Source organism: Mercurialis annua, linkage group LG6 (genome assembly GCF_937616625.2).
Source record: "Mercurialis annua linkage group LG6, ddMerAnnu1.2, whole genome shotgun sequence".
Classification (NCBI taxonomy): domain Eukaryota; kingdom Viridiplantae; phylum Streptophyta; class Magnoliopsida; order Malpighiales; family Euphorbiaceae; genus Mercurialis; species Mercurialis annua.
Genome location: NC_065575.1, coordinates 10,719,491 through 10,780,438, shown reverse-complemented (window position 1 = coordinate 10,780,438; position 60,948 = coordinate 10,719,491). Strand labels below are relative to the sequence as shown.

Genomic DNA, 60,948 nt, shown 5'->3' with positions numbered 1-60,948 from the left:
GTAATTTAACCAATTACGTCTCAAGAATGGAAATTTTAGTTTTGACGGGAAAATATAAATTCTCGAGTCGTATTATTTATTGAACATAAATAATACGTATATGTTAGGATTGAATGATTAATTGATTTAGTTATGGACTAAATTGAATAAAAGAAAAGTTTAAAGAATAATGTAATACCCCGTGTTTTCAAACTTGATTTGTCAGTTTGGTTATCTGTTACAAATTTGTTGTTTTCTTGCATTCGTTGTTATTTTGCATTTCAACATTTTTCTTGTTATGTTTTGAACTTGATTTTAAATGGTTATATGTTAGAAGTAACACTTGTGATACCTTTGTTGTGTCTTTTTGAGTGTCTTATATGTATCCCATGATCTCGTATGTGTTTGATGTTGATTCGATTTATTTTCGGGTATATATCAAAACAGCATTCACATGTTTTCTAAAACTGCCATGTATTAGTAAAACGTTGATATCTCCCAATTGAAATGTCGGATCAGGCCCAATTTTAGATATGTTGTTCATAAGAGTATTTTCTAGCATGAGTAAAATTTTCACGTTGTTTGGATGCTTCTAACTCTCAAAATGTTAATTAAACCGTGGCTGTTATCAAAGCCCATGTAAAGCCCGCATAAGTCTATAAATAGACTATTATTTTCATGTGAGCAGCCCACTTTTCTTTTCCACAAACCCTAAAACGAATATCTTCATAGAAAATACACATTTCCTTTATTCTAACAAGTCCGAATGCGATTCATTACGCTAAGAACTTGATTTTTCATCATACTCGCAAGATCTATGCGATTTCTACGTTGTGTTCTTCATTGGTGGCTTGTAAATCCAATTGATTTCGGTCCAGCCCTTTGAACCTTGGGTTAATACATCAATTATAATCTTATTCATCATTCTTAGGTAATGTAATTACTCCTAATTGATTTATGGATTCGTTGTTATGTGATTTTGCCTATAAATGCATAATATAGAATTTTGTTGGATTGAAGTGTTGTTATTGATATGCTATGTTTAAGCTATTGACCTTATATGAATAAACGATGGGTTTTACATATATGATCTGATGTTATAAGTTTTGGAAAGAGTTTGGCATGATTCAATAACGAATTGGTGTAATTAAACAATGATTAGGCAATTTCTAGACTTGTGCGAATTGGATTCGTTTAATGAATTATTTAAATGGTTGAATCCAAATTTATTGATTATTAAGTGTTCTTATATCAATAGCTACTGATATAAAAAGTTTTTATTTGTAAATGAGAATCGAAATTGGTTTGGTTTGTAAAAATTCTACTATTTGCGAAAATGGTGATTTTAAGGAAATTGAACGTCACGAATACAATATGGTTTTCAAATTCTATACCTACTGATATAATATATTCTAAGTGATGTTTTAAAGGTTTTAAATCAGTAGTAACATATTTTGTTTCATCGATTGTTGGTTTTGAATCGTTTGGCTAGTTTAGGCAATTTTCGACAAAATTGCCATACTTGATTATTTGAGTGCTTTGACTTAATTTTGATTAAAACCAAGTTATTAAAGGCTGAAAAATATGTTTTGAAAATGATTTGAACTTATAAAAGATGTTAGTTTACCTTGAATTGTCTTGATAATCGATGGTTGTCTTGGCATTTGAGTTGTGGATATTCTTACAGGATTTTAAGTCTATTTTAAGTATATACTTCAAATCTGAGTTTAGTTAATTTAAAATGATTGAAATCATGTTTAGTTACACTTAAGGTGTTTTATTTGAGATGTATGAACTCCGAGTGAAAGTGACCAAGTGTTGGCAATATCTATGTTACCCGGACACGGGTATGGGTGTCCGAATCGGACACATATCCGAGAGTCCGACTCGGTAATCTCCTAATTTGAAGATACGAGAGTATGGATCCGAAATTAAACACGGGTGCGGGGATCCGTTTGGTTAAAGAAAATTATAAAAATTATAAAAATTGTAACTTCAAGTCTTCAACTAAAAATAAAAATATCAAAGTCCAAATTTATTCCTGTACTGATAAAGTAAAAGTACTTTTAAATTAAAAAATTTCGAAATTTCCTTTATTTTAGTAACGTGCAGCCGACCCTAATTTCAGTATATTAAAAGACTAAAAGTCAAAAGTTGCCTTCCAAAAAGTGAACTGTCAGCCTATCATATACCTTTTCAGTATTAATTACTATTTTAAAAAGAAAATAAAAATTGCTACACGCATCTCCATCTATTCATCTTCACCACTTCTTCTTCTTCCCAAACCTGTAAAAACCTTCATTTTAAAAAAACAACTGAACTTTTTTTTTCACGAGTCCGCCTGCTTCATCACGGATCGGACACATATCCCGCGTTGTGTCCCGTGTCGTGTCGAGTCGACACGGGTACGGCGACCCAAAACGGAGGGTCCGGGTAACAGAGGACAATATTGTTGTATTTTGTTGTTATGGTTTTAACTTGTGTTGGGTTAAACTTAAAGTGAGTTATTTGTTTTCAAATACATTGGTTTGGTTTTAAAGGATTTAACTTTGAATTTTACTCTGACTGGGTCGGGTTAAATTTCTGTCTCCCGACATGTTGTGTTAAACATATAGTTGATATATGGCTAACACGTTACTCTGGGATTTCTTGGATATCGAAAGGTGTTGTTTGAATTATATTACTCTGCATTGTTTTTAAAACGAGAACTCACCTAAACTTAACTAGTTATTGTATTGGTCGGATATGTAATGTACTTTGACTTTAGGCTTACTCTATTTTGAGTGTTGTTCTTTGGTTGTGTTAAGATACTAGTCCTATGCAGTGTCTAGTGATCTTAGAGTTATGGGTTATTGCAGTATTTTAGATATGGAGTTAAAGATCACGAGCCAACGATTTTTTTTTAAATAGAGTCGAAATAGAATTAGAGTTTTTATAATTAAACCATAAGTTAGACGATATTATATTCTGTTAATGACATTATATATTTTATCAAGGGAGAAAATAAAATAAAAGAAATAGTGTATAAAATTAGAAAATTAATCTTTTACAAGTAGAATAAAAACTTTTTTTTTTTAAATAATGTGAGTAAAAACAAAAAATGACTTTTTATGTTATTTTTAAGGTAGATATATGAATAAAGGATTAGTTTACCCCTTCAACTTGTCACAATCAAAAAAAATCCAAAGTAAAAAACTCGTATCATTTATAAAAATTCTTTCCCATTCTCACCCAAGAGAGTGAGACACACTTCGGTTGTATAGTGGTTTTTAAATGTAAAAAATTTGAAATGATCCTAATTTTTTTTAACATTTTATATTAATACATAATAATTAAAAAAAAACAAATTAATCCTTTTAATTCAAAACTTTGCATCTCAAATTAACTCCCATAATCTAAGAAATAATAATAAATTTTTTTATTTAATTTTTATTAATCAATAATTTTTTAAAATCAAAAGCCGTAAAATAATACCCTTTACACGAAACAAAAACGATTTACGGAGAAAACTTAATAACCTTTCGCTAGAAAAAATTAAAAAAAAATCGACAAAACCGGAGAATTGACACCCTCAAAATAGACCCAGTGGATATATTCATCAGGTTCTTGATGAACAGACCCAATCCTCTCTGATGAACAGACCCATCTATTCATTTTTGGCGAGGAGCAAATTTGTTCCTTGTTTTGGTGAGGAGCTATTGCTCCTTCTCTGAAAAGAGGAACAGCCGGCAAGAAAACTTCTCTTTCTCGCTGGAAATAAAAAAAAAGTATTTTTTAAAAAAAAGATTCAAAAAATGTCTAAATTAATTAGAGTTTTATTATAATTAGTTAGTATATAATTATGATTAACTAGAGTAAATTATAATTGATTAAAAATCCACTTTTCAATTAAGATGCAATGTCAGTAAAGGCGTGTTCAGAGATTTGGATTTCTAGTTTTAGACTTTTTAGAAACTTTGTGCCAAGTTGAGGGGGTAACCCGATCTTTTGTCCGTATTGTAAAGATTTCATAAACGAGTGAGGTGTAATGGGGCCAATTGAATAGGCAAAATTTACAAAGTGTTTGCTAAAATCAACAGATGTATATGGAGAAAGTCTGGTGCATAATTGGCAAATACAACAAAACCTTTACTGCATAAACAAAATCAGTCTCTATAATATTTAAAATCTGCTTATCCGTTTACTCTTCTCAGTTCCCTGAAGAAAAAGCAGGTGATGAGAATGGCAGGAGCCAATGGGAGTATTATCGATTGGGAGTCAGAGTCATACCCAGTGGCCATTGACTTCATTATCATTCCCTTCTTTGCTCTATTCTTCCCATTTCTTAGGCTTTTGCTTGACACTTACGTTTTTCAGGTAATCTTTTTTACTGCATCTAGGGTTTATACTGTTACTAGATTTTCTCATTTGGTTGTGATTACAAATTAGTATGCAAGATTTGTTTCTTTATCTCTTTTAGGTATGCTATTTATTAGACTTTATTGAGTAGAATATAGTATTGTGTTTATTTTGCCTGCTGCTTTTATACGGTTGTTATATTAATGAATTCATCTAATTTTAGTTAATTAATTTAGATTTAAGATGTGGAAATCAGAGGTTTATCAGTTTCCCTCGAAAATATCAGATACAAGCTGTGAACTTGAAGTGCTAGACATTGGATCGCAATGTACTATGAGTTGAGCCTTTCAGGATTTTCTTTACCACTTTTTGTTCCTTTTCTTGGTACTCCCTCGAGCCGATGCTCAGGATCACTGTCAAAGCCTGGGATGTGGACCGCCCGCTACCCCACATGCCTGACAAATCCTGGATTTATGGCCAACAACTCAGTCTCAGCCACTCTATATTTATTGGAAATGACGTGGCCGGGATTTGAACCCGCAGCCATGGCGCTCAGATGGCTGAGACTTAAACCACTAGATCAAATCCGTGCGGGCTTCTTTAGCACTTTGAATTCGCATATTTTGTGTGTAAACTTTGATTTGGTTCTTAATTGCTTTCTTTGTACTTGTACGTACTGGGCCACATGCTAAAAGCCTATAGTACATTATTCTTCAGGAGTCATTTTGATTACTTGCTTAATATGCCATAACTTTCTCATTTTTTTCACAGAAATTAGCCAAAAGAATGATGTTTGGGAAGGATGCATCATTAGATATTGGGACGCATGCGAATAGAAAGAAAGTCAATAAATTTAAGGAGTCAGCTTGGAAGTTTGTTTACTTCTCGTCTGCTGAGATTTTGGCTCTCGCTGTATCGTACAATGAGCCCTGGTTCACTAACACCAAGTATTTCTGGGTGGGACCTGGAGATCAAGTTTGGCCTGATCAGAAACTTAAGTGAGATTTTTAACTAATCCAACTACAATTTCTTACTATAGTTGAGGCTTAGTGTTTTATTTTCATTTGTCCTTGTTGTAATGTTGTATGGTTATGCAAATGTATATGCTCAGGATTAGCTGACTGTGTAATTTGTTTGTGCTCAGGTTGAAACTGAAGGGCCATTACATGTACTCTGCTGGATTCTACCTATACTCGATATTTGCTTTGCTTTTCTGGGAGACGAGGCGCTCTGATTTTGGAGTTTCCATGGCTCATCATGTGGCAACTGTCATCCTCCTTGTCATGTCTTATCTATTTAGGTATATTTGAAAGGGCTGCAGCTTGAAGTTTGGTTGTACTTTGTTAAACTGCTTACAATGATTTAAGACGTTTGGTTATTGTATTAACAGTGTGCTGCCTATGATAGATTTGCTCGTGTTGGATCAATTATTTTAGCCCTGCATGATGCATGTGATGGATTCCTAGAAATTGCAAAGATATCAAGATATAGTGGCTGCGAATGGATGTCTAGTATTTTTTTTCTTCTGTTTGTTATCTCTTGGACAATACTACGAATTATTTACTATCCGTTCTGGATACTTTGGAGCACAAGGTTAGTTAGCATACAGCACCTACCCCTTTTGCCTTCTTCCCGTATTCAATCTACTTCCTATCTTCATGATATATTGAGTTGTTTCCTTTGCCAACAGCTATGAAGTTCTTTTGACCTTGAACATGGAGAAGCACAAGGTGGTTGGACCTCTGTATTATTATCTATTTAACACTCTTCTGTTCTGCATAGCTGTTTTTAACGTGTATTGGTGGAGTTTGATGGTGGGCATGGTTGTGGACCAAATCAAGGCCAGGGGCAAAGTCAGTGATGATGTTCGATCAGGTAAGTAGCTGGATGTCCAAACAAAAGCAAGTTTAACAGATTAAGACGAACCTGTATCAAATGTCTGATCCCGTACTGTGTCAATACTTTCTGATTCTAACCTTAGGAATGCGCCAATGAACAGAATAATCTGATTTCTAATTCTTCTGATGATTGACTCAACCGCTGATAAAAAAAGATATACCTTGGTTATATTTCATATCTTCAACAAGTTTAATAATGAGTATAATGTCCCTATTGTTTTGATGGCGAGAAGAACTTATTACTGGCTTTTGAATAAACTGAGCTCTCCAAGGGCACAGAGTTGCAACTTTTAGTTAGGCACCATTTATCTGTAGCTTCTCGCGCCATGCCAAGTCACATAAACTTGTCCTTTCATCAGTGATGCTAACTGAACACCGTAGTATATGATATTATGTTATTTAACATTGCCATTCTTTAAATATTAGAACATATTTCCAAATTCAGAGAATGGAAATTCTCTAATCTAACTTGAATGCAACTCATTATAAGGATAACTAGGCATGTTATTGATGAGAAAGTTAGCTTGGAGGCATCTATAGTTTACTATTATTGAATCCTGAATGAATTTGTTTATGCAGATTCTGAAGGCGAAGATGGGCATGATGATTGAGAATCAGATGGAGAACAGTTTCGTTTCTTTGGTACAAGTACGTGGAAGAACCTTTATATTTATATATGGCCATCGTCTACATTTTATCATATTCATGTATTAGTAAGTCCAAGTTGCATATATATATTGCTTACAAATTGAATTGATTAAAGGGTTGGTACGATATAGTGGGATAGAGTAGGAGAATTAGTTGAAATATGGTAGCAACTTATATGATTTAAGTTTGGGTAATGTACATATTGTCTTAAGGTCATAACAATTTGTCATAGAAAAACTTGTACCCCATGTATTTTTATATCTATAGGTTCAAAAATTGGTATTCTTTATGCTTTTTATCCACACTATGAAAAATGAAAGAATCATATACTATAGGATTTTGGAGGTTTCTAATCTAAACTTGTTGTAAGAAAAGTAGGAATTTAAGGTTTCATTTTCTGTCGTGGAATCATTTGTAACATATAGTTCATACATTTCAGTTTAGAAAATGAACACTTCTAACTTCAATTACTGCAGTTTAAGCTGCATTTCACTTCATAAGTGAAACCTTAAATGATAAGCCTTTGATTACTTTTTCAATTAGAGAATAGAGACATATTTTTCAAGTAAGGGAAGTGTTATTTGGAAGTTCTACTTATCTTCAAGACTTCAACCACTGTGACTTCTGTTTAATTAAAAGCGCATTCCATACTACAGCACGTTTAAAGCTTCTCAACCAAAAGAGAAAGATGAGAGGTTAACGTTTCTTAAGGGAGAAAACTATCTTGGAAGTGTTGATAAGTAGGGGGTATAAAAATCAAACCAAACCAAATAACTAAACTTAACCGAAAAATTCAGTTCATTATAATTTCTTTTTTTAAAATTGATTTTCGGTTCAGTTTTAGAAGTGAAAACTTTTAGTTGACTTTTGCTATAAACGTTTTTCTTTGAGAGGACTTTTGGTATAAACTGAAAAGACTAAATCAAACCAAAAAAGTTAATCATACTGATTTCACTTTGGAAAATTAAAATTCTTAGCAAATCGGCTCAGTTTAATTTTGAAAATAAGTTATTCATGTAAGATTTGAACCAAATGTGCAACCCTAATGATAAAGGTAATATTGATGGTAGGGTGAGCAAATAGTTGGTCCGGTGAATAACCGACCTATTTAACCAAAAACTAAACTAACCAAATTACTCTATCTTTTGAACTGAGCCGTCCGAATTATCAATTTTAAGTGAAACTAATTTAACTGAATTAGTTAAAAGCTTAAAAATAATCAAACCAACCGAATTAATCGGTTAGTTTAGTTCATTCGGTTACACCGAGTAAAATATAAAGAACCATAATTTAAAATAAATTTAAAGTGTTTGGTTAATTCGGTTAATTCAATTTTAAAGCTTTTAACTTTAGGCGAACCAAAAAAAATTATTGAATGAACCGAAATAACCGAGCTAACCGATGTAGCCAAAACTCTTAACCAAATTTAATCAAAATAAATCAGTTAAACTGAATAATTTCGTCTAACCGTCCATGTACTCTCCCCTAGCTTCAGTAGGGGGTCAAAATGGATCATGATACACGAACATGCACGATTCGCTTAACACGAAAAAATAATGGTTTAGGGTCGAGTTTACACGTGTTCATGTCACAAGTGCATTAATCCGTTTATAACTCGGGTTAAAATGTATCATGTAGGGTTCACATGCGAACTCATTTCACTGTTTATGACACGTTTCAAATACATTAGCTATAAATATGCTGAATATCTTCTTGTGTTGGTCTTACCCATATTTGACCCATATAAATACGTTAATTCGATCTTTTTAAATACGTTAAATATGTCGTATTGGTATGGCCTATATTTGACTCATTTAAATAAATGGATTAAATGTGTCGTGTTGATATCACTCATATTCAACTCATTTATAATAAATGAGTTAAATGAGTCATATTCATGTTACATCAGTGCGGACTAGACATATAATTTTAGCGGAAAATTTGTGACTAAATTATTATATATAATTTTTAATATGTTCAATAACAATTAAATCTTAAATATTTTCAAAGCAAACCAATAATATTGATTTATATTTTTCTAATATAGTTTTAATTTTTGTGCTTCTAATTTTGTATATATAATATTAACAAGATAAATATATATATATAAATAAATAAATAAATAAGACCCCAAATTTAATTACCTGGAATGAATGAAGATGAGTGCTTTTAAATTTTGTATTTGATGAAAATAAATTAATTGAACAGTTATGGAGAAATAATTTTATTTTTCTATAAGTTGAAAATAAATTAATTGAACAGTTATGGACAGAAATAACAAGATAAGTGCTCATGTAGTTTTTCTAAGAGATAATTTTATTTTTCTTGGTGATATAGGTTTTATATTGAACAGTTATGGTGAGAAATTCAACTTCATATTAAATTAGGAGAGTTTAGATAGTATCTACATAGAAAACTAATACTCATGTTATCATTTGGTTCGGGTATAAATTTGGATTTGGTTGGTTCATTTTTTTATTAAAATACTTGTCCGTTTTTTGCTGCCGGTTTGGTTTGAACTTTAAATTATTCAAATTAACCAAACCAATTGAATTAACCAAAAATTTGATTTTTTTTCCTTGTATTTAGCTCGGTTTTAACCGAACCGACCGGATTACCTACCTTTTCGTTCGGTTCGGTTTCAGTTAGGGTTTCTTATTCGGTGAGTTCGGTTTTGAGCACTCGGTCGATCGGTTAATTCGGTTTGAGAATTTACGGCCTAGTTTTAACTGAACGAAGCGAATGCTCACCCCTAATCATTGTATATATATAGGATAGGAATCTAATATTCAAGTCATGATAGATTACTAATTACCAAGTCAATTAACAATAGGTGCACATAAAAAGGAAAGAGTCTTAAATTTTAAGTTAAAAGTAAAACTCATAAATGTGTATAACTTTTTTTAGGCCGGCCCCCCTCTGTCCCTTAGATGGTCCGCACCACCTGCCAACCCATTTTTACGTCCCTGAGAGCAGTCTGTAGTCTCTAGAATATAAGAATCTGAGGTTTAGTGCTTAAGTGAGTGGAAAAAAAGAGAAAAGAAGAAATGAGAGCAGCCAATGATAGTAGTGGAATAGATACTTCAAGTAGAGAGAGTGTGAGGTCCAAGGATCAGATGTGAAATGCCAAGTGTCAAGGTCTGGATAAGAAAAGTATTTTCAAAAAATTTGGACTCATGCAATCCAATCCAATGCAACCATTGGTTGCATAGGAGCCTCTCCTTCCACATCTTTCCATGTGGCTAAGCTGTGCTTAACAACGTGAAAAAAGTGAAAAGTGCAGTCATCTTTTGCAAAAAGATCACTACTAAGGATCTTCAATAGAATATTTTGGTTTATGTTACTTTTCTTTATGATGCAACTGCTAGTCTTAAATTTTGATAATCTGTGAAATAAGAAAATCAAGAATACCATCTGTTATTGTTGATAAGGAATAACCTATTTCTGAAAACGCTTTTGAAACTCCAAAATTTTGTATTTATAACCTATTTTTGTATGACATACCGTATCGATGTCTCGTATGTATTTTTGAAAACTCATTTTTACAGTTTTCCCATTTTCTATTTTAATATTTTTCATTTCAATGCTTTCACTTACTAATTGCTAGATTATTATAGTGAAAGTTGCTAATGCTATAGCTTCCTGATAGAGATATAATCTACGTGTCTTAAGAAGTAGGTGGAACTTACCATGATTTCTGCACTTTTCTATCAGAAAAGTATAAAAGTGCAACTATCTTTTGTTAAAGATTAGTACTACTGCAGTGGGTCTTCACTAGTGCATCTTGTCATTTTCTTTCTTTTTGGATACATTAAGGTGTTTTATTGTATAGTTGGACAAAATACAGACGGAAATGCCGATAAAGAAATGCAAGTTTAGATTTATTTAGGACAGGACAGTATACAGAGGACTTAGTTTTATTTTCATTTTTTTAATGCATAGAGAAGATTTATTTTATATTTACCTTCCCAACTTGAGAAAAGTACATACATTAGTTAGAGCAGCAATAAAATCATATAAGTCAAATTCTTGTCTTAGTTTACTCTAAATGAAGGAACCACTCCATAGTCATAATCTTCTGTAGGAAACATATGATCTACTTCAAAATCCATGTCTGTTTTCTTTGCAAATCGGCCTTTGACTCGGTGTCTACTCTCTGCATTGGCCTTCCTAGCGGCATACCGTATTTTCTTCTCATATTTTCTTGATTTTCTCTTCTCTCTGTATCTTAGGACCCTTTCTTCTCTGCTTTGTGGCATGAATAATGAACAACTTGGAAGTAGGCCAGTTGTCCCGTTTAGAAATCTTGAATATGAATTCGGAACATTGCTTGGTGTCAGATGATAGCCAATAGGGTTCTGGTTTCATAAGCATTGCAGAAACACGAGAGACAATGTTAATCTTGGTAGAATTTGATAATGAAATTTCAGAGCCAGTTATTTTACGGTTACAAAAACAGAAATAGCAAAAACAATTTACCGAGCTGTGCAATAAATCGCTCAGTGCTTAAGGATTTATTGTGTAATTCTCCAGGATAAAACATTACCCCTTCTAATATTAGGAAGTAGGAACAAGTAGAATATTATTAAGTTGTATGCATCGGTCTAGGTCTTTTTTTTAGAAAAAATAATATTGCAGGAGATCTTTATTTTATCTCAATAATTCAACATTCACAATATTAAAAGAAAGAAAAAAATATTAAAGAATAAATATACTAGTTACTAAAAATAACTAGTGAAAGAGAATTTAAATATGAATAATAAAGATAATATAACGTAAATAAATTTTTGAAATAGGGAGAATCGCATGTCTTGCTCGAGACATATATCTCGCATGCCACAGGACATTAACAACCAACTCTATCTCGTGTTCGAACAGCTAATGCGCCTTGCAGTAAACAGGTGTCTCCCACAAGATAGAGCTCCAACTATATACAACAGTTGTTACATAGAAGTGTATAGGATGGTTATATAACATATAACACAGAGAAATTTTCCGGCTATATAGCTCGGAAACAGAAATGTTGAAATATTGGAGTGTGTAACAGTGAAACATATATATTACAGTAATAGGTTATAATTATAGAGTTTCACATTTTCAGAAGCATTTTCAAAAACGGAAATAAAATACCGAGTTATAGGACTCGAGAAATTTTCGTGCAACATAGTCTCATTGTAGAACATATTAGTTATAAATGATTTTCCAAGAGCATGACTTGCAGAGCTGTGGGCAGAAATAATAGAAAATATTGTCTAGGTACTGGTAGTTCTCATCAGGAGCTTAGCTAAACTGACGGTGAGAAATACCGGCCATAGAAAAATCAAGGAATAGTGAAATTGGTATAGGATCTTACTGGCTGACTACTTGAAGCACTATTGGTGAAAGCAGCTTTAGAGGCTTCATACCAACTGTCAGCATAAATATTCTGCTGCTGCTGGTTTTGTTGATCCTTTAATTCGGAGAATTGAACTGGAATAACACCATCACTGCCAGTACCTTCCTGATGGACACTGGAAAATTGTTGCTGATCATTCTGACCTTGGCACTGATAATCAAATCCACTATCAATCAGGTTACCATCATTATCAATATCAAGCAGTAACCAAGAATCAGCTTCCTCTTCTATACTCTTGTTGCCCATAAATTCAATATCTGAGACTCGCGGTGGGCCACTAGTTGAAGCTGAGGGAACTACACCAGGGAGAGGAGATGCTTGGATCTTGTTATGGCAGTGGATTAATGGATTGGACAGGTGAAATTCAGTATCAAAACCGATGCCTTGGTTTGCTGCATCAGCCTGACAAGTAAGAGTTGGTGGAGCATTTTGACATGCTGTGGGCACGCAGACACGCTCATGCTGCAAAGCCAAGGGATTTCTTCCATGAATACATTCATCGCAATTCTCGCAGAGGTATGTTGAGTCAGTGTAGCAATAGAGTGTGCAGGGTGCTGCACGACACAAGTCGCAACTGCGAGACCAGTTGCTAGGATAGCCTTCTCTATCAGAACTGACCTCCCACATACTTGTGTTACAAGATACCGTCAAAATTTGAAGTTTGAACAGTGCTGTACGAGTATCTTATCATTGGTTGGGAGTGAAGTAGTAGAGGGTATGGAATGGTTACTGAAGTAAAGCAAGAAGCAGAGAGGGAGAGAATCAAGAAAAGTGCTGTAGTTGGATGAAATTGCAGTAAAAGATTGGTTTATGATCTTGTGGATACTGTAGTCCTAGGGATTCTTAGTGGGGCTCAAATTTTGTGCTTTTTGTTTGTGAACTAGTATTGAGACTTGTTCAACTTGAACAAGAATATAATAAAACTGTGTTTCAGTTTTAATCTCTTACCTACAGCATATTTAGGAGCATAATGATTGAAAGAAATGGGGCATATCATAATTGGTGGATACTGAGTTCTAAAAGGATACGAAGTACCATCATAAACTCAAGTCATTCATTATGACTCAATACGTTTAAAGCTCGTAAACTTCAAGTACCATCTGAGCACTTATCGGACAAAAGCTGTCCGACAAGCAAACTGGTAATCTTTGTTTTGCCTTGAAGAAGTCAAGTTCTATCAATAATGTTTATAGATTATGCAAGAAACGATATAGTTATTGTCAGCTGAGTTGCACTTTGTTTCTTTATATGATTCTCTTTTTGTTTTGTTCTGTAATTGACTGCACTAAAAGGACAGAATTCGCAGGTATATGATTTGGTCATGCACCAAGCATAAAGTGAACGTCTCATGAAAATACAGGCCATTTTTTCAAAGAAGCATTGTTTTAAATAATGTCATTAAAATAAATTTTGAAAGATTGCTAAAATTTGAAAACCTCAAAACAGGTATTGAAAGTTTTCATCTTTTAGAAAAAGTTTGCCAAAATTTGTGATTTGTGTTGTGGCTTCAGTTTTAAGAAATGAGGATTATATGTTATTGAATTCTCAGTGCAAATTGATTTCATGTCTTACATTTGAAGCATACTGTTGTATAATTATTCGTCAAGTTAATGTTGTAAGGATTGGTGTGTTTTATAAACTGAATTAGTGAGGCCGTAGATTTATGGGCTTTTTACACAAACAACCTATATTGGCTAATTGTTTACTTTTATACATGTCATATTTTTCACTTATTAAACTACCATACACGGAGCTGATTATAACTTTTATACGGATCTTATATATTCAACCCTAATAGCACAATCATCATAATTTCATTTATTTTCTCTCTCCTCATCATTCAATTCTCTCTTCCTCTCAACTCATATTTCTCTCTCTTCCTCTCAACTCATCTTCTTCTCTCTTCCTCTCCGTCGTCTTCCGCTTCGCCGTCCTCTATTCCTCCGCTCCTCTGTCATCGTTCTCATCATCGTCTCTGTTGTCATCTTCGCCAACGCCATCATCTTCTCTGCTCGTCGTGTCATCTATTTGATTTCAGATCTACAATTTATTCATTCTTCTTTTTTTTCTTCTTTTTTATTTTCAGATCTACAATTGTTTTACTGTTTTTTCACCATTAAACATGTATATAGATTATATTTCAAGAATATAATGTTAATTTCATGTTATGTAATATAAAATTATGATTATATAGAATAATTTTTTTGTTATTTCTGCATTTTATTTTTGTGTTTGGTTGTATTTTTGTGTTTATTTATTCTGCAGCTCGATTTTTTGATGATGGTTGATTGTTGAATTATTATAATGTTACAGTGTTGTTGATTTGTTGTTGATTTTATCAGTTGGTATTTCTTTGATTTTAACATTGGAAAAATTTGTTTTTTTTTAAAAAAATTGGCAAATTAGATAACTTTGTCAGCGAAATAAACTAAATAAAATAAAATTTAACCGAGACTAGATAATTATATGTTTGCATTATTATGTTGACATATTGTTGATTTCTTGTTGATATTTTATCGTTTGTCACAATTTTTCAAAAAATTATATTCTATTTTATTCCTTATGTTGATTCGTTGTTGATTTATTGTTGACATTATGTTGATATGTATTTCAACTTTTTTTGATTTTCAATTTTATGTTTGATAAACAGATAAACGGACCGAGAACAGCACATCTCGGACCCACCGAGATAGGCCAATCCACAGCACATCTCGGACCCGCCGATATAGGTCAAACATAACAAATAGAGCATACCAGAGACGGCTCACAACACATCTCGGACTCACCGATATATACCAAACGCAACTAATAAGAATAAACTGGAATGTCACGACATCACAAACCGATCAGAGCGATAACCTAAAGAGAGCATATCTTTTTAGTCACCGAGCACAACCATTCCGAACACACGGGACAAATCTGTCAGAACGTACTCTGACATTCCAGACACAACAGCTGCACAAACAAATAGAATGAAGTCAGACCTGTCGGCCCAGACAAAGAGAAACAAAGGACTTAATATAAAAGGCAAAAGGAAAGTAGGTAAAAAAGGTTAATTCTCTTTCTCTCTCTAAAAACTCTTAGCCTCTTTTCACTTCTTATTCTTTCTCTCACTAAAGCAGTTACTAACTAGACCGTCGGAGTGGTTTGCCGGAATCCCCTTCCGGCACCCTTCTCACGGTTGCTTTGTACCTTGTAGGTACGGCCTAGAAGCGTTCATCAGAGATAGCTACGATTCAAGGTTACAAGTTATCAATGTTGACATGTTGTTGATATACTGTTGATAACATGTTGATTTTTCAACCATAGAAAGAAAAATAAAGTTAGTCTTAAACTGATGTAGTAATGAACTATTGATATGTTTTTGATAATATGTTGATTGTTTCTGACTTAAATCAATCAATGTTCTCATTTTACAAACATCTTGACTAAATTAGCATTAATTGTTGATTCGTTGTTGATTTATTGTTGACATTATGTTGATAAGTATTTTAACTTTTTTTGATTTTCAATTTTATGTTGACATGTTGTTGATATACTATTGATAACATGTTGATTTTTCAATCATTAAAAGAAAAGTAAAGTTAGGCTTAAATTGCTGTATTGATAAGCTGTTGACATGTTTTTGATAATATGTTGATTGTTTTTGACTTAAATTAATCGATGTTCTCATTTTACAAACATCTTGACTAAATTAGCATTAATTGTTGATATCATGTTGACATTATGTTAATAACAACGACAATAATTCAAATGAAAAAATAAAATTATTTTTACATATAAAAATAAAAATATATTAAATATACACTAACACAACAGTTCACAAATTAAAGAAATCTATTTTAAAATATATTTTTTCCTCAATTCTCTTTGCAGCTGCACAGTTTCTTCAAAATCACTTGTATAATTGTTTTGCGTTCCACCTCTTATACCTAACTAAATTTCGACAAAGACGCTTATGATACAGTTTCATTTCATCCAACGAAAGTTTATTTCACAGACAATATTATCTTATTTGTCAATGTTAAAAAAAAAAAATCAGTAGATATCAACATAATATCAACATAAAGTCAACATAAAATCAACAACACTGTAACATTACAATAATTCAGCAATCAATCATCATCAACAAATCGTTCTGCAGAATAAAAAAAAACGCAGAAATACAACAAAACACAAAAAAATGCAGAAATAACAGAATTTTAATATATAAAATCACAAAATTATTCGATATAACATGAAATAAGTATTAGATTCTTTAAAGATACTCTTTATACACGTTTAATGGTGAATCAACAATAAAAGATAAACAAATTACAGATCTGAAAATAAAAAAAAGAACAAAAAATTTCAGATCTAAAATTAAAAAGATAAAAGAAAGATGACGCGGCGAGACAAAGGCGGAACGATGGAGGCGAAACGGCGGACGCGGAACGGCGAAGGCAGAACGGCGAAGGCAGAACGGCGGAACGGAGGAGGCGGAACGGCGAAGGCAGAATGTCGGAACGGAGGAGGCGAAACGACGGAAGCGAAGGAGCAGAAATCATGAAAATTTTCTTTCACAGCTCGAAAAGAAATCGTGGAGAAGAAGAATGATTGAGAGAAATAAGAAAAATTGTATAAAATAAAGAAATTTGAAGTACAAATTATTAAAGTAAGAAAATGAAGTAGGTAAAGTAAAGATTTAACTTGTCCTGTATAAAAGTAAATGGGCTGTCAAAATCAGTATTTTATATAAAAAGCCCTAGATTTATAGTTCAACCAATTTCACTGGTTCGACTACTAGTTCAATAAGTTATGTAATATATATAGAGCAAATTATTTAAAGTCCTCCGGTTATATTATAACTAGGTTGATACCCGAGCGTTGCGCAAGTGAAAATAGATATTTTTATATTGTTTAACAATTATTTTGAAATATAAAATCTTGATTTAAGTAATGAATCATAAATTATTATTTTTTGATCTTATTCAATATAATAATTAAACTTGTTGATATAAGGGGCACATATAATTTAAATTTATTAATTTAGTTTAATTAAATATAATATCTTGATTTTTTTTAAATTATTTCTATAAAATTAAATTAAATTTATTAATTTATTAATATAAATTTAACTTTAAATTTAACTTAATTTAAAAACCTATTCATTTTCAATATTTTATAAACATTATTAATTTATTAAAACGCTTCAAATTTCATAATCATAAAACTTTTTTTTATTTCATTAGTTTAACCTTTAATTAATAAATTTCTAAATATATATTTATTTCATAAATTATAAACATGGTATTACCCATAAAATGTCTAAAATTTTATCAAATTTAATTTTGAGAACTTTCTACATTCCAAAACTTATAAAAGTTAATATAAAACTTTTTTTAGTTCATAATAAATAGTTTTTGATAATTTAAAAGACTTCTTCTTAATTAATAAACATTAGTAATAAAATAAAACTTTTAAAAGTTATAAATATAAATTATTATAATTATTTATAATAATAATACTTAATAAGATAACAAATTAGTATAACATGAAATGTGTTTTAGACAAATCATGTAGTTTTAGACAAGAAACTAAAAATGTGGTTACACTCTTCGATGTTGTCTTCATAGTTTAGTCAGCATGGAAAATTTATAGAGGCTAGAGTGATATTTATTTTTCACAATCAATTTACTATAGTTATTAATTTCTGCATAGTAGAAATAACACAATACAACAAAAGGTTTACCGTTAAACAAAAGGCCTAATTACTTAAAAAAAATCCACTTCATAACATTTTTTCGTTTATACCGTAACCTAAAAAAAAGTTCAATTGTACCTTTTTTTGATTTTTTATTTTCGTCTCTACCTTAAAGCGTCAAATTGAACTTTTCACATTTAAAAAAAAAATTAAAATAGTCCTTTATTTTTTAACTTATTTTCTAATTAGACTTTAACATTATTAATAGTTCAAAAATACCTTTTTCTTTTCAAAATTGAATTTATTATAATTATTTAATTTATATTAATTATCAATAAATTTTTAAATATAAAACTATAAAAATATATAATTTTTAATAAAAAAAATTCCGACTCGTACAAAGGAGGAGCCCGATATTATAAGATGGGTTTTTTTTTAAAGTAATTAACCCTAAATCGGGGTGTAAACGAAAAAATATTATAAGATGGGTTTTTTTTTAAAGTAATTAACCCTAAACAAAATTACTGCAAGTCTTCTTATAAGATAATGTTCAGTTTTCTTATTTTATCAAACTCTACATTACGACTTCGACATTCACATCATGATATATTTTCCAATCCAGTACAAAAAAAATTCTTTTTTTTTTCAATCTCAACAAAGTGAAATATTACAAAAGAAAAGCCAATTTTAGTACATACAAATAAACAAAAAATGGATACACCCAAATTTAGAAAAATTAGGTAATTAACCAAACTAATAAACGATGAAGAATGCAAAATTAGACTTGAAAGTAGCAAATAATAGAAAATTGCAAATCATCTTGCTTTTTTGCCAATGAATTTGAAAATGTAGCAAATATTGCCACAAGAATCATTCTATCTAAGTTTGATATTTTTCGGGTGAAATATATAGTGATCGAAGTACAAATTTTAGCATAGATTAACTTGTGTTATTTCTCACGTTTTTAAAATAAAGGTTATCAATGGTTTTGGAGTTACAGAAGGTGGAATATCAAGTAGTAATTTTGAAATTACAGAAAATGAAATGTGAAAAGTTTATGATTATTTGAAAAATGAAAAGTGTTTGGACAAGAAAGGGGAGTAACTTGATTCAAAAAAAAGTAAAGAGGAGCTATTTTGTGTTTAAAATAGATTAATTAAGTTAATTAAATAGAAGGTTTAGTGGGTTGAAAATAAATATTCATATGGCTGGAGTGGAGAAATCCACTTGAAAACTATATTAAAACTCAAATTTATATAATAGTATGATATGATTAACAGTTTTATACCCATTGTTTCAAAATAAGCATATGATGTGGTATTATTGCATTTTTCAATTAAAGTAATGATCCCCCAATATCGGATAATTTTCCATAACAGTTCAGGGATTATATTCTCTCTCCTAATATTATCCATAAACTTTGCTTTGTACTCCTATCCTTCCTAGACTTCCATTTAATAATTTTGTTGTCATGTCTTTCACATTTTGTGGTTATACTTATTTAATTATCATTTATTAAAAAAAATTGTTGTCCTTGTCAGGATTTTTTTTAAGTCTTTAATTTTTACTGATGTTGAACATATTATGTAAAAGCAGCAGCGCTATTTAAACGTGTTTGGTTTGTTGATGCTTATGATGATAACATGATGACTTAAACTAGACGAGAGTCGTCAATTAGTTGTGCTAAGACCGTCTTTAATGGCAGCATAGAATGTCTCACTCACTTTTGGATGAATAACATATCATGCATCAGACAAACAGATTCTAGGTTCGAAATATAGATCAACTCATAAATTTTGTTTATTATTAAATAGATTAATTTATCAAAATATCCTCAAAAAAATAAAAATCATGTTACAAGTACAAAAATATATGAAAGTCTCTAATCAGTATAAAAAGATGGAATAAACTGAAAAACTAGAAAGTATATGGTATTAATGGAAAATATGCATAACATCAATAAAACTGGCATATGACTATGATAGAGTAATTAATATGAATAATATTCAATTTTTATGCACAAAGTCTAAATTTTATACATGTATAAATGGATTTGATAACGTGTCAAAATAATCCCGACAAGGAATTTTTATGCATAAAGTCAAAATGAATATTTATGCACAAAATCAAAATTGAGATATCAAATTGTTAGACTTTCAAATAAGGGATATTAAATTGTAAATTATGAACATTAGAGGTATTAAAATAATTTTCTCTAATTAGAATTTAGTTCTGATTAATTAGTGTTTAAATATAATTAGTTAGAATAAATTAAAATTAATTAAAATCATTCTCCAATTAAAGTTCCATATCAGCATAGGGATTTTTGACCTGGTTTCGTCAAATTGAAGATAAAAATGATCCGATTCTACTAATTTGGACATTTTTGATACTTTGTACCACGTTTAGGGAGTAAAATGATCCTTTGTTCCTAAAAAAATTGCAGATTTACATTGCCAGATATCCTTGCACAAATTTATTTTTATATATATTCCCAAGCATAAATTGGCAAGTATAATTAATTATTATGGTTCAAAAAAGCAATTGAATTTTCGAGGTCTCCGTCTAATACGTTTTAATAAATTACAGAAGGTAAAAATTAAATAGCTATGACAATATTACACTAACATTAAGTACCACACCACTGCCAAAACTACTCCAAGAAAAAGCAAAATCATTTCCTCGTACCTCCTTTTAACTAAAACTTGTCTTTTCTTTTACTCATTCAAGTGCAACCCGACTTGCTGAATTTTATGGCCAATGCTTTAATCCATATTGTCTCAATTGGAAAACTTCGTTACTAACTTTTCGACATGAATTATGATATCATCGATGCAAGGGCGAACTGCTGCCTGTGGCTGAAGCATCCAGCTCACAAACTGATGCAAAGCATCTGGATATGGAGGCTTAGGTCCTGCAGGCCATTTTATTTGTGCATTTACAATGGCTAGCTGTAAGCTTCCCCCAGTGTCTCCAAGTGCATACTCAAATGGAGAAACTCCATACCTGTAGGATCAGCTGTAAGTTAAAGGTAAAATACAGGCCAAACAGATTTAGCTTGATTTATGAAACAGTCTAATTTCCAAATTACTGACAAATTTACGAGAAGAATGCTTGTGACACAAGGAAATTAGAGTACTTCACTAATTATGCTATGCATTTTAATGGCAGTCCTAGGATGAAATGCATGAAAGAAAGAGATGGATCTAAATGAACCAGAATTACTTAATGTGGCCTTTACATTTTGAAGTGCTAAAACCTAGCAGGAATGTCGAAAGAAAGAAAATGATAAAAATAAGGAGTGTGGCCTTTACATTTTGAAGTGCAATAAATGTTGATTGTTGCAATAGAAGACAAGACAAATCTACAAAACTGCATCTTTAGCTTGATCTGTTGATTTCTCTTCTTTAACTTTCTAAGGTTGAATGCATGATGCATGATGCAAGAAATGGATCCAACTGAAACAGAATTACAGATTCTACAGTGACGAGGGTCTTCATGCACAAGCACAAACATAGCATACATAGTGTCGCCGCCTTTACATTTAAAGTACAAAAACCTAACAGTTAAATGGAAGAAAAGGAAACAGAGGAAACTGAGAAGAAAAGGATGGTATGAATGTTGCAATAGAAGATGAATCAACAAATGATATTTGCCAACTACCTTTTTCTGTTCATTGTCTGTGTGTGGGAGTGAGTGGTCTCAGGGGGGAAGCAGGAAAAGAGAATAAAAAAGAGGCCTAAGAAGCACTCAATCCTTAATATCAACTTTAAGAGCAAGATTTTTCTTCTGTTCCTTACAGGTGATCAGAATGGTCTACCTAGTTTAAATCCATAAACAGCATTGCAGTATGAACCCAATGCATTTGATAAACCATTAACGAACTAGCTTCATAAAGTGCATGCATGGTTTTGAACAAGGTCAGAAGATCCATCGCTACAAAATATCATCATCCACATCCGGAAATCTGTTTTCTTTGGAATGAACTTGTAATGTTTGGAGGATCAATTCAATCTTATCCGAAGTAGAATTTGAGTACAGATACATGTTAATGAATAAATGCAAATAAAAATGTCCAAATGCAACTTTTACTTGGGGTGTCTGAGCCAGCAATGTGGAATATGCCATTAATTGATTCCTACTTGTGGTGGCAGATTGATTATCAGATCAGAAATGAATTTGATCAATAAGAGAAAATAAAAGATAACGAAACTAAGAGGAAGAAGTGGAGGAGGAAGATGTAGAACTTCCTACTATATTACGAGGCAAAGGTGGTATTTTGATGAAAATATATAAAGTGGCTACCCTACAGTTTATAAGAATTAGGCCTAAGTGTGTAATAGAGATGTCTAAAACTAGTACGATATAGATATTGTTTCTATATCCATGGTTGTTTGCATGCCAGAATTCAATTTCAACACAAATCAACAGGATGCAAGATCTTAATCAAGCGATTCAGATTGCAGTCACTGTCATTGATTTCTGGAACAACGTAACAACTAGCTTAAGCATGCAGCAGTTGGTTTGACTCCTTTAGTATCTGCTCCTAATTAAGGGTGGTAACAGTTGACAGCAATCAAAAGTTTATAAACATAAGAGGAGACAGGCAACAAGATATGACAAACGTCTATCAATGAAATTATATGGAAACATGAAGAGCATAAAAGGGTAAATGAAGCTCACATTATTGCATATAGCGTGCATCCTAATGACCAAATGTCAGTTCTCTCATCAATGTCTGCATGGCTTGGGCAATCCCAGAACTCAGGAGCTCTAAAGGGTGCCGAACAATGTTCAGATGCCCACTCCTGCATAACAGGCAGCCAAAATCCAGTCACAATAATATTTCACTTATGTGTTATATTAGATAAGCTTGACCGGAGGTGCAAAGCCAAGTATTCCGACATTACAATTGAAAAAACCTTCAAAGTGTCAATAAAAATCAAAATTGAACAATAAAATATAATAAAATAGAATAATAAATTTTAAGTACATGACCAGAAATATTAATGCATTAATTAAGAAATGCATGCATTTAGAGAGACAATCATAGCTGCAGTTCAGAAATTTGTAAAAAGGAACGTGAAAAAATAGTAGCTTCAATAATAAAAAAAATGAACTATGGTGTAAGTTTAAGTACAAAATAACAAAAAGAAATGTTTGTAAATAGTTTCACCTGCAATTGTAGCGCCTCTGAACGAGAACGGATTTGCTTCCTTGCAGGTCGAGCGCTACCAAAATCCATTAATATTGCTACAGGTGGTTGTCCTTTCCTACGTGTTAGAAGTATATTACCGGGTTTGACATCATTATGTGCATAAGGAGGATCAAGACTGTGCATATGTTTCAGTCCAGCACAGAGCTGCAGCACAGGTTTTTCTTAGTGATAATACATACAGCATATGCTGAAATGATAACATTAAGGCAATAGGGACACTATTAATGCAAATAAGAAAAGATTAGGATGGGTATCCACATATTTTCTTCAGATTGCTCTTAAATTACTAAAAACTAAAAAGCAAATATGAGAGAAGGTTTTTGGCCCTAAGCCATTGCATGAAAAGGCTGTTTCAAGCCCATAAAACTAAAGCAACCAAAAGAATTCATTTTACCTGCCGAAAAATTTGAAGAATCTCTGAAGTAGAAAAGAACTCCTTCTTAGCTTTCATAGCATTGGAATTGTCCAGTAGGGTTCCATCCAAATGAACTGGAAATAACAAGTATGCTTCATGATTCCAAGAGGTCTCTTGACTAGCCTAGCAAAAGAAAATACAAAGAATAAAAAAAAAAGGGAATTAGCGGTAAGGAATGAAGCAATTGACTGAGAAAGCCTAAAAAGAGCAAGAAACTGGAAACAGTATACATGATGAAGAGAATCAAGCTCCTTAAAATTCATACATCATTCATTAGATGCCTTACCTCTCAAATATTCTAGAATACCCCATCAACCACAAAATATGACCTAAGCATCCATGGGAAAAAGAGGCCTGATCTATGATATAAAGATGGGAAGTTCCTAAATCTTTTCCATTGCCCCTTTCACAAACAAAAAATTATTGAGTTTTTACAGTTTTCAGCAATAAAAGAACAAAACAGTTTTACCCCCTTCTGCAGTTACGAAATTTGCTTTGATGCACATCTTTTCATGTACTTAGGTTAGGTGCATATCCTTTTGTTGCTTTTGCCATTCTAATTGTTATTAGTTACAGGAAAAACATAGAAAACATTTTATACACTATTTATCCCAGCAACCTTTTCAACACAACAACACGCAGAGAGTAGGAGTAGAATATTCAAAGGTACTCAAATTCAGCAATCCTCCAACCTTAAAAGTCCTAAAGCAGTTTACACCAACATTTAAACCAGCACAAGCTATTAAGGAGTTGTTTGATTCACTAAAAAATAAGAAGGGAATGATGATGAAAATGGATTATTCTCTTTATTAGTATTTATTTTACCAAAAATTACTTAGAAATGAGAATGGGATTACCCCTTTGATGGTACCATCCATTATCTTCCTACTAAAAATAAACTTTTAATTTCTAATGAAAATCAAATCAAACTTCAGTCAAAGATGTTTAACCAAATCGTAATATCAATAAATAAATAGCATATAATCACTAAATTTTTTAAAAAATAAACAATATAATTTATATATTTGTTAAAGAATAATATTTAAAAAGTAAAAATAAAACTTTCATTCATTTTAAAAAAAATTATATTTTTTGATTTATCACATAATCATTTAGTTATGTTTTCTAAAAAAATAGTTCATTTAATATAATATCAAATAATTAAAAAAATAAAAATAATGATCATTTTCATTGTTATAATAACCATGCCAATTCAATTCCTATTTGCTTTCATTACCAATTTCATTCACAACCTTAAACCAGGCATAGAGTTACTACTATATGACAATCCACCAAATCAAGGAGTTGTACGACTAGTAATCCTTATGAACTTAATTAAATTGTATAAATATGTTAAAATAACTGTGGCAGCAGGATTAGTAGTAGAGTGAATGAATAATTGATGATTTATGATTACCTTAACAGCAATAATAGCGTGATCAAGAAGGGGAAGCAAATTAGGATGACTAAACAAAGACGAAACCCTAATCTCTTCTCTAACCAACTCCAATTGCTCATTACTCTGTATCAACACTTTCTTCATTGCATATGTTCCATCATCTGCAACATTAAATCAAATCATACAAAACCAGCTCAATAGTTCTAAGATCAGATCAACTACATCATATCTTAAATTCTTAAATGTTACCGGAGAGATGTGAAGTGTCCTTGACTTTCTTAGCGAGACCACCGCCAGCAGCGGCAGAAGCAGCGGAGGTGTCGGTGGTGACCTCTTTAACTAAATAAACGTAAGCGAAACCGCCTTCACCTAGCTGTCTGACGATCCTGAACCGGTTTTCGTTGATCCAGACGTCTCCTCCGCCATTTACGGCGTCGTATAGCGCATTCAGACCAGAAAATGTGCACCCCATGTTCTGATTCTTCTGTATACAAATCGTGCAAATCTGTGTATTTGTATTTTGGGATTAGATCTTTAGCATTTCATTTTGGGAATGAGATCTTGTTTTTCTATGATTGGAAATTAAATGAAGATCGCTGGTACAATGTGAGATTCAGTTAATTACTCACTGTCATTTTATTGACTCACTCTATCCCACAAAAAATATTGAGAAATTTTAAGATCCAAATAAAAATACTGTTCGTCTTTTTTTATTTTTGTAAAAGATACTGATAAGACCTTTTAATATTTCACTTGGACAGTTTAGGCTCCTATAGTAAACCTACGGATCAAATGTTTGTTTTTAGTTTATTATATTTATAAGTGTTACTGAAAGTAAATTATTATGCTATGAAAACATGTTAATTAGTTAATTTTGATAAATAATGTGAGCAAAGAGAACTGCATGCTCGATTAGGGTCTTATGAAAATGTATTTTCTGATACTTTCAGTAGCAATGATATAATGCAGTGTATTGCTCACATTCTTACATTGGTGGTAAGTGACGGTCTTAAAAATCTCAATGTGTTTGTTAAGAAAGTTAGAGAGTGTGTTAGGTATATTAGAAACAGTCCTGTTAGGATAAAAAAGTTTAAAGCAACTGCTAATTTTGTCGAAATTGAATCTAAAAAATACTTATGCCTAGATATACCAACACGGTGGAACTCTACTTACCGGCTTACCACTGCATGTTTGTTTGAAAAGGCTTTTGAAAATTAGCATTCTAATCCTTGTTGAGAATGTGTCTTATTTCATCATAACCACAACGCAATCCATTTCACAATCTAGTTCCGGTTTCGGTCAGAACAATTGAGATAACATTTTTTTATCTAATAGTTGCTTGTGGCAGGACTATAGTATATGAGATTTTGGTAACTTCCACAACCAATGGAAGCAGTGAGTTAACCTATTCGAGTTATAACTCATTGGTAATATTTTAAAATTTAACTAGGAGGACCCGCAGCTTCTTGTTGAGTGATGCAATGGATATTTCCACCAGCCAAGACGATTTCTCTTGCACCTTCAATTCTCACAACCTGGTGTCACCCAAATTTTGGTATTAGCTTTGTTTAACAAAGGAAACAAAACATTATCAACAATCAATTACAGCATTGTTTCATGTAAATCTGTTAAGGTGGCTGGCTAGCTTTCTCATAAGCTGCATCCTCGTATGCTAGCCAAGCAAGACTCCTATGTTTCGGCGTATCACTTCTGTTATTAAAAATGTGCATGAAATTCCGGAACTCTATAAATGCATCATATTCTTATAAAACATCATAGTTTTGTTTTCTGTTTTAAAATTTTATGTTTCAGCGTTTCTCTTATCGTGCTTCATAGCTGATAATTGCATTTTGTTAATAGTTCAATGCACACAAATTGATACAATAATTTGTAGTCGTGGTTGCAGAGTTGCAAGTTCTTGGTTACCTCTAGATGCAGCCATTAATATGCATACTATTTTGTGTATGGACAATTTGTTTCACCACTCATGAATTTTTATATTTAAGTTGTAAAATTTACGGGTAATTGTTTCCGCCATTACATATTTAAATGGCATCTTATGCTCAAAAACATCACAGGTTTCGAGGAGGATGTAAAATTAGTTTAAATTGAAAAGAGGAATTTGGTTACCTCATGATCTGGGAAAGCTCGAGAGAGGACTCGAACAGCTTCATCATCCCACTTCTGATCTCCAAATTGTGGTGTTATGATTCCTCCATTGGTAATATAGAAATTCACATATGAAGCAGCAAGTCTTGTGCCAGGAGGTCTTGGTTTCGCATCCCCTTCCTGTTGTGCAACATTGAAGACCATATAAGAAACACAGTAATCATTATTTATTTGAAGTGTCTACAATTTAGATATAATATAACCAGGGAAAACTGATCACATAAAATACTTTCTGTCTCAATGCATTTAGGATTTGGTTATAATTATTATTCACGTTGACTGAATGACCAGTCCAATTGTTCATAGTGAAAAGAGATCATTACATTCATTCGAATTCAATTCTCCATATAGATTATTAAAGAGTCCCATCTATATCTATATCTATACTATATATAAAAGCACGGATGGGGGGGACAGGCAAATTTACTGAATAATCCTTTTCAGTTTACTACTAAATAAAGGTTTTATAGTCATTAACTAATTAGTTATTTAATTAATCACTATTATAATTAAAGTCCTAATTAGAATAGGTAGCTAAATTATCTCCAATTTAATTTTTAGTATGTAAAAAATAGCTAAATTGTCTCCAAATTAGTAGGAATACCTATCTTTTAGTTTGATTAAACTACAAAATTAAAATATAAGATTTGGTCAATATATTATTATTTAAATTTCTATCTTATTATTTTTAAAGCTATTATTAATAAAATTAAGTTAATTATTTAATTATGGTTATTATAGAACCAAAAGAAGAAAATTTAATAACCGAATATATTATATTTACTTTTATAAAATTCTTAACTAATTTAATATTAATTATAAATAAAAAATTGATATAATTATAATAAATTTACTAATATGTTAATTGAGGAGTTACGTTACGAGCCACGTGCATAGCACGTAATGCGAAACTAGTATATTAAAACATATAGAATAAGCAGATTAAGTGAAAATAGTTCAGAAAGTAGCTCATGTTGGACACTGTTAACTCATTAAACTTTCTCCACTTATGCATAGCCATTTATGCAGTATCAAGCAATTGTTTTTATTTGGCTTCAGATGAAAATTCCTTTGAAATTAATCTCCATACGAATTGGTTCAACAAAATCTCCATAGGAAGTTAGAAACTCAAAGGCACATAACATAAATCTCTTGCTAGCGCAGATCCTTTGAAGTTAAAATTATCACAAAAAAGTTACAAAAAGGTTCACTGCACATTCTGTGGCACATTTGAAAGTAAAAAAGTAAAAGCGGAATTCCGCTTCATTTCTCATTCTCAAATTTTTTAACATGTATCTTGCTGTTGTTCTATGTATGCTTGAAACCCTGCATATCCTCTATGTACTAATCTAAATAAGCATGATTCTATCTTCTGTTTGTACAAAAAGTGATTCAAGAAGACTTCTGAAAGATTCGAAGAGATATTTTAATTTTAACCTATTGTTTTATGCTCTTCTAAGCGGAGCCTGGATACTTAAATTTTTTTGTTATGAAAGAACCACACCCTGTGTATGCAAGCGACTTTCAACCATACGCTGTTTAAGAAATTGGCTTTGGAGTTGTCTTTTGATAATCATTATATTTCAAGCATTAAAGCTATATGTAGATTATATAGATGTGCAGAGGCAATAAAGTAAGTTCCAGTTTCTTACATCAATGACTCCAGCAGCTTCTTCTTCTGTCATATAAAGAGGTCCTGGGACATGGAGTTTAATTATTTCAAATTTCCTGCCTTTAGCATCAGTAGTATTGGAGAGAACAGACAAGGCCTTCATGGATCGTTCAAACTGAGGATCCTTGTCATCATCAGTCCAAGACAATAACACCACACCAGGCCTCACAAAGCAACACATATTGTCAATATGACCATTAGTGTCGTCATCACCTGTTAAACATCATGCTAATTAGTTCATCTCTTCTTAGAAAGATAAATCGGCTTTCTATTGATTTAACTCGACCAATCAGGTAAAAATGTTTATATTATTAAATCAACTAATTAGTAAAAGATAAACTTTTTATGTACTTTATTAACTTAAACCAATTAGTATTTGTACTTGAAACTTTGAAATTCATTTCAAATTCACCCATCAACTCTAAGTCAACAAAAACATACCTATCAGAAAATCTTAATGAAGTATTATTTTTAAGACTAAAGTGGCACTTCTGTCCTTATTTTTCTTCCTCCTTTGCGGTCATGTGAATTTATTTGTTTGCAAGAATAGGCCCAGCATATTTTATGACAAGAATTCTATCACATATTTACAGAAAGGAAACAATATCAACACACTAATAAAACTACAGAAGTTAAAAGGAAAGAGTATCTTAATGCCAAAAAAAAGGCCTAAACTAAAAAGCACTGTGTAGCTACGTACCATATAATCCATAAGGCAGCCAAATAACCTTCTGGACTCCAAGATATTCCTTCAGCTGATTTTCTATCTGCTCTTTAGTTAAATGTGGATTCCGGTTTTTATTCAAAAGGCACTCCTCGGTGGTAAGGCATGTTCCTAAAAGATTAAAGAAATTAGAAATTAATCCCGAAAAATTCAAATGCATCAGTGGAAAGGAAAAGTAATTATCTGTTAGTAATTTGTCTTTCTCAATAGTGGAAAGGAAAAGTAATTATCTGTTAGTAATTTCTCTTTCTCAATTTGAAAATATTGATAGCAAGTCCGATTAACCAGAAAAGAGAAAAGTATGCAGAACTATTATGATTCAAAAATTCTCAGCTATAAGAAACAATATTTAGATTTCTGTGATTCTGTTGAAGCAATGTATTCTCACAGGATATGGTGAACCAATCAGGTCAATTTTAGCAATCCTCAAATGAAATCCAAAAGCTACCAGAAGGACATCCTTTTTTTATATTTGAAGGACTTTGAAATACACTCAGAATGAACATGCAATTATCACAAAACTACTTGAGGCCCATAGTTGCTCTGTGGAGTTCTGCAAATGATTGATCTGTAATGATGTTTCGAGCTAAGGTAGTTAACATGACAACCATTTACCTTTATTACTTATCAGACCTAAAACCAATCTTCAAGAAAGATGCTAGAGGTCAGGTGATGAACTCGAAACTGAGTAAATAAACTCAAAGGTTCATAATGGAGTATATTGACATACCCTTAACTGGTTGTCAGCTGTTACAAAAATGTAACAGATAAGAATCCAAAAGGTCGTGGCATCAGCATATCCAAATCCATTGGCATTATGTGCTAATACCGCCAAATATGAATTTTATAATAATATCTTCTTCTCTATTTTTCTTCTCATATCGAAGTATATTAAGAAAAGGTTGGACAAAAGAAAGCCATTCCACACCTTCCAGTGATGTTTCATTACTTTCCTTGATCTTACATTTGCAAATGCATATTATGCGCATGAACATGTGTATGTCAAAACTGTCTAAATAATTTCTTCAACTTATTTCTGAAATCTAGAATTACTTTGAAAGAAGTATTTCATGCTTTTGACTGTAAAATTCTCACCTTCTCCATCAACATGGATGCTTCCACCTTCAAGAACCATTGAATGGGGAAACCGGGAGACCTTCTCAATTCCAAGAATCTAACAAAAATGTATCATTATTATAAATTGCTAGCTAATATGCCAGATACTTGGATATGTAATTTTTCAGCAACATGTCCAATGCAACCTATAATGCTACATTACCTACCTTCCTTGCCACAAGAAGGTCAAGACCCCAATCTCGATAACAACCATCATCAACCCCTAAACATATTAGAATTACAGAAATTAGAAACCAAAAGCAAAGTGACATTTTTCAGAATAGAAGCACAACAACAAGAACTTTAAAAATTGAACCGGTGATGGCCCCCCGGTTCAAGGTTCAGCAAGTGTTAAAAGGCCCCTTTAATTTTATTTTGTTTTTGAATTTAAATTAATCAAATGTTTAATCAGTTTGACTAGTCCAAATCCTGATCAGAATCAGACCAGTCAAACTCCAGTCTGACCGAGATTTTTGGTTTTTCCCTCCTTCCCGACTAGGCCAGCCATGGTTCACATACATTATCCAATGAACCAGAGTGAATCATTTAGTAATGCAACAAAACACTATACATCATATTGTATGATGCTTAGGATGGATCATGATTGACTATAAGATGGAAATGTAAATTAATGAGTGTCGATACGCATGAGATTTGATATTAAAAAGACCTTACCTCCCCAACTGTTAAACACCCAATCAATTCCTGCAACCTTTTGCTCCATGCTACCAGCATTTGAAGCTTTCACAACAAACTATGGGGAGCAGAAAAAATAACCAAATCAGCAAAATTTACCTTCTCTTACAATCAGTATTCAAAAAATAAAAAAGAAGTCCAGTTGAGAAAGAAGAGACTCACAGTTGGCCCAGAATCACGAAACCAAGAATCGTTCATACCCATCTCAATAACTCTAATATGTTCTGGTAACTGACTTCGAGCAATTTCCCACTAAGCACACGAAAATTTCAAATCTTTATCTCGGTTGTAAGTAAAATTTATATTCCATAAAATCAAGATGATACATCTTCATAGACATAAAAGTGAACCAACCTGCGCAGTACTAGCACAAACAGTGACAGGCTCAAACTTTGAAATTGCCGTAGCTACCTTGGCGAAAACTTGCTGGGCATGTACCGCATTGTCTCGCCAATTATCTGGACGTTCCTGCAGCCAAAATTAGAATTAATTTAAACATTTGGAAGCTTACATATACCTCTTTCTTTTGATTAAATTTTTGTGACAATCAGAGAACAAAAGAAAAATATCAAATCTGTGGAATACATTAAAATTCGGCTGGCAGATCAATCAACAAAAACACTAAAAAGCCAGTTGGTAATAAGCTCTAAACAGCATTTTACCAAGTCGCAGGTTCAATTTCTCTCACAAACGCTCTCAATTATTTTAAAAAAAAAAAGCTATAGGGGGACTTACAGGCCAGCCCATCCAAGTCTGAGAATGAGACTCCCACTCAGCAGGCATATGATATCCATGGAGAGCTGGAGTTCCTGTCAATTCGCCCATTTCCACACACCCTCTGGCACTAGTTATGCTGCCAATCCTAGAGTAATATTGGATTGAAATGGAGTATTCTATATAAAGAACAAAACTTTGGCGTGAGAAATGAAGAGTGTGAAGTGGGTTCTGCACTGAAAATCGTACTTGAACAGTGTTTTTAAAAATAGGACCGGACCGGCCGATTAAGCCGGTTAAACCACAAACCGGAAAGTGGTTTGATTTAAAAACTGTAAAAAACGGAATTACGTTGGAGTTGAACCGGAACCGGATTGATCGGTAGTTAAATCGGTGATTGTTTGTTGAATCGGTCAACGAAAGTTATTTCAAAAAAAAAATGAACAAAGGGTTAACGCGCCCCGAACTTAGAACACGGATCATTTAATTCAATTTACTTATTTTGATCAACTAACTCCAAAATTCTTTATTTTTGAGTCAAATTATCTCATAATTATATTTTTAAAACACGTAAAATACAAATTGTAGGTGAGAAATGCGGAAAAAAAATTAGAAAATTCCCACATAATTACGATAAAATTATCCTAAATCTATTATTTTGCAATAAAAATATAAATTATCGGATAATTTGATCCAAAAATAAAGATTTTTTGAGTTTTTTTTGTAATAAAGAGTTTTGCAATTAGTTGCTCAAAAAAATATATATCGGATTAAATGACCCCGTGTCACAAGTTCAGGGGCGCGTTGACTTTTTGTTCGGAAAAAAATTGTCTCTAAATATCTAATATCCGCCGCTAACTCTATTATTTTTTACTTTTCAAAAATTCACTCAATTGGTTGAACCGATAATTGAACCATTTAAATCGAAAAACCAATGGCCTTATAACCAGTTCGATTTTTAAAACACTGCAAACAGTCAAACTAGGTTCACCTAAATATTTGTCGAATGCTTTCTTCAACCGTTTGTTGTTCTACCGAGTGGTATTCACAGCTTGGGTGAATTTTAAATTATCCATAACACAAAATTTAAAAAAATCCTCACTGCATTTATACGGATACAGATGAAAAATATGTCCTTGTCGTTCCATTTCCCATTCCCAATAACACACCGCCACGTTTCTTCTTCCTGATTCTTTTGCTTTTCTTCTTCTCCGATCACAATAACTAACTCCTCCTTCAACTTCCTCAACACTGTTACATACAATTACAAACACTCAAATCACACACAGGTACTGGCTTAATAATTTTATTTATGAATTCTTTTTTATTTAGTTAGATTTTGAATCATTATTTGATTGACTAGCTTATAGCGCAAATTTGAACTCAATGTTTGATTAATTGCTATGCAAGCTTAGTTAATCATAGTTTTCATTTATCAGCTGTATTTAAGTTTGATTTTGATTCCGTGAACTTATCAGTTTACTTTTTATTTTTTGTTAGCTTTCAAATGGCGCAAAATACTACTTCAACAAATATAGATTCGCCGAGGCGGCGTTCCGGTCTGTTGAGAGATCAGGTTCAATTAGTGAAAAAGAAGGATTCTGACCGATATGAGATTGCGCGGATTGAAGAGACATTGGCATTTGAGAAAGGTTTCTTTGTAGTGATTCGCGCTTGCCAGTTATTGTCTCAAAAGAATGATGGATTGATACTTGTCGGAGTTGCTGGTCCTTCTGGTGCTGGAAAGACTGTGTTCACTGAGAAGGTGCTCAATTTTATGCCGAGCATTGCGGTTATCACGATGGACAACTATAATGATGCTAGCAGGATCATTGATGGCAACTTTGATGGTAATCAACTGTCTTTACTGTTGTAACTTATGATTCGTTTATGAAACTTTGAAGTTTATCCATGCGTAAGATGACATTTTTACGATAATTCGTCTTTAAGTAAATTTATGCGTGTAAAGGCTACTATTATGTTTAGTAACATTTGCAACAGCATAGTCTTTAAAGTTGGTTAGAGTTGAAGTTGGCTATTATTAGAAAAAACAAGATATGGAAGTAAAAGAATTGCTAGCAAGGAATGTGGAGTCTCTGGAATTTATTTTTTATTAAATCTAAGGTAAAACTATTGAACCCTACAGTCCAAGTTCAATTCTCAAAAGAAGTTGGAGTTGTAAGAAGAATATATATAAAAAACTATGCTTGAGGTGAAATCTACATGGTGGAAGGTACTTTAATATTTCTGGCTACATAAGCAAGCAATTGATGCACAAAACATTATGTAACATTAGCCATATTTAAAAATGCTTATTAAACAATCTTATTGTTTAGATCAAATGCCCTCGTAATTCTTCACTTGATTATTTATGATGTAGCAATTGTGAGAGGTCACCTTTAACTCATGATGTTCTTGTAATATCATGTGCACTCTTGTGAGAGCATCATACGTTTCATGTCTTAGGTAGCTGTTTATTTTTTGTTTTTGAGCTGTGTTTAATTACTTAGTTATCATTATGTTGGACGACTCATATTGGAAGATGCAAACATGGCTGGGCTCTAATAGTTGTGAATTATTTGCAACAGACCCACGGTTGACGGATTATGACACTCTTCTTGCAAATATACATGGTTTAAAAGAAGGGAAAGCTGTTCAGGTTCCACTATACGACTTCAAGACTAGCTCTCGCATAGGTTACAGGTTATCTTTGGCACTATTTGGTTGCGTAATATATATTACAGCCGTCTTATCCTGTTTTTAAGAGCAAGACGCACCAAACAAATTTGTGAAAACAGTAATTCGTAATTGCTAATAACAGTTGTGAATTATTATCAGTCAATCTCGAAGTTTATGTGGAATTCTTTACTTGATGTTTCATTTCTTATGATATCTGGCTTGAGTTTGTAATATTTCCCTCCTCTTAAGTTTATATGCTAACAATTGATTGGCTGAAAACTGCCTATATTCCTGAGTCTTAATTATTGTTTCTTCCAACAGGACAGTAGAAGTTCCTAGTTCCCGCATTGTGATTATTGAAGGAATATATGCTTTAAGTGAGAGATTGCGGCCATTACTAGATCTTCGGGTATCTATTACAGGTGGAGTTCACTTTGACCTTGTCAAACGTGTTTTACGGGACATTCAACGTGCGGGACAAGAGCCTGAAGAAATAATTCATCAAATTTCTGAAACGGTGCTTTACTTGTCTCCTTGTAGATGTTTTCTATGGGCTTCTCACTGTGCTGAATGAGGTGTTGTCTCATTCACTCATTATTAGGCATTTCCTTGATGTCTAATTTTTTTAATACAGGTTTATCCCATGTACAAAGCTTTTATTGAGCCAGATCTACGGACTGCACACATTAAAATATCTAACAAGTTTAATCCTTTCTCAGGATTTCAGAGTCCTACTTATATTCTGAAGGTAACGTATCCATGCTTATTCATATTAGAACTTTTTGTGTTTTGTCATGATACATCCCTTATGGTATACGTTTTCCAATTCTTGCACGTTCTGCTTCCTTCATTGCAGTCAACAAGATCAGTTCCAGTTGAACAAATCAAGGCTGTTCTACTTGCAGAATACAAAGAGATGAAGGAGGAAACATATGATATATATCTTCTACCACCCGGTGAAGATCCCGAAGCATGCCAATCTTATTTGAGAATGAGGAACAAGGATGGGAAGTACAATCTTATGTTTGAGGTTGGTTGACTGTAAATTTGTACTCCCACAATGTTTGTGTTTGAAATTGCCTACTTAAATTTGATGAGAATGACTTGCATCTTGTGGTACTCCTCTCCACTATCATGCAAATTATTCAAGATTTTGTCGCATTTAGAAATACCCTCCTTGGTGTATGCTTGAAGCCTTCAAGAAATGTCAAGCGTATAGAAATTCCTGTTTGAGGGATTTGATTTTGGGAAGCTTATTGTAACATAAATTTGAGAGATTTCAATTTAGGCATACACTTGATCATCACTAAAGAATTATGCACCAAACTATTCCATGTAATCTGCCTTTTCTGGATGCTACACTGCCACTTCTAGTTTACTTTACCTTATTTGCTGCATTCTGTCTATTACCCTTTCTTACCTCCTTGCAATTAATACATCTGTACTTTGGCTTATTAAGTTTTATATGCTACTTTTCTGTTAGTTGCTGGTTCTTTTCATTAAACCTGGTTTTTACTGCTGAACTAGAAGACAAGGCCAAAATTAGCATAAAAGCCAAGCATATCCTTAGACTAGGGATGAGCTAACCAAACCAGTTAACCAAAATGCTTAATTTCGGTTTCATCCGGCTCACTTTTCTATAAGAAGTTCCAGTGTAACTGAAACATTGAGTAGACTATATATAAATAAATATATAATTGTGATTGTTTAGTGGAACTGACAAAATTAATAATTTAGGTATGCTTAACTGAACAGACCTGGTTAACAGGTTAGTTTCTTTAATCTTTATGTTTTTCGGTAATGTTTGGTTGGGTGTGGGTTAATGGTTTTGTTGACACACAAATTAATTTGGTCAAGTAGGGTCTAAAACTTTTAGGGGTTGTACTGGTCCAAGTCTTTACAGTTCTAAGAATGAATTGCCTGTGGAGAAGTTATAGGATTTAGGATGGAAGAGCTTTTATGAACTTTGGTTTATCTTCTGAGTTCTGACCATTATACTTATTGTGTTCAGGAATGGGTTACAGACAGTCCTTTCATAATTTCACCTAGAATAACTTTCGAAGTAAGTGTGCGCCTTCTAGGAGGGCTGATGGCTTTGGGGTACACAATTGCAGCTATCCTTAAAAGAAGCAGCCATGTATTCAGTGACAACAGGGTGTGTGTGAAAATTGACTGGCTAGAACAACTAAATCGTCACTATGTTCAGGTATAGTAAACATATCAGTTATTCATATATTTGTAATTATGTATTTTCTTGATTTTTTTTCTGTTATACCTTCTAATTAATCTGGAATAAACTTTAGTGGAACATGGAACTTGGGTTCAGACTTCCAGATAACTTGTTTCATTGTCGAGAAGAGAGTTAAAATATTGGTTAGGACAAGTGTGTTATACAAGATACTTGATGAATTAACATTCTGTGATATAGAATAGAGATTGGTATTTTGAAGGTTCTTATATATTAGACATTGGCAGCAATGATATCCATCCTCTACAATTGAAAGCTTAGTGATGATCAGTCTGTATCATATTTGGTATTGTGCAGAGAACAATTTTCATTCAAGTATATAGCCTCCCTTTACTTATCACTTATATTCTGTTTGTGCTAATTTCATCAACTAAAATGAATAAGCACAGTCTCCCGTGATATTTGATTTAGCTGTTAACTATCTGACGATAGCTGTCTTGTTCTTGTCTGCTGGTTCCCATTTTTCCAAGTCATAATTGTCCTCAAATTTGGTTACTTGATTGCATTTTGAGGTTATATATATAGCCGTACGACTTGGATTAACCATGCTTAAAAGTCTGATCTAGACCGGTGGTCTGAAAATTAAGTTTTGAAATTCAAGTGTGGAACATAATAATCACTGAAATTTTTGAATGCTGAATTTAATATTCTGACAAATTTAACTACCGAAAAATATTGATATTTTCATTAAACATGTTTTAGTCAAAGTTTTAATTTTAAATCATTAAAAAATGTTTAATTAGTTATATTAAAATGTTATATCTATATAAATACATATAAATGTAAAATAATCAATACTCAATATACCCTTAGTAAATGATATATAGGTAAAAGAATAGTTTTTGATTATTTATCAATAATTTATGACTAAATTAAAATTATAGAGTCATTTTAATAAAAAAATTGAAGAAACTAACAATTTAACAATGCCTTAGAAATTTTAAGTCAACACTTTGACTTAAATTTTAAGTATATTTTGACTTGGTCGAATAATTTAGGCCTAATACCTCAAAAAACCCCGACCTTTTAGCCCCTTTTTAATTCTACCCCGACGTTGAAAATTGGTTAATTTTATCCTATTTTGCATTTTCTCGTTTCAATTGTACCCTAATTTTTTAATTTTTAACAATTTTTTTATTTAAATGATGAAATCATTTAATTAACTAAGTTTTAAAGATAAAATTAAATTTATTTCCATTCAAAAACATACAAATAAGTCTTGTATTTTTAAACACTAACTAAAAATCATAATCAAATTAAAGCTAATTTAAATTCTGAATTAATTTAACTAAATATAAATGAATTTTCAACATATACAATTAATATATGCTAGACATGGAGAACGTTTTTTAATTTTTTCCAAACGAAAAAAACATCAATTTAATATTTCAGGGTACAATTGAAATATAAAAATACAAAATAGGGTAAAATTGATCAGCTTTCAACGTCAGGGTAGGATTGAAAAGGGGCTAAAAGGTCGGGGTTTTTTGAGGCATTAGTCCAATAATTTAAGCTGGATTCAGTATGGTTATCAAACACCACTTAATAAAAATAACTGCTAAAAATTTTATATTTAGTGATTAGTTGGATTACCAAACACCTCCTTAGTAGAGTTTTTAGCCATTCTCATTGCTGAAATGGCTATACCGATAAAGTAACATGTATAGGTGATTCCTTCCACATTCTGTCACTTCCAAGGTGTGATTTTTATTCAGCAGTGAACTGATATAAAGTTGGGGTGCAGTTTCATAATTAGAGAAATTTGTTACTTCCAGTGACCAGCAGTTCTATTGTTTACTAGACTTCAAGCATGAGTGACTGACAATCGTTACTTCATTGGAACTGGTAAAGCTTACCACTGCCTAAATTCATGCTGTTTATGGATCCAGGTGCAAGGTAGAGATCGTTTGTATGTTAAATTTGTGGCGGAGCAGCTAGGCTTGGATGGTTCATATGTTCCTCGCACTTACATCGAACAGATCCAGCTAGAGAAGCTTGTCAATGATGTTATGGTATGAATTTTCTTGTAAGATATGGTTTTGCCAGCTTTGTATGTGGTCTTATTTGTTCAACCTGCAGGCACTACCAGATGATTTGAGGACAAAACTCAGCATAGATGATGATTTGGTTTCTAGCCCTAAAGAAGCCCTCTCTCGAGCTTCTGCAGATAGCAGAAACAAGTATCTCAGCCGGTACTTTCTAGTTCTTCCAGCCTCATTTTGATATGTCCGCCGTCTTAAACTACAGGATAACAGAACATAAGATTGGAAAAAGAACAGATGTGCTTTGAATTATTTGTTTGGAAATAGAAGTTTGACCATTATAGTGTTTTAAATTTCAATATTAATATTTCCTTTTGAAATTTCTGATTTTTTACTCTAAATTCATGTGGCCATGTGGGTTTCTCTTGGAAAAAGAAATCCCAACGTTTTAATTAGTTGAAGTGAAAGCGAACAGCTTTGTGATACATTTGCTTCTCAATTTTGAAAATCTAAGGAATTTTAACATTTTTAAATACTTATTTTGCAGTAGTGTATCACTATCATCCGCACAGCAAAGGGACAAGAATCTGTCTAAATTGACAAGACTTTCTGTTAATAACAGAAGGTTTGAGGGAAGAACACCCGAGCCACCTGGCGCGCTTGCAAACCAGGTCAATGTAATTCTCTCATAGTTGGATATTGTTAGTTGTAAAGGTCTATTTCAGTTTAGCAACAATTTGACTTGAAGTTTCATCTCCATCTGTTTGTCAAAATAACACAGTAAATAACAGTTTTATAGGCAGGCAGAGGAGCCGGATAAGCTAGTTCCAGCTTTTCTGTTATTAATCTTTCCTCCTCAATCCTTTGTATTATTGTTCTTTTTCCTTCCATCAGCACGTTTAATTTTAGCATTTATTTTCGCTTACGATCTGTCTTCTGAAACTTTCAGGGTGTAATTACTCAACTTTCTGAACAGATTGCCACATTGAATGAGAGAATGGATGAGTTTACATCTCGAGTAGAAGATTTGAATTCAAAATTCAGTATTGGGAAAGTCTCAGCTAGCCAACAGAACTTGGCAATGCAGGCTGAAGCCTGCAATGGCTCTGGACCCACTTCCGCTTTTGTTACAGGCTTGGGTAATGGTTCATTGCTACCAACGTCTTCATCTTCGTCACAGTTGGCTAGGGAATCACCCTTAATGGAGGAGGTAATAATTAACTAATTCAAGGCACCCTTACTGTTAATGATTCTTTTTCTTATCATCCATTATCCGCATGGTGCATGCTTTAATTTTTCTATTGATGGAGCATATTGGCTACTTGAAATATATGTGGCTGTAATGTATTTATGCCTTTTGAATGCTTTGCTAAAATCACTGTTTTGGCATGAACAGATTCTACTTATTGCTCGAGGACAACGGCAGATCATTTATCAGTTGGATAATCTGAGTAATATTGTGCATGAAAACTGGGGAGAGAAGTCTCGGCATGCGAGAACAGATAGGACAAGCAGAGCAGTAGATGTTGATTCTATTACCCTGCCTCTTGTTCTAACTTTAGCAGTTGGTGCTTTAGGCATATTTTTATTCAGGGGTTTCACATCTCAAAAATGATACTCGCATTCCGTTGTATCTGCAAATTTTTAGATGCATTGTCCCTAAAATGCGGCAGTAGAAATAGGTTAAATTTGTAAATATGGAACCCTCGACTCGAGGTCAAATGTATGCATCTGTTATTTATCTTCGATATTCAAAGTATTTATGCAATATACGATATTAAACCTCTCCCTTTCCTTTTTCTTATATATATTGTATAGATTTTGTGCACAAATGATTTAATTTCTCTCTTTTAGTACTAACTACTCAACTACATAAGCAAGAGCAAAAATCTTAAAATTAAAATGGAGTTTTAGTTTTTAACACTTTTACTCCAGCCTTAGAAATTAAATATGTATTCTTTTTATTTTTCCATCAGGAGAAAAGTTACTATTTGTTAAAGCATTTATAAGACCCCAACCTCTGGGAGGGGAATTCATCTTAGGTTTGCTTCCCCTTCTCAAAATGCCCCATTCCTTTGGCAAAAAAGGTCGAGCCACATTCGAGTTTGATAATAGAAAGAAAATAGTTTTCTTCCGTAACACACTGGTTAAAATGAAGGGAAAAAAAGGACAGAAGAAGAGGTTTTGAAAATAATTCAACTGCAACGAAAACCACATTAACCACTACATGTTACATCAGCCGATACCAAGTTGAAAAAAGTTGGCTAATAAGTACAATAAAATTGATAGTGCTGATCAGAAAAGGGAGGCTGTAACTTCTTTCACTTCAGCTGCAACTTGCGACAAATCATCCTTTAGTTTTTCCTGTTCCTCCTGTGCTAGTTCTCCCTTCTGCGGCTTGGTTAACACCAGAACACAACATGTAGGTCTCTTGGTTACTCCAGCATTTGCAAGATCCTGAAATGGCAGATCCACATAATAATTCAATTTTTAATACATGAGATATTAAGGGTGTGCAAAATCAAACCAGCCCAACAAATTCAGTTCAGTTTGATTAGGGTAAAAGACAGTTCAATTCTAGTACAAAAACAAACCGAAAATATCAAGGATTCTCATTGCCACATCCCAAAAAATGTCGAGAAAAGTTTTCATATTGATAGACATTAGAATGATCGCTACATCATATACCTAATGTTTGTAAAAGAAAATTGTAAAACTAATCAAAGTAGCCATGCAGTCCAGTTATATAACAAATACAGTTAAGAGCAACTGGAATCTGGTACTACACAGAAAATGCAAGGTAAGAAGGGTGAAAAAGAAATACAGGCTTACTTCTTTTGAGGAAACGTATATATATGGAATTTCGGCCTCCTCGCACAAAATTGGGACATGAGTAATTACATCAATTGGAGATATGTTTCCAGCAATGACACATAATCTGCACCCAATCAAAAAGATGAATTATTAAGCTTCTACGACCAATTTCAGGTAACACAATTTAACATCACGTTACTCCCCATCAAGTGCTTAATAGTAAGATAATTTGTAAACACCGAGTAAATACATCATAAATCAGTTATAGAGAGTAAATAGAACAAAATAGTTTATAAGGATCCATAAGCAACAAAAACTATAGATTGTGCAACTCTGATGGCTAGAGTCCAAATATTGATGCATAACAAATACGAATTAAACAGGCTGCATGCCAGTGATAACATATTGACTTCTATAGAGCAAGGTTTAACACAATGAAATATTGCCAAGTTATTCACAGGCATGCCCAAATTTCTTAGAAAGTTGATAAAACTACATGCCTAGCATACAGTTCTCCACATCAGATTTTCCTAGAGCATCGCCACGTATGCAAATATCAAAATTTCTGTCACTAGAGTAAATACATTTCAAAGGCTAATTAGAGATACTAAAAATGCTTCAAAGCGTCAAATCACACAACAGAAACTAACCCTCCTTTATGGCCACGACGTATACTTTTGACGACCTCCTTCACTCCTCTCTTTAAGCATTTGTGTTCAGCAGCTGCAGAAGCATTCAACAATAGAAGACAATTAATTCCACCATACACAGCCTAATAATACAATTCATCAAGTAAAAGTTCCTAATATTATCTCTCTATTACCAATTAACCAATACCAAATAATGCAAGCATAAACAGAAATCACTCGAATAAATCTACAACCAAATAGCCAGTTAAATGGTAAAAAAGTTATTACCTTTGCGAACAAGCTTGAGGGTTTTCTTGCAGAGCTTTTTACCGGCGAGGGGCTTTGCAATAGGTGATAAAGCTATAATCTTTTTCTCCTTCTTCTCCTTCTTGTGCGATCGTTCTGCTTCACTATCACTTCCCATCTCTCTTTTCGCAGTGAAATTTGGTATGAGAGTGATGACGGTCCTGGCTAGGGTTTTTGGAGCTGGCGCTTATGATTCTTGTTTCTCTAGGGTTTAAAGCTCAACGTAATTGGGCCTAAACTAAAAGGCTTTGCTCAAATGTTACAAAAAGCCCTTCTAACAATTAAATTTAGAAATATACCTCAATTTTAAGTTATTTGCAACGGTAGTCTTTTTTTTTTTGATTTTTTTTTTATAAATTTTCGAAAAGTTAAAGTATAGTCCTTCGATTTGTATCCCAAACAACAAAAAGTTCACAAAATTCTATGCATGTCTCTATACAATTTAAGGACTAAGGAGGGTGTCAATATTAATTTCATATTACTGAATCTATTGAGACCATATTTAAATCTCCAAAAACCATTAAAATTGTATTAAGATCTACAAAAACCTACATTCAGATTTACTGAAACAATATTTAAAACATACTAAACCAGGTTTGGATCTACAAAAATCCTACTAGTACTTGATTGAAACTTATCAGATACTTGGTTGATAGTTGATTAGAATTTACTAAAATTCAAATGATACTTGATTGATAATTTTTCAAACTTATTAAAACTTAACTAATATTTGATTAATATTTATTGAAATTTAATGTGTATTTGATTGAACTGTACTTAATACTTGATAACTTATTGAAATTTAATTAATATTTAACTAAAATTTTACCGACGTTTATTAAAATTTATTCATCTATAAGTGAGTGAGATTTACTGAAATTTAATAAAATTTTCAAAAAGTAAGATTTACCGGAACTTATGTATCCATAGCGACATAATATATCTCACTCGCTTATGAACGTAGAGGATATCATGCATCGAACAAAAGATTCGGATCTGTGAACACATACCAATTTACTAGTATACTTAATTTGGAGTACAATTGAAAAAAAATCTAAATGTGGGGGGATTTTGAGAGGATTTTTCAACGTCAGGGTGCAATTGGAAAGGAATTTGAAGGTGGGAAGGTTTCGAGAGAAATTTTCAACGTTAGGGTGCAGTTAAAAAAAGGTTTAATCACCAAAAAAACCCCACCTTTTAACCCCTTTCCAAATGCACCCTGACGTTGCAATTTTGTCATTTGCACCCTAATTCGCACCTTTGGTTTTCAATTCCATCCTCAAGTACTAAATTTGTCACTTTTTCATTTGGAAAAAGTTAAAATAAATCATCAATTTTTAACTTTTTATGTAGAAAAGAGTTCAAACGAGTATTTTATAAGGGTTTTTATAATTTTTCCCGAGTGAAAAAGAGTCCAATTTGATTTTGAGAGTGAAATTGAAGACCAAAGGTGCGAATTAGGGTGCAGCTGACAAAATTACAACGTAATGGTGCAACTGAAAAAGGACGAAAAGGTGGAGTTTTTGTGGTAATTAACCTTAAAAAAAGTTTAAAAGTGGAGGTTTTTTTGAGTGATTAGACCTTGAATTTACTCATTCATAATCATGTAGTATTCGAAATACAAATTTCAGTCCATTTTAAGTGGTGTATTCAATCTCCAATTGTCCTCTAGGTCTTATTTTATTGCCTAGCAATGCAAAGGTGCCGACAAAAACATCAGACTTTGTAAATGGGTTGTAGAGGGTTCATTAATTTGTGATTTATAGCAATGCAAAGGTGCTGAAATTCAATCGTTTAGACCTTCAAAATTGTGATTTATATTTATGCTCAATTTCTTTTGTTATCACTTATGATTTTCTTTTTAATTCAGATTAGAGTTTTATTATTTTTGGTATTTATATGTAAGTTTAAGATTTTTAAAGGCAATTTTCGAGTATTAAAGAACAATTTTTTACTTTTATTTATATATTAATATTCAATTAAATTAATGATTGTTTAAATTTCTAATTCCTAAAATGTATTCAAATCGATATGGTTTAGAAGTTAGAGCAAATTACTATGACACCCCTCACATTTGACATAATTTACAGTTTAGTCCCTCTTATTTGAAAATTGAACTATATAGCCCCTCACTTTTGGTTTTTGTCAACAATTTAATCCTTCCATCTATTTTGGATGTTAGTCAACGAAGTCAATGAAACTATATGGTCCCCCACTTTTGTTTTTCTCAACGATTTCAACCTTCACTTTTGTTTTTGTCAACGATTTCGTCCTCCAGGTTTGATAATTAATTTACCCATAAGTCCCTTGATTTCGTTGACCTAAAATTGGATGAAGGGACTAAAATGTTGACGGAAGCAAAAGTGAAGGGTCACATAGTTTAGTTTTGAAACAGGAGAGATTAAAGTGTGAATTATGTCAAATATGAAGGGTTTCATAGTAATTTGCTCTAGATGTTATATTATGGCATTGATCTTTTTATCAACAGATTTATAGGTTTATCTTAAATTCTGCTAGGTCATTATATAGGTCGCTAAGAATGACAAAATTATCGATGAATTAATAAAGGTGAAATCGTCCAGTTTTACTCTGAATCCTTGTAGAACTTTTCTCGAGCAAAGGATCTATCTTTCTTTTTTTCCGACAAAAGCAAATGATCTATCTATTATCTATTTTTCTTTATATATTTGGATTTTTTTTGATATTCGGTCCGTAAATTATCTTGCATATATTTCTTATAGAATTGATATTTTTTCCATGCAATATAAGATCAAACATATATTTCTTATAGAATTGATATTTTTTCCATGCAATATAAGATCAAAACAATTCGATTCTTTACCAAATATATAAATACAATTTCAACTTATCCTATCACAAATTAAAAAATCAAAGTGATTATTATCAATGTATCAAACATAACACAGTTACAAAATAGATAAGTTGAAGAGCTTACATAACACAGTTACAAAATAGATATCTTTATAGAGACATCTATAACAATGTGAATATGGCACAAATACTACCAGATTGGATTGCACACTAATCTCCAATCTAATTCATGACACACACACCACTCCCTCTTATTTAATTTAGTTTATTTATAACATAGTCTTAGAGATTAAAAAGCCTTATAGATAGCAGGTGTCTGAACCCAAATAAAATGACCAGCTGGTAAGAAATGGCATAAAGGGGTAGCTGATCCAGGCTTCACTCCAAGCATTCGACTCAAAATACTGTCAGGATCCGAGTTCATATGGCAAACCGCCATAGCTTCGACTCTATCGCCATTTTCAGTTGCCAACGAGACCTTAAGAACCTTCGTCATAAAAGAAAAATGACAATAAAAAGCATCGCTCATCGGATGGCAAAATACCTTTGCTTCACCTTCAATCTCTTGCGGATCTTCTATAACTGCATATTCTTGCAACACAGCAGCAGCGTAATTTTCGGGCTGTTTAGTTTCTAAAATTTTGAAGGCAGCTCTGTCTGATTTAAAGACACTTTTAATAAATCGAATAATCGACTCCGTATCTTTAACACAAATTTTGTTTTCACCTCCATCAGGTTGGATTTCGCATTTATCAGCATCATCAGGTAGATTCTTTAAATCCTGATCGCGGGGCTTTAAGATCTTTGCCAGGTCGGACAAAGGACGAATAATGGAAGAGTCAACTATTTCTTGTGGAATAGTGAAAGGTAGAAGAGAAAGAAGAATGATCTTGTATGGGAAAATAAATGGGCATAACTTTTCCAAAAGGCCTAGCCTTAAAAACCCCCGACCTTTTAGCCCCTTTTCAATCCTACCCTGACGTTGAAAATTTGTCAATTTTACCCTATTTTGCATTTTTGTATTTCAATTGTACCCTGAAATATTAAATTAACGTCTTTTTCATTTGCAAAAAATTTAAAAACATTCTCCATGTCTAGCATATATGAATTGTATGTTTTTAAAATTTATTTAAATTTATTTAAATTAATTAAGAATTTAAACTAATGTTAATTTATTATGGTTTTTAGTTAGTTTTTAAAAGTAAAGGACTTATTTGTACTTTTTTGAATAAAAAAGAATTAATTTCATCTCTAGACTTAGTTAATTGAATGATTTCATCATTTAAGTAAAAAAATTAATACAAATTAAAAAATTGGGGTACAATTGAAAACGGAAAATTCAAAAGTGGGTAAAATTGACAATTTTTCAACGTGAGGGTGGAATTGAAAAAAAGTCTAAAGGTGAGGGGTTTTTGAGTGATTAAGCCTTTCCAAAATACACATCATTAGGAGTAAACAAGCCAATATATGAAGATTCTACAAAATCAAGAACAAAATTTTCGAACTGCACCGCTTTACCCGGTAATCCTGGACCTGCAGAACCAGGACCTGGAGGACTTGGATAGCCGGGAGGAAGTGGTGCAGGTCTTTTAAAAAGTTCATTTAAGATCTTGTAATATAATCGAACTGATTTATTAGCGATAACTTCTTTTAAATTTTTGCGGAAATGCTCTCGGTTCGCACTCACGTCCCTAATTGCTCTTGCATGGCCACTCTGCATATCAAATGACAACATATTAATCAAGATTGAAAGTGTCAGGTTTGGATAAATTAAGGGCATAATTTGAAATGAAAGTAAAAATTTACCGTTAAGAGCAAAATGTGAAAGAAAAGAATCCAATAAGCAACTCGAGGAAGCATATTTTATGTATGATCCCTGTCTTGACTTTTAGTGTACTGTTTTAGTAGAGTTATAGTGTTGTTTATATAAGCAAGGAATTTTGTTTGTAAGAATTATTGAGGTTTAATTCTAATGCCTTTTATTTATTTCAAGTTGTCACATGACTTTAAAATTATGGAAGGAATAAAATTACATGTAACGTCGGACAACTTGAAGCTTTTTAATTGGGAAAGTCGGCAGGGAACAGAAAACGAGATACATGTACTTTAAGTACTGGGTGAAAAAAATTGTCGGCAGCAGTGAGAATTAGAGGTGACCGCGGTTATAACTTGGCGGTTCCAGTTCGGAATTGCCGGATCACGGTACAAGAAAAAATAGAACCGGTCTGGAACCGTGTAAGTGGCGGTTCAATATCGGTTCGGAACCGGCTGGTTCTGGACAATTTAAAAAAATTAAAAGTATAATTAAAATTTAACTACTAAAAAATATAATTTAAAAATAACACGCTGATATATTATTATATTTTTTTTTTAAAATATTATGTTAACCAAAAAAATTAACTAAAACAAATTTTAATATTTATAAAATTATTTACAAAATATTCTATTTTTGAAACTTACCGTTTTTGGTCATCTTTTCTTCATTTCCATCACTACCTATTTTACTAATTTATTTACAAAAGTAACCACTATATATAAAAGTCTTATCTTATCTTATGTTAAATTTTTACACAATCACTTTTTTTTCTCTTTTCTCTCTTTAAAAATTCTGTTTTCTTTTCTTCTTCTTTTTTGTTTGATTTTCAGTTTGTCTCTTCCAATTGCTTTTCTGATCGCGCTTCCGTTCGTCCACTAATCAAGGGATTTCCGTCGCCAATTTGGCGAGGGACATATCCGTCGCCAAATCCAGTTTGATTAATTTAGCGACTGTTGGTAAAAATACGCAAGCGTACGTATGCCAACTTGTAATACAGACTGCGAAGTCCGGATATCGTACCCACAGAGAAAGCCTCTAAAGACAACCAGTTAGGATACTCGATTTGGATAGTTGAAAAGATATTTTGAATGTTGTTATTAAACTAAATAAACTGAAATAACAATTATAGATAAAACTACCAAAACTGTAATGAAAAAAAGGTTTTAATAATGATGGGAAGAACAGGGATTATTAACTTTCATTATGCTGTTTAATCAGATTGGAATATGGATTTGGTTGTTCTACTAAGGTTCAGGCTAATCGTAAGCACCTAAAATTCTCTCTCGAGCAATTGCAGGCAAAAACAGATAACAAACTAGTAACAGGCTAATTACTCACTCTCGCACAATTATTAACCTAAATTACTAATCAATTAATGTTTATGAAGTAAACCCTAAGAACACGTACTCATCAATTCACTCTCGCGCAATTAACTCATACGTTCTTAATTATGTTGGTCTATTCCAGTTTTACTCTCTCGAGCTAAAACCAAAACACATGACAATGAATAAATTGGCCAAATAAATTCAAGCGTTAAGAACAATAATTAAAACATAGTAATAACAATAACCCACAAATCCAATTCGTTTAACCAGACATAAATCCCATTAATAATCCCTAATGAAAGGTTTAGCTACACATATTCAAAGAAAGTTCAACAATAATGTAATAAGAATTCATGGCTGAATAAGAAACAATAATAACTAATCTCTTAATAGTTATCGTACCTTAATCGACAATAATCCCAAAACAATGATGAAGAAAATCCAGAATACAAGCTAAAACGATGAACGGTAATCGAAAGCTAAACTAAACTAATGTAATAACTAATGTTTAATGTGGAGAATTAAGCGAACCCCCTTCAAGATGTTAATGGATGGTATTTATATGTTTTCCATCTCAGAGTAGGGTTTGACCCTTCTTTTGTGTATTTCCAATGTTACCCATGTCATATTAGGCCCCCAGAATGATAAAACAGGTCAAAAAGGTCAAAAACGGACATCTGGACCTGTAAGTGTTGCGTCGCGACTCTCCTCGCGAGCCCGTCGCGAGAATCTACGGCTTTGGGTCTGAAACTAGTCTCGCGTCGCGAGAATCCTCTTCGCGTCGCGAGCCATTTTCTGCTGTAGAAACGTGAACTTCAAAACCTCATAACTCCACGCACAGACCTCGGAATGAGTTGATTCTTGATTCTTCGGAAAGCTTAGGATGTCTACTTTATTTCTTGTGAAGAACACAAATTCATCAGAAGTCTTTAAGTATTCCAAAATATTCAATCAATGCAGTGGGGTCAAATTCACAAGTAGGAATTTGTGCTCTCGGCGTCTATTTTCATCGGATCTTCGCACAACTCTCCTCTAAACTTCAATTATGATCCCAATGGCTTTCAAATAGCTTGAATATCATGAAATACTCCTCCATTATGCCTGAGATGCTCAAACACAAAAATGAGTACAAAGAAGCTTAAAACAAACATCAAATGCACATGTATGACATATAAAACACATAGAATATATGAGTATTTCTACTCCTATCAAACATCCTCACTCTTACCTTTTGCTTGTCCTCAAGCAAATACCGAACAATGCCCAAATGCCAATCACACAACCATGTCAGAATATAAGAAACTAAAGCATTTTCACCCCCCTAAGTAATGAATCAATCAAATCATGCTTTAGAAAAGAACAACATAGAGAGAAAAACAACAAATAACAATTTCAAATGCTCACACATGAACCAATAACACCGTGACTACTCAAGTGTTCTCACTCCTGCATAACTTATAAATCAATTCAACCTATAGGGCAGTCTAAACAATCTCAAAACAAAGATGAAAATCATATTCTGAGCGGAAAAACAACATGTATAGCAACTAAGAAGTATGTATCTCACAAGGTACTCTCGCACACACAAGTGTTTAAGGGTAAACGTTAAATACTCTCTTGCCAACACATGTCATTCTACCATAAGTTTGCCAATAGTCCATAATTCCACTACTAATTAAATCAAATAAAAAGAATCAAAATGGACTTTTCATGGGTTGTAACGAGGATTGGATTAAGGTGTGATACGGATAAACAAATATGGGTGATGTGACTTGACAAACTAATCAAATATCAAAAGGAACTAACACTTAAATTCTTAGGCTCATAAAAACTTTCAATCTCTTTTTCTTTATTTCGTGCCTCAAGTTCTTCACTTTTTCAGATTTTTCATCTTTTAAGCTCAATTTTCTATTTTTTTGTTTGTTTTTTTTTTTGCTCTCACTCCCTTTTTCTTAACTTCACGAGGCATACTAATCATATAGCGCAAGAGATAAACAATATAATAACATGAGCCATGGATGTTAAACATCCTCACACTTGTTCCTTTAACACTTTATTAATTTGTCAAGCCAATGGGTAGAAAGAGGTAAATGAGAAAAGGAAAATGTGTAAACATAGGTGTAAAGAAAAAAATAAGGCTAAGGCTCAACTTGGGTTATCTAGGGGAAATTGGGTAGGCTATTTAAAGTGGTTTAAAGAAATGGGTAATCCTAGGTGCCATTTATCATTTTTCAATCTATTCAACCAACCATGCAACTTTACTACGGACACATGGCAAATTCTAGAGAATTAACATGCATTGACTCACACCACAATAAATGAGACATAAAAATAATATGCTCGATATGGCTCAAAATCCTCTCACAAATCGGGTTAATACTCTATGATTTGCTATACATCCTGCTTAAAAGCTCAGAGATTCAGTTGTTCAACAATGTTCTTGCCAAGTTCATATGCCCTAAAAAATGACTTTCAACATAAATTATACAATTGTGAAGTACAAATTTTCATCTCAATCCTATTAGATCATGTCGGCTAAAAGACACATTATTTGACTGTCATTCTAACATGTTGTTCAATCACAAAAGCACAAATTAACTAATTCATTAAATAGGGGGGACATAAACACTAAAATTTCAAAATTCTGACATTGGCAAGAAATACGGCATAGGCATGATATAGAGGACAAACCAGACAAGCAAGGCATGAACATGCTAAGCAAAAGACATATAAAAACATCTATAAAGAGGTTCGCCACAAATCATCCTACATACCGAACATGAACAAAAAACGAAAACCAAAAACAAAAAGTAAACTAAAAACATAAAACATAATGTTTTCCCCACCCTCACACTAGTTCATGCATTGTCCCCAATGCAATGAAATAGAAAAAAATAAAGCATAACTAAAACATAAAAGTGTAAAGGGTGAAAGGAAAGATACCCTTGGGATTGCCTCCCAAGCGCGCTTTAGTTAGAGTCCAAAGCTAGACTCTTCGCGTAAGGTTGTTAAAAATACAACCTAACATGAGGAAGCCGTCTTGGTAGCATCTTCTCCCTCTTTTCCTTTGTTGGCTCCTTCAAGTAAAACTCAGGTGATACAGAGTATGCATTGTCTCTATAATAAAAGACAGGAGGAGTGTTAAGGATATTTATATATTTGATATTATTTCCATCATACTTGGAATCAAACCCTTCTAAGAATGGATCCTTGTAATCAAAGGTTTTGTCGATTTCCTCATAGAGTACTGTAATACCAAATTCCTCCCCACTTTCCTCATTGAAGCTCATGAAAAAAGTAAGTGGGTCAGGAACTGAAGTTTCAAGATTACTACCCTCACACTGTCCTTTCTCACCCTCTGCAGATACCTTTGTGGAATGACATTCCACTAATGCCTTGTCGCTTTCCAAATCCAACTCCATGTCCATGGCTTGTTCTTTTGGAGTAGTTTCCATTGTTGTTAGTAACCCGTTTTGGTTTTCAACTTGTAAAGCACTAGCAAATTGAGTACATTGTACCTCAAGATTGTGAATAGATTCAGACTGAATCTTGGACATCTTTTGGAACTCAGCATCACTCTTTTCCATCATATCAAGGAGCATATCCATCTTGCGAGAAAGTGACTCTTCTAGAGCAATCTGATGTTGTTCAGTCTCATATGAGTACTGCAGTTCATCGCCAAAGTTGAAATTAGAGTTACATTGGTCTTGATATGTATGAAAGTTCCCCCAATTGTTGTTCCAACAAAACTTTTGATGGTTGTCCCACCCTAAATTGTACGTGTTGGAATAGGGATCATTAGCTTGACATTGACTACCCACAAAGTTGACATCTTCATTTGAAGCTGGATAAAGTATTGGACATTCGGCCTCAGTGTGATAAAAACTTCCACAAACAATGCAATTCTGATTCCAAGCCATTACACTTCTTTAAAAATAGTACACCATGGAAAAGGTACCTGAAGATAAATAGACAAATACCCACGGCGTAAAACAAGAAAAAAAAAACTAAATCAAGCCGAGATATCCCAGCTTAGTTGTTAAAGATACGCTTTCCCCGGCAACGGCGCCAAAAACTTGTTGGTAAAAATACGCAAGCGTACGTATGCCAACTTGTAATACAGACTGCGAAGTCCGGATATTGTACCCACAGAGAAAGCTTCTAAAGACAACCAGTTAGGATACTCGATTTGGATAGTTGAAAAGATATTTTGAATGTTGTTATTAAACTAAATAAACTGAAATAACAATTATAGATAAAACTACCAAAGCTGTAATGAAAAAAAGGTTTTAATAATGATGGGAAGAACAGGGATTATTAACTTTCATTATGCTGTTTAATCAGATTGGAATATGGATTTGGTTGTTCTACTAAGGTTCAGGCTAATCGTAAGCACCTAAAATTCTCTCTCGAACAATTGCAGGCAAAAACAGATAACAAACTAGTAACAGGCTAATTACTCACTCTCGCACAATTATTAACCTAAATTACTAATCAATTAATGTTTATGAAGTAAACCCTAAGAACACGTACTCGTCAATTCACTCTCGCGCAATTAACTCATACGTTCTTAATTATGTTGGTCTATTCCAGTTTTACTCTCTCGAGCTAAAACCAAAACACATGACAATAAATAAATTGGCCAAATAAATTCAAGCGTTAAGAACAATAATTAAAACATAGTAATAACAATAACCCACAAATCCAATTCGTTTAACCAGACATAAATCCCATTAATAATCCCTAATGAAAGGTTTAGCTACACATATTCAAAGAAAGTTCAACAATAATGTAATAAGAATTCATGGCTGAATAAGAAACAATAATAATTAATCTCTTAATAGTTATCGTACCTTAATCGACAATAATCCCAAAACAATGATGAAGAAAATCCAGAATACAAGCTAAAACGATGAACGGTAATCGAAAGCTAAACTAAACTAATGTAATAACTAATGTTTAATGTGGAGAATTAAGCGAACCCCCTTCAAGATGTTAATGGATGGTATTTATATGTTTTCCATCTCAGAGTAGGGTTTGACCCTTCTTTTGTGTATTTCCAATGTTACCCATGTCATATTAGGCCCCTAGAATGATAAAACAGGTCAAAAAGGTCAAAAACGGACATCTGGACCTGTAAGTGTCGCGTTGCGACTCTCCTCGCGAGCCCGTCGCGAGAATCTACGGCTTTGGGTCTGAAACTAGTCTCGCGTCGCGAGAATCCTCTTCGCGTCGCGAGCCATTTTCTGCTGTAGAAACGTGAACTTCAAAACCTCATAACTCCACGCACAGACCTCGGAATGAGTTGATTCTTGATTCTTCGGAAAGCTTAGGATGTCTACTTTATTTCTTGTGAAGAACACAAATTCATCAGAAGTCTTTAAGTATTCCAAAATCTTCAATCAATGCAGTGGGGTCAAATTCACAAGTAGGAATTTGTGCTCTCGGCGTCTATTTTCATCGGATCTTCGCACAACTCTCCTCTAAACTTCAATTATGATCCCAATGGCTTTCAAATAGCTTGAATATCATGAAATACTCCTCCATTATGCCTGAGATGCTCAAACACAAAAATGAGTACAAAGAAGCTTAAAACAAACATCAAATGCACATGTATGACATATAAAACACATAGAATATATGAGTATTTCTACTCCTATCAGCGACAGACATAAATCTGTCTCTAATTTTGATAAATTTGTCGGAGAAACCTGTTTTTTCCGACATATTTTTTTGTTTATTTATGATAAATAGCTGTTTATTTCCGAAACCTGTAAATACACATATTTTTACAAATGAATTACATGAACTATTTAAATTTAAAAACGACGTATCGAAAAATATACGAAATATCGAAAAAATGCTGTAATTTATTCAAAAAAGTAATAATACGGTATATATACAATACAAAAAAGGCTAGATAACAAACTACAAGTCCTCATCAGAACGGGGTGGGGGTGGGGCTAGGGCCGGCGGTGGCTGGTCACTAGCAAAACGCTGTCTGCGCAGCTCCGTTACGACATCGGTTACCAGCTGGGATCGGGTAATGTTTAACATAATCTCTGCTCGCACCTCCGTTTGCAGCTTTGTCTGGATCTCCTCCCGCAACTCTGTCCGAATCTGGTCTAGAATTGTTGCATACGACGATGAAGCGCCGCCAGTACGCCTAGTGGAATCGGCCTGCGAAGCTATATACTCTGAGCCGACCGTGCCAATCCCGTATATGCGCTGCTTCTTCACCCCTTGAAGGGAGAGAAATAGCTGGTTCACATCCATGGGCGTAGACCCTGTACTCCCCTCTGCAGTCTGCGTGGCGGCTTACATCTGCTACTTAAATACCTCCTGCAAAAACAAAATAAACCAGACTTGGTTTAATATAACACTGAAAACAAAATCTAAATACATATTAATAAAAAGATTTAATGAAATTTCAGCAGCATTTCCTCTATATATGGAACATTATCTGTTTTTCAGGGACTTCTTGCAAATACAATAAAACTACATAATATACTTCTCGGGGGGCAATCGAGACTCCAACAACATTTTAAGTAACAAACTACTAGAAAACAGTCGATTAACGACGTATTTTAGTGATAGATTGTGGAATCCGTTGCTAAATTCTAAAAAAAATACTGCCATTTTTTTCACTTTTAGCGACGAATTTTGTAATCTGTTACTAAAGTAAAACATTTAGCGAGGGATTACAAAATCCGTCGCTATATGCTTATTTTTAGCGACAGATTCCGTAATCCGTCGCTAAAAGTATCATTTTTATTAAAATAATTATTTATTAAAAATTATTTATTAATAAAAATAATATTAATTAAATAATTATTTATTAAAAAATAATTATTTATTAATATTTATTAAAAAATAATTATTTATTAACAAAATAATTACTTAGAAAAAATTTATTATATTAGAATGCGGGAGTAAAGTGTAAAAGTAATAATTTATTGTTTTTATTTAAAATAATTATTAAAAAATAATTAATTTATTATTTATTTAAATAATTAGTATGAAAAAAAGTTGTTTGAAACCAAAATTTAGCTATTAAACAGAATTATATAAAAATAAAAAATATAAAATACAATAGACAGTGTTAAAAGAAGATAATTATGAAATATTAAAATTAAAAATTAAAAAGACAAATAAATAAATTATCTCTAAATATTTTGCTCTTATTTCTTTATCTTGATTTTGTAGGATGAGAAGGGATGATTTTTCTGTTTAAATAAGAAAACCACCTTCTCTCCGCTCTTATTAATATTTGCTAGTTTTGCTATAATATAAAGTTTAACTATGTTTGTGCGCGTTTTTCCTAATTTCACTTCTGTTTGCATGTGTCGAGTCTTGTATTATTTAAGATGTTTTGGTGTTTGTTCGGCTTCAAATTCTAGTTATTGACGATGATTTAATAATTTTTTGGGTGACAAATTGAAGTATGATCCAATTGAAGCAAGCTATGGAAGTTTTCCGAACGCAAATGGCATGCGAATTCTTCTCGATTATTATTGCTGGAATTTTTTATTCGGCTTCTTTTTAATAATTGAGAAAAAGAAATCGTTTGTCGGAAAAATTAAACCCACACTCTGGCAGAATTCTACTTAGCGCTTATACTATTTAAGTAATAGCTCATTGGTCATTCCGGTTATTTCTATGTTGTTTTATTTATTTTTAATAGACAAATTGACAAGGTTTGTTTTAATTTTCCGATCTTTTGTAGTATTTAATATTTAATTTTTTTTCGATTTTATTTAATATACTATATTTCTATCTTTAATAAAAAAAAGGAAATTATTAATTTATAGGAGTACAATGCAACTATTAATTTATAGGGTGTAAAAAGTATCACCTTAAATAATACTAGTAGTATTATTTATTTTAAAATGTTTAATATTTTATTTTGAGATTTGAACAATAGTTGTTAACAATAACCAAACCAAAGACTTGTGTAATAATAACTCAATAATATTAGTATGCACAGGTTTTAAGATACAATACACGACAAATTATCAAAAAGAAATACAATAGCTAAGATAACTATCGGGAGACGCTAAATAGACTATATTCAAGGCGGTATTGGGGGCTTCTCATGTTAGTGATTCCGGAAACGAAAAATATTGTCGACGAATCCATCCGATAGAAGGGTTTTACAGTAATTAATTAAAACAAGATAAGCGACTATAATGGCTTTTTATAAAACTAGTGTCGCTTTATATGTTTTCCACATGACTCGTAGTGTGACTCGTTAAATTATCAAATAAAATTTAAAATAATAATTTATTCGTAATAGTTTATCTAATTAAATGCTTAAGATAACGGTTTTAATTAAATTTTTTTAGAGTAAATCACAAGAATACCACAAAATTGACATGCATTTACACACATTAACACTTATGTCACTTATTTATCATTCTTACCATAAAACACTAAAAGTTTTCATTAGCGCCATTCCATTAGAATAGGGACACGTGTATTAGTGGAGATGCTCTCTTCTTTCTCTACAATAATAAATTGAACAAAGGGTCAACGCGCCCCCTGAATTTGTGACATAGGGCCATCTAACCCAATTTATACTTTTTTGAACAACTAACCCCAAACTCTTCATTTTTCGGTCAAATAACCCCATAATTGTACTTTTAAAACGCGTAAAATACAAATCGAAGACGAGGGATGTAAAAAGGTAATTAAATACTTCTTTAATTATTGCGATAAAATTATCGTAAGCTCATTTTGAAATAAAAATATAAATTATTAGATTATTTGACCCAAAAATGAAGAGTTTTGAGGTACAGATGAAACATAAACACATACGTCAGGGTATAAATGAATTTTTTCCTAGGTCAGGGTATAAACGAAAAAAAAGTTCAAGGTGGGTGGTTTTTAAGTAATTAAGCCCTTTTGTTATATATACTGCATCGTCTTCCTCATTTACTTCTAAGCAAGATTTTTGAGTTAAAATCCTCTTCAAGCAGTCAAATTTTTTCCATGCATTTTGAATCTTCATTAACTGTTTTTATTGAGTTTCATTTGTATGTGCTTTTATTAAACTCACATTACTTATTAGTTTTATATGTATTGATGAGTTTTTCTATACACCAAAAGAACAAAAAAAATTTTGTTAAAGGTTTTGTAAACACCTATGTTACAAATTTACTGACTATATAGTTTTTAGATCTTGGAAATATCAGAGGTGAGAAAATCAGGCTAAACATGGTAGTTTTTAATGTTGTATTTTCTAGGCTGTTGTTTCTAGTCCGTAGAAAAATTCTTAGGTAGACTCAGTCCACCACGTCATCTGTGAACTAAGCCTATCATATAATGACACGTCATTAAAATGATGGCAATCTTGTAATATTACTATTCAAATGTGTAAATAAGTAATAAACAAATTTACAAGATTGTCATCATTTTAATGACGTGTCGTTATATGATAGACCCAATCCACAGATGATGAGTGGACTGAGTCTATCTAAGAATTTCTCCTAGTCCGTAATAGAAACTAGTAGTGAAATTCTTAAGGTGGTGATACCTTGGGGATTGGATTAAGCAGTTGCTGAACCACTATAAATTTCTCTTTTTTATATTCAACGTCTTTATTTTATTGCAAATATTAGCTTCTGTTTACGTAAAGTTAGTTTCATAATATTTTTTTTTAATCAATGAAACTCAACACAATTAAAAAGGCTAAAACACCTTACAGATTACAACAGCTCAAAGCAGAACATTGCATCCAACTACCTGCTACAATTGAACATGTTCTATTTTCAATTATTTTTTATAAGCTCAATTCACCGCCCGCTTGAGCAGCCTTACATGACCAACATACAAGGTGTCGGATTATAAGTATTATTCATAGTAATAATATTTGGACTTAATGACATAATCAATTGATTAAATTTGTGAAATCGAAAAAAAATATTGCCTAGAACAATTTTATATTACTTCCGCATTTTCTAACAAATAAAATGAGAATTCCAGTCCAATGATAAAAAAAGAGTAATATAAGGAAAAGGAGATAAATTTATGTCCAAAATATGTCCGATTAATTCACCTTAATAAGTATTGAGTATGGTCTTAAGAGTGTGGCCGTACACAAAAATAGGTGATGCCAATTGCCATAAACTCGCACGTTTTAATTGCATAAAATAGGTGATGCTAACGAAATAATGTTTGGGCATGGCATGTGACTTAAATAATAGTAATAATAATTTAACATATATTATAAATGGTCCTCCAAATATGTCCAATTTCCACTTCAAAATGATGGACCGCATACCTTTTCGATTAGTTTTTAAATAAAAACCAAGATTCAGATATATATATTATTTTATTGGATTTTAATTTTAGAAAAATATCAAATATAGAGTATATGGAGGTTAAGTAGGTAGGATTATTAATCATTATTTTTAGTAGCATATGGTGATTAAGTTGGTAGGATTATAAATTATTATTTTTAGTAGCATATGGTGTATAATAAGTTGGTAGGAATTATTTCATGAAAATCATCACATCAATTATTTAATAAAGTATTCAAAAGACAAATAATATCCACTCAAATAAATCAAATGGACCCTTCATTTCAAAAATAAAAATAAAAATACAAAGGTTTAAGGCACATGTGAAATACAGTAAATAAGATTGTCCATAAAATGGTATAAATAGGTGACAAACTGTCCCAGAAGAACAGCACTTGACTCTCTTCTTCTACTTGTTTTTCATACCATCAAAACCATTGAACTGTACTTAACTTCACAAGCAATTCAAATGAGAATATTGAAAGTAGCAACCTGCAACTTGACTCAATGGGCTATGGAATTTGAGCTCAATTTAAAGAACATCAAAGAGTCCATAAGACAGGCTAAGGAAGCTGGTGCAGCTATCAGACTTGGTCCTGAGCTTGAAATCAGTGGTTATGGCTGTGAAGACCACTTCCTCGAGCTTGATACCGTCACCCATTCGTAAGTTTCTTTATTATACGAATTAGTATTAGTTGTTCGACATTGTGTGTTTGTTTGTTCACGCTTCAAGTTCAATAAAATTCATAATATGCAGATGGGAGTGCTTGAAAGAACTTCTGGTTGGAGACTGGACAGATGGTATATTATGCAGCATTGGGATGGCAGTGATCAATGGATCAGAACGTTATAATTGTCAAGTTTTATGTATGAACAGAAAAATCATAATGATTCGCCCCAAGTTGAGGCTCGCGAATGACGGAAATTATAGGGAGTTTAGATGGTTCAAGGCATGGAAACAGAAGTACCAGCTTGTTGATTTTAAACTCCCAGCTGATATTGCTGAGGCCATTTCTCAAAAATCTGCTCCTTTTGGTTACGGTTACGTTCAATTTTTAGACACGTAAGCCGAATTTATATACATATTTATTCAATGCTTAGTTAATTAGTATTAAGAATCTGCTATTAATCTTTGATTTTCATATTTATTTAGTGCTGTTGCTGCTGAAGTTTGTGAAGAGCTTTTCAGTCCAATCCCTCCGCACACTGAGCTTGCGCTTAACGGAGTGGAAGTGTTCTTGAATGCGAGCGGAAGCCATCATCAGTTGAGAAAGCTGAATCTTCGTGTTCGCGCTTTGGAATCTGCAACCCGAAGTCTTGGAGGAGTTTATATGTATAGTAATCATCAAGGATGTGACGGTGGTCGCCTTTACTACGATGGGTGTTCTTGTGTTGTTCTCAATGGAGATGTAATTTCTCTAGCATCACAATTTTCTCTCAAGGATGTTGAATTAGTGATTGCTCAAGTCGATTTGGACAAGGTAAAATTTAAATTTTATAAACTCTGCATACAGTTTCGAGTGATGAGTTTGATTCTCTTCACTAAATAAAAGCAAAATCTGATGCTAATGTTTCGTGCAGGTTACTAGTCTACGCGGATCTGTTATTAGCTTCCAGCAACAATCCAAAGGCATATCAACTGTAAAATCAGTACAAGTGCCTGTCAATCTCTGTCGATCTTTAGACCGACATGTATCCCTTTCGAGCCCCATTAAGGTTCGCGTATTATTACTCTTCACCTACTGATTAAAAAACCAAAAACTCCTGCTAATCAAACTTAATTACCATCATGTTATATAATTTTGCAGATCAATTATCACTGTCCTGAGGAAGAAATTGCACTAGGCCCTGCTTGTTGGCTATGGGATTACTTGCGAAGAAGCGGAGCTTCGGGTTTCTTGCTTCCTCTTTCAGGTGGAGCAGATAGCTCCTCTGTCTCTGCAATTGTTGGC

At 32.6% G+C, this 60,948-nt stretch overlaps 8 protein-coding genes and 1 pseudogene across 9 annotated transcripts in view; 3 read left to right on the top strand and 6 right to left on the bottom strand.

Moving 5' to 3' along the window:
* Nucleotides 1-4,050: 4,050 nt before the first annotated feature.
* On the top strand, nucleotides 4,051-7,152 carry LOC126687031 (ceramide synthase 1 LOH3-like). Its single transcript, XM_050381376.2, has 6 exons — nucleotides 4,051-4,335; nucleotides 5,089-5,315; nucleotides 5,462-5,617; nucleotides 5,725-5,910; nucleotides 6,008-6,192; nucleotides 6,795-7,152. The coding sequence occupies exons 1-6, from the start codon at nucleotides 4,195-4,197 to the stop codon at nucleotides 6,824-6,826; spliced, it is 927 nt and encodes a 308-aa protein (XP_050237333.1). The 5' UTR covers nucleotides 4,051-4,194; the 3' UTR covers nucleotides 6,827-7,152.
* A 3,574-nt stretch (nucleotides 7,153-10,726) lies between these two features.
* LOC126687030 (zinc finger protein CONSTANS-LIKE 1-like) lies at nucleotides 10,727-13,230 on the bottom strand. The gene is made up of 2 exons (XM_050381375.2): nucleotides 12,217-13,230; nucleotides 10,727-11,221 (listed from the first exon to the last, which is right to left on the bottom strand). Exons 1-2 carry the CDS (start codon nucleotides 12,883-12,885, stop codon nucleotides 10,898-10,900), a joined length of 993 nt encoding a protein of 330 aa, XP_050237332.1. The 5' UTR covers nucleotides 12,886-13,230; the 3' UTR covers nucleotides 10,727-10,897.
* A 7,216-nt stretch (nucleotides 13,231-20,446) lies between these two features.
* On the bottom strand, nucleotides 20,447-25,633 carry LOC126653420 (uncharacterized). Its single transcript, XM_050347314.2, has 6 exons — nucleotides 25,223-25,633; nucleotides 24,992-25,134; nucleotides 23,554-23,697; nucleotides 23,118-23,303; nucleotides 22,625-22,749; nucleotides 20,447-20,947 (listed from the first exon to the last, which is right to left on the bottom strand). Exons 1-6 carry the CDS (start codon nucleotides 25,443-25,445, stop codon nucleotides 20,722-20,724), a joined length of 1,047 nt encoding a protein of 348 aa, XP_050203271.1. The 5' UTR covers nucleotides 25,446-25,633; the 3' UTR covers nucleotides 20,447-20,721.
* A 569-nt stretch (nucleotides 25,634-26,202) lies between these two features.
* On the bottom strand, nucleotides 26,203-32,293 carry LOC126654016 (agmatine deiminase). Its single transcript, XM_050348050.1, has 10 exons — nucleotides 32,086-32,293; nucleotides 31,705-31,818; nucleotides 31,513-31,602; nucleotides 31,330-31,408; nucleotides 30,822-30,877; nucleotides 30,634-30,712; nucleotides 29,515-29,649; nucleotides 28,795-29,027; nucleotides 27,104-27,262; nucleotides 26,203-26,508 (listed from the first exon to the last, which is right to left on the bottom strand). Exons 1-10 carry the CDS (start codon nucleotides 32,173-32,175, stop codon nucleotides 26,416-26,418), a joined length of 1,128 nt encoding a protein of 375 aa, XP_050204007.1. The 5' UTR covers nucleotides 32,176-32,293; the 3' UTR covers nucleotides 26,203-26,415.
* An 805-nt stretch (nucleotides 32,294-33,098) lies between these two features.
* Nucleotides 33,099-40,759, top strand: LOC126686976 (inorganic pyrophosphatase TTM1-like). 2 transcript variants are annotated; one of them, XM_050381305.2, is made up of 12 exons: nucleotides 33,099-33,353; nucleotides 33,565-33,914; nucleotides 34,653-34,767; nucleotides 35,065-35,260; nucleotides 35,378-35,491; nucleotides 35,600-35,773; nucleotides 36,755-36,949; nucleotides 38,881-39,003; nucleotides 39,071-39,183; nucleotides 39,521-39,650; nucleotides 39,923-40,183; nucleotides 40,370-40,759. In XM_050381305.2, exons 2-12 carry the CDS (start codon nucleotides 33,572-33,574, stop codon nucleotides 40,586-40,588), a joined length of 1,983 nt encoding a protein of 660 aa, XP_050237262.1. In that variant the 5' UTR covers nucleotides 33,099-33,353; nucleotides 33,565-33,571; the 3' UTR covers nucleotides 40,589-40,759. The 2 variants fall into 2 exon arrangements, with proteins under 2 accessions (XP_050237262.1, XP_050237263.1); XM_050381306.2 differs by having other exon boundaries at nucleotides 33,100-33,353; nucleotides 39,521-39,644.
* A 394-nt stretch (nucleotides 40,760-41,153) lies between these two features.
* On the bottom strand, nucleotides 41,154-42,917 carry LOC126686977 (H/ACA ribonucleoprotein complex subunit 2-like protein). Its single transcript, XM_050381307.2, has 4 exons — nucleotides 42,705-42,917; nucleotides 42,438-42,510; nucleotides 41,806-41,911; nucleotides 41,154-41,430 (listed from the first exon to the last, which is right to left on the bottom strand). Exons 1-4 carry the CDS (start codon nucleotides 42,838-42,840, stop codon nucleotides 41,269-41,271), a joined length of 477 nt encoding a protein of 158 aa, XP_050237264.1. The 5' UTR covers nucleotides 42,841-42,917; the 3' UTR covers nucleotides 41,154-41,268.
* Nucleotides 42,918-45,674: 2,757 nt separating this feature from the next.
* On the bottom strand, nucleotides 45,675-46,483 carry LOC126688361 (BURP domain protein RD22-like; annotated as a pseudogene).
* Nucleotides 46,484-46,654: 171 nt separating this feature from the next.
* On the bottom strand, nucleotides 46,655-47,477 carry LOC126688362 (uncharacterized). Its single transcript, XM_050383027.2, has 2 exons — nucleotides 47,361-47,477; nucleotides 46,655-47,268 (listed from the first exon to the last, which is right to left on the bottom strand). Exons 1-2 carry the CDS (start codon nucleotides 47,412-47,414, stop codon nucleotides 46,975-46,977), a joined length of 348 nt encoding a protein of 115 aa, XP_050238984.1. The 5' UTR covers nucleotides 47,415-47,477; the 3' UTR covers nucleotides 46,655-46,974.
* An 11,896-nt stretch (nucleotides 47,478-59,373) lies between these two features.
* LOC126653621 (glutamine-dependent NAD(+) synthetase-like) overlaps nucleotides 59,374-60,948 on the top strand; it is a 3,316-nt gene continuing 1,741 nt past the window's right edge. The window contains exons 1-5 of the mRNA XM_050347556.2: nucleotides 59,374-59,659; nucleotides 59,754-60,059; nucleotides 60,150-60,477; nucleotides 60,578-60,712; nucleotides 60,805-60,948. The exon at nucleotides 60,805-60,948 is cut by the window's right edge and continues 25 nt beyond it. Coding sequence (XP_050203513.1) covers nucleotides 59,466-59,659; nucleotides 59,754-60,059; nucleotides 60,150-60,477; nucleotides 60,578-60,712; nucleotides 60,805-60,948 — 1,107 coding nt within the window. The 5' untranslated portion in view covers nucleotides 59,374-59,465. The remainder of the gene's footprint in view (nucleotides 59,660-59,753; nucleotides 60,060-60,149; nucleotides 60,478-60,577; nucleotides 60,713-60,804) is intronic.

Bases quoted from the DNA above. Each gene is read 5' to 3' on its own strand.
- LOC126687031 (XM_050381376.2), top strand. From the start codon at position 4,195: ATGAGAATGGCAGGAGCCAATGGGAGTATTATCGATTGGGAGTCAGAG. The intron at 4,336-5,088 runs GTAATCTTTTTT...TTTTTTTCACAG, and splicing joins TTGACACTTACGTTTTTCAG to AAATTAGCCAAAAGAATGAT. The intron at 5,911-6,007 runs GTTAGTTAGCAT...CTTTGCCAACAG, and splicing joins TGGATACTTTGGAGCACAAG to CTATGAAGTTCTTTTGACCT.
- LOC126687030 (XM_050381375.2), bottom strand. From the start codon at position 12,885: ATGTGGGAGGTCAGTTCTGATAGAGAAGGCTATCCTAGCAACTGGTCT. The intron at 11,222-12,216 runs GTAAGATCCTAT...TTATGAAACCAG, and splicing joins GTGCTTCAAGTAGTCAGCCA to AACCCTATTGGCTATCATCT.
- LOC126653420 (XM_050347314.2), bottom strand. From the start codon at position 25,445: ATGGGGTGCACATTTTCTGGTCTGAATGCGCTATACGACGCCGTAAAT. The intron at 23,304-23,553 runs GTAAAATGAATT...CCTGTGCTGCAG, and splicing joins TTCTTCAAATTTTTCGGCAG to CTCTGTGCTGGACTGAAACA. The intron at 20,948-22,624 runs GTGAGCTTCATT...CTGATCCTACAG, and splicing joins TGCACGCTATATGCAATAAT to GTATGGAGTTTCTCCATTTG.
- LOC126654016 (XM_050348050.1), bottom strand. From the start codon at position 32,175: ATGGGCGAATTGACAGGAACTCCAGCTCTCCATGGATATCATATGCCT. The intron at 31,409-31,512 runs GTGAGTCTCTTC...TGCTCCCCATAG, and splicing joins TTCGTGATTCTGGGCCAACT to TTTGTTGTGAAAGCTTCAAA. The intron at 30,878-31,329 runs GTAAGGTCTTTT...TAATATGTTTAG, and splicing joins GGTGTTTAACAGTTGGGGAG to GGGTTGATGATGGTTGTTAT.
- LOC126686976 (XM_050381305.2), top strand. From the start codon at position 33,572: ATGGCGCAAAATACTACTTCAACAAATATAGATTCGCCGAGGCGGCGT. The intron at 34,768-35,064 runs GTTATCTTTGGC...TTCTTCCAACAG, and splicing joins AGCTCTCGCATAGGTTACAG to GACAGTAGAAGTTCCTAGTT. The intron at 39,004-39,070 runs GTATGAATTTTC...TTCAACCTGCAG, and splicing joins AGCTTGTCAATGATGTTATG to GCACTACCAGATGATTTGAG.
- LOC126686977 (XM_050381307.2), bottom strand. From the start codon at position 42,840: ATGGGAAGTGATAGTGAAGCAGAACGATCGCACAAGAAGGAGAAGAAG. The intron at 41,912-42,437 runs GTTAGTTTCTGT...GATTGGGTGCAG, and splicing joins CGTCGTGGCCATAAAGGAGG to ATTATGTGTCATTGCTGGAA. The intron at 41,431-41,805 runs GTAAGCCTGTAT...CTGCCATTTCAG, and splicing joins TATACGTTTCCTCAAAAGAA to GATCTTGCAAATGCTGGAGT.
- LOC126688362 (XM_050383027.2), bottom strand. From the start codon at position 47,414: ATGCTTCCTCGAGTTGCTTATTGGATTCTTTTCTTTCACATTTTGCTC. The intron at 47,269-47,360 runs GTAAATTTTTAC...TTTGATATGCAG, and splicing joins TTCACATTTTGCTCTTAACG to AGTGGCCATGCAAGAGCAAT.